Below are 71,085 nucleotides of genomic sequence, written 5' to 3' on the forward strand. Positions count from 1 at the left end.
TAAACTAAATGAAAAATATTTTTTACATTCATCCTGTATTTGTGTAGTATGACAGGTTTGAGCACTGTCTCCTTACACCTTACTTTATTCGCTCTGTGCTGAGTTTATTCCCAGTGTTTATAGACATGAATGATAATGAATGATATTTTTTTAATCTAAGTGTGGTTATAAATACAGTACAATATGATGCAGTCATGATTATTTTCCCACCTACTTCTGTACATCTGCACCATTTTAAAGGTCTGTCTTGTACAGTTACAGTAAAGCAAAACCAGCGTACAAAATTGTCACCAAAGGTTTCGGACTGGTCTCCATAAGTCCACCTGAGGAGCCCTGATTCATCAGGTCTTCGTGAGCAGCTACATTAAAAACACGGAGTAAGCGAGAGATGATAGCCTGCACTAGAGTTCAGTAAGAAGCTCAGAGCTCAGTGAACAAGGAAAACGCTTTTTGCTGACACCCCTACAGTGAAGCTTGCTGTGGAGATGACTTTCAGAACAGAGAGAAGGATGAATGCAGCCAAACATCCAGAGGTTCCTCACAAAATCTGCTCCAGACTTCAGAGACGGGAAATTTAGAAGATGCACAGAATCAGAATACTTTATTAATCCTGAAGGAAATTATGTGAGTTACAGTTGCTCCAATACAGTAACAGACTAAACTAATTAAATACTACAATATGTTATGAGCCAAAGCAAACATTCAAGTAAATACTGGAGTGGTTTTTATGAGACTGATGATCTAACTCTACTCTGGGCAGAGCGTTTGCTAGACTGGAAGGAAAAATGGCAGTTTTATAATTTAAAGTCAAACTTCTATAACGTAAACACAGTTTTGTCATGGTCTGGTTGGGCACCTGCAGGTCTCAGACAGCGGCTCCTCCTCCTTTAGGCGGAGTCCGGTTGCCCCTCCCTGGCTGACCACCTGTGAGCAATCGTGCCAGCGGTATATCAGACCTGCGCTCTCAACCACTCATCGCCTGAGTATCTGCTATCCCCATGTTAGTTCAGTGGAGCATCCTAAACCTTGTCTTAACGCCGTGTGATGACTGACCTGTCTTTTCTTGTCCTCAGCGATAGCACCCGGAGTGGAGATCTTGTTCCCCTCGCTCCCGTCCTCCTGGACCTGGGCCGCCAGCTGCTTACACAACGTGGCCTGCCGGCCCACCGCTCACCTGCCTGCCTCCCCACGCCTCGACCGCTTCCGGGTTTTCCGCTCCACCTGTCCCCTCCATCTGAAACCAAGTAAGGCAATTCAATTCAACTGCGGAGGATTATTGGTTGTCTGCTGGATCCCTCTGATCGTGATCTCCTCTTGTTCCAGTGCCCCCGGGCCCTACCTAGTCCTGTTTCTACCTCCCCGCTGTCCCCGCTGTTCAGCCGTCTCCTAGAGGTGTCTAGGTCGCCCTCATTATCACCGACGAATCCTACGCGCCACTAGTGTGGTGGCGTCGCTTTGTGTTTCACCTTTGTTTACCTGTGGGCGGAAATAAATCATTTGTTTTCTGTCACCTCGCTTCCGGGTTGGTTTCTGCGCCTGTGTCCATCCCTGTTCCCTCGTGCCGTTGAGCCGTGACAAGTTTTCCCTAAGACCCAACCTCTTGGTTTAAAAATGAAGCCAACATGCAAATGTCATGCAACATGCTCTAATGCCCACTTCAGCCTGGCTCTGGCACCAAGTCAGTCCCCATAGACTGTTTGGTAAACTGTGTAACAACACAGAAAATTATGTTCATGGTAATATTTGTGAACGCAAATAATTTGGTTCTCTGTGATGAAGTTTTGGTGCATGAAAAGCTAAAGTGTAGTGTACTGTTTATTTATTCTAGCTATCTTAAGACTCAACCCTCTTATTGAAATACAAACACTTCCAGCTCAAATGTTACATTTTGAAAGTGAGGCATTAAAATGAAACTTTAAAAACAAAGAGGTGACACCGTGATGGCAGCATCAGTCTTTTATGTAGAGCCAAAGCTTCTCTGCAGTTTTCTGCACTTGCCTCCTTGTGCCTGTGCCATCCGGGAATCCTTTTGGTTCTTGCTTGTAGAGACGGAGCAGCTCAGACGCACCAGCAGTGCCTGTAGTTTGGATAGTTCTGGTTTACAAGGTAAATGTTTTAAATACTTTTCTTGGGGCTGAAAGCAGAGAGGGTGGTAAGCTACACCTACCAAATCCAGGCAATTCTGCACAAAAATAATATAAATGTGCAAAGAAGGAGAGTTAAATGAAATCTGATCGCTCCTTTTACTTCACTCTCATATTTAGAGTTCACATTCAAACACCTTAACTTAAAACATGAAATTTCACTTCATGCTATGGATAAAAACCTGTTTCAGTTTGAAATTGTTGCTTCAACTCAAAATAATACTGCAAGATGAGCGAGTCCTAACAGCCTAAAACTGAACAAGCTCAAGAAAAATACAGCAGTGAGTGAAGACAGCTAGGGATAAGTGGGAAGATGAGTAGATCTTCTTCATCAACTAACTAATCCTGAAGTAATCTCCAGCGTCACTAGCAGTATCTCATTTGATATGTTGGAGCGCCCCCAAATGGAGACTCATTGTAATGACATTTAGCAGTGCTCTCAGCTTTCTAAAACATGAGACAGGACTTGTGCCTGTTTATGTTGGAAAGAAAAGGCCACCAAATAATTTAAACTTTCACAATCTAATGAGCTTTGCTTCAGATTGGACCAAAACTTTTCTAATTGATCGTGCATAGTCTAAAGAAGATTTACCCCAGTGGTCAACATCTGTCAGCGTTTCTTAATGTCAACAAATGCAACTGTCCATAAAAATTATGAACAGAATCGGTGACAAAGGGCATGAGTATGACTTGTTGTTGGCAATGCAAAGCAGGCTCTTGCAACCGTTGAAAGGGATGTTGCTAGCAAGGGTTGCCAACATCTACCCTTCTTGAAAAACTGAACCAGGAACATAGAAATGGAAAGGACACAGCACTGATCAGGCCAGAAAAGGTTAAGGCGTCAGCTGTACCAGAAATAGAAGAAGAGTCAGACTCAACAAACTGGTTGGAAGCCTGATTGTTGGATTCCCTTTGGAGGCTCACAGACTAGAGACTGTCCAGCTCGTCATTTTCAGGCTGAACTGGAGACTGAGAGCTGTACGGCTAAAGTCGGCAGGAGCGAACAAGGCCGCTGGACTCAGTGAAGCTGGCTGGTGATCCCATCGTTGTCTGGGACCTCATGTTCTGGTAAACTACTGTTGTCACCTTGGAAGGAAAGAAGGCAGAGTTGGGGAAGACAGACGCTGAAATTCAGCAGACAAATGTTTTGTAAATAATTAAAGATTTAAACATAAGTTTTCAGAATTTATCATCAAAATGTTTAGTTTTACATGACGCCCTGGACCTCCTCGCTCTGGCTCAGAGACAAAATGCTGCCCAGGCGGTAAAAACTTTTTTATGTGTGAAAAACAAGACACCACGGTGATTGGTCTAAACATTTTAGGGTGGCCTCAGGTCTGATGTTGGCTCAGGTTTTTTCTTCTGCAGCTTTCTGGGCATCTCCTTATTTGGAGCCGCCTCACCCATCACCATGGCAACCACCTCTTACCCTCAGGCAGACCTACATAAAGAGATAGACAGCTTCTCCAAGCCCAGAAATTTATGACCATGTTTAAGGTAAACATGGTCTGGTTAGGCAGAGAGGGGGGGGGGGCTCCTCTCTGTTTAGTCAAACAATATCAGAGTAATATTAGCCTTACAGATAAACATAAATCCCAACACCACATTCACTCGTCTCTCGTTATAAAAGGAAATGTGTGTGCGAGCATACTTCCTCTCTCTTTAAACAGCCGTCAGTCAGTAAACACTGAGGAGATTCGACTGAGACTTCAGCTCCTGTTTCGATGTAAGTCTCAAAAACATTCTTCTACTTCCTGATCACAAAGCTAAAGATTGTTGATTATTAAACCGCCCTGTGTGGCAGGTCATCTGGACAGTTTATTAGGCTCGTAGCTTCAAAATAATCAGCATCATTTAATAAAAGCAAAAGGTTGTTTATTGATTCAGTCTCTCTTTATTATAGCCACGCATTCAATTTTACGTTTTTAATGTTTTTACATTTATTTTTTACATATTTATTTTTACATAAATATGGTTCTTGAAGTATAAATCAGGCTTTGAGGCAACATGCAGCTAATCGGGAAAATCTGAAGTTTTGACAGAACTATTGCACAATACTGAATTGTTGCATAGTGAGAACAAGAAGAGGGAAGTTCTTTGTTCTGCTTTAGTCATACTTATAAGCTGCAGGATGAACAGCAGATCAACAGACTATAGTTTTACAAACTATTATACAGAGACTTTACTCCAAAAAAGGCGGCAGGATGTTTTGGGGAAAAAATGGACAAATCTTTACGAGTGATTCAGAACGCAGCTGGATTCAGTCAAACGAACATACATAACAGTATTTTATGGGTCAAGCATCATTTCCTGCAATGTTACCGAGTCCCACTTACAATCTTTGAAAGGATTTAAACAGCAGCAGCCAGAAAGACAAGAGCTGAAGCTTCTCCACAACAGAAACAACCTCAATGTAACTTTTTTTTCACAAAGATATGTTTGGTATAGAATATATATGTAAACAGTGTAAAGATGGGCAAGAGAACAAACCAGCTGTTCTCCACAGAAACAGCCAAGGTGTACTCTCAGTTGCAGGGGAACAATATGAGAACAGCACCTCCGAGGCTGGAGATGCAACACTAGAAGAGGACTTGGGGCTTAGCACCCAATCTCGGGCGGGGTGATGATATCTCCCCCCGACCTGTCGTCATGGCTCCCCCTTGGTGTAGCATGTGTGTTGTGCCTCGTCAATCAGAGGTGTGGACTCGAGTCACATGACTTGGACTCGAGTCAGACTCGAGTCATTAATTTTATGACTTTAGACTTGACTTGAAAAAATGTTCTAAGACTTGTGACTTGACTTGGACTTTTACACCAGTGACTTGGGACTTGAATTGGACTTGAACCGGTTTACTTGAAAAGACTTGATATTTCACCCCAAATATAAAACTTAACATGCATATTATATAGAGATTGAAAATGTGATGTCATTCACGGGTAGAACCGCAAAGGATTCTGGGAACTCGTGGCAAGAGGTACTAGCGCACGCAGGCTTTCAATTAAAATCAGTTATACAGCGATAAAAAGAAACACAAAAATGTCAAGAAGCTGTTGTATTATTAACTGCAATAGCCGGTCGCATGACAGCCACGGGAAGCCGACGGGTAAAGAGATCGGTTGTTATCGGATTACGTCGTTGAAGAGAAATTGTTCGAGCCATGTTTCCGAAGTAACAAAGAGGCGACGGATGGCCTGGATTTCAGCCATTCAAAGATCAAATATAACGTCCCAGAACCCTCCAGCTCACAGGTTAGTCTGCTCCAAGCATTTACACGAAGGTCAGTGTTTTTTAGTAGTTAATACGTCATTTTCATAACATAATTGGTGATATAGGTTACAAGCAAGTCTGGCGCTGAACAGAAATTGTCGTGCTATGCTCCTTTATTTATTGTGCATAAATAGTGAATTGTCCTGACACAATATTGCGTTTCGCTTCTGTTATTATGGTACATTGACAAAAACATATACTTTTATTCACAGGATAAAACAGGTTTTTTGTATCACTAATTGTCCAGTACGATTACAGCATACAGTATTATTGTCACTGCTACATTTCTGTGATGCTACCAGAAATTATTTCCACTACTGATTAATTACCGTTGAGCTCAAAGGTCCTATTAATAAACGGTTAACGAATGTGTATTTATGACGACGATTTGTGAGACTGGTAAACTTATGATACGTACGATGGTCTTTCGTTCTACACGGTGCATTTCAAGGTCCTGCACCCATCCGGCGGTAAACTGTACCTGGGCTTGTTGCAGTGACCTGAAGTTACTAAACTTCATGAGTGTATGCACTCACTCCAAGAACCGTATGATTATAAATATGCATATAAATATGCTAAGATGAGATAGCTGACTTCATCTAACTAGCAAATGTTGTCCAGGCTACGTTGGTGATACAGTTTTTTTTTAATGTGTATGATATTTTTGTCATGCGATTTTAAAGCTGGTCCTACAACCGCATCCAAGAATAACATGCAGCTTATCTCAGAACTGTCGGTGAAAATTATTCTTGGAGCTAGGTTTAATTGAGCTGCATTTTAAAGAGGTGCAATTTCACAATTTGTGTATATTTTCTAAGTTCACTATTTTGTCATGTGTTGAGAAAAACACAGATTTAAAAATTACATGGTCTAATATTTACATTTAGCATATAACTGCAACATGCTTTTTTTCGGGGTTTTTTAAAGACTCGAAAGGACTTGAAATTCAAAGTTTAAGACTTGTGACTTGACTCGGACTTGCCTGACATTACTTGAGACTTGACTTGAGACTTGAGGATAAAGACTTGAGACTTACTTGAGACTTGCAAAACAATGACTTGGTCCCACCTCTGTCGTCAATCTCTACCCATGAGAGCAGTCCCATCTTCCAAATGTTGGAACACTGAGCTACTAGTTGTTTTACCATCACTGTGGATGTTGGTTATGGAAGAGTCCATAGTCTCTCATTCTATTCATGTAACCCCTTCCACTGGGGTTGAAGCATTCCAACAGCGCTCTACGTTAATCTCTTGCCCACCGATGCCTTCTTCCAGGGGCCCACTTCTCATCAGGGCGTCCTGGTTCCTCAACACCTGACGTGGACCTTGTTGATCCGGGTGACGTCCGAGCCAGTATGGGTTCATATTTATCTCTCTCACTCATGTCTGCGGTAGGCTTGGTTAGCATAAGGGGGTCTAGCCTAGGACCCTTAACATGTTAATATTTTATAATGTTTATAAGCTGGACAGAAAAGCTGAAACTTAAAATACATCTGGTAAATAAGTGGCAATATTCTCTGTCATCAGGGAGCAGTGATGACGTCAGAGGACCTCTTAAACACTCTGGAAGATTTGGGAGATGAAGAGTTTAATAAATTCAAGTGGTTCCTGCAGCAGGAAGAGATCCTTGAAGACTTCCCGACCATCAAAAAGAGCCGACTTCAGGCAACAAGCACGTGGGACACCGTAGACCTGATGGTGCAGACATACAGACTTCCTGGAGCTGTTGAAGTGACCAGGAAGGTTTTAGAGAGGATCCACAGGAATGATCTGCTGGAGAGTTTCTCTGCCATCTCTGGAGCAGAAGGTCAGTCACAGGACGAGACAAACATGTTGTTTCTGCAGTCTGACCTAGTTTCACGTTCATTATCTCTGTCTGTCAGTGGATGTCAGCGATGGTGGGGAGACATCAGAGAAAAGAGGATCTTCCTCCTCTCAGACTCGGGATTCTTTTTCTCAGACCAATGAGAATAATGGTAATAATTTACTTTCCAGACATACAGTAATATGTTTGAAATAATATTAATTATTATTTTCATTGTGATGTCTCTAACTGAGCACACGACGTGCAGTGTTGGGAAGGTTACTTTTAAAATGTATTCCACTACAGATTACAGATTACATGCCCCAAAATGTATTTTGTAACGTATTTCGTTACGTTACTCAATGACAGTAACGTATTCTGAATACTTTGGATTACTTAATATATTATCATGCTTTTTACAACTACATGAATGTCCTATTGCTGTGTGATTTATTACTATTACTGAAGGTTACTCTCCACACCAACACCAACTAGATGTTTAAATCTTAATATAAATGAGTAACAGCAGGTGGACATTAGGTAAGGCTGCACTTTTTGCTGTGATCTCGTGTAGAAAACTATTCCTCGCGTATATAAAACAGGTCCGCGGCTCCGAACTGTAGTAAAGGGACCTCTGGCTGATACGTCGGGTTCGTGTCGGCTCGTAGCTGAAAACTAGCTTTACTTTGTTGTCTGGGTCAAGTTTGCTAGCAGAGACAGAGAGAGGCGTTGAAAGGCTGCTGCAACGGGACTTATTGTTTCAGAGGAAAACATGAACACAGTGTACAGTCGAGTCTTAATAGCTTACTCACAGCTGGGCTCGTCAGGCTCTCTGTTTGGCTGCAGTGGTTATTATTATATTTACATGCTTCCAGCTCCCATTTCTGCTCCGTGACAGCTCGTACTTTTCCTTTTTCTCCCTCCCTCGCTCACAGACACATCACGGGTCCATCCTCCCTGCAGCACGGACTACACTGCCCATCAGGCTCCATGCTTTAGGGCGATGCCTTCATATTAAATCATTTTTGTATAATAATTTTTTAGAATATATTTTCACATCATTATGCTGGAGGTGAGATTGAGACACAGGCATTAGAGCCTCCTGTGTTTTGTTTGGGTTTCCTCCGGCGTGGAATTACCAAAAATAGAGAGAGCACAGCCTAACATATGAAACAGGAAAAGACCGTGTAATCCATTTATTTCAACAAAGTAACTGTATTCTGAATACCACCTTTTACGGTAACTGTAACAGAATACAGTTACTCATATTTTGTCATTTTAAATACGTAATGCCGGTACATGTATTACGTTACTCTCCAACACTGATGAGGTGGTCTTTATTACAACCACATTCACCCATTTAAAGGACAAATTTCACAAATTAAAAAAAACACACACTGATATTCTGTGCATTTTAAGAACTTTCTAACTATGATGCACACACTCACTGTCCAGTGGAATCACAGAGAACAATTTGGGTTCACTGTCTTACACAAGTTTTATTGACATGCAAACTGCAGGACTGAACCCACTGACATTTCATTTAGTAGATGACCTGGTCTATGGCCTAAGCCACAGCCACCCTGCTTCTAAACAATTTATATTGATCAAAGCCAGGAGTCCAGACATTTTTATTCGTCAAAGCAAGTTTTAGTTATTTCATTTACTATTTATTCCCAAAGTTCGGCATAGATGTGGATCGATCTCATGCACGGACAGGCACTGAGTTTGGGTTAAATGTGAGCTGGGAAGGAGCTCGATCTCTTGAACCCATTGCAGATTGTTTTGAAGGCCACAGAATATCGCAGATCTGGTGTGGAAGGAATTGGACCTGCTGTGAGAATTAGAATAGTGCCAGACCAAAATACCTCCAGAGATGGGTAAGGCTCAGGACCCAAACTCTTCCAGCTCTGCTGTGCTGGAGTTTCCAACAAAGAGCAAAAGGGTCATTTCTGTAAAACTTTGATTCAGTGCAAGTACATCTCCCATTGTTTTGTGTCCTTTCAGTTGGTGATGATTAAATGCAAGGCCTGCCAGATGGTCATCGAGATAGGCATCTCCGCACAAAAGCCTCACACTTTCTTTCTTTTCATTCATATTTGACACAGATGTGATGGTTCCAGTACCAGAGCCTCACCCCATCGCATCTTACCAACAGATGCTTCAATCAAACTTCCAGGACAAGTTTATGTGCGCACAAGAAGGTTGGGCAGAAGATAAACAGCGTCTGGTTGATATCTACACAGAGCTGTACATCACAGCTGGGTATGATGTACATATCAACACACAGCATGAGGTCCGGCAGATTGAGAAAGTATGGAAGCCAGCAGAGCCAGAGAAACCTATTAGACCCACAGACATGTTCAAACATCCTTCAGGAGACTACAGACCCATCAAAACAGTGATGACCAATGGAATCGCAGGAATTGGAAAAACTTTCCTTGTCCAGAAGTTTGTTTTGGACTGGGCTGAACAAAGATCCAATCAAGATGTGCATCTGATTTTCCCCTTCACCTTCCGTCAGCTGAATCCTCTGAAGGGAGAAAAGTTCAGTTTGGCAGAGCTCATTCATGAATGCATCCCAGAAACTGTAGGCATCCCACAGGAGGCTCTTAATTACATCTTTACAGATGTTCAGTCATCAGGAATCACCAACTATGACAAGAGTAAATTCAAACTTCTGTTTGTGTTTGATGGGCTGGATGAGAGCCGCCTTCATCTCGACCTTCATTCTGAAGACATTCGCTCTGTCGATGTAACAAAGGCAGCTAAAACAGATGTCCTGCTGAGGAAACTCATCAATGGGAAACTGCTACGCTCTGCTCGCATCTGGGTAACCACACGGCCTGCAGCGGCCAATCAGATCCCTCGAGAGTTTATCAGCAGTACAACAGAGGTCAGGGGGTTCACAGACCCACAGAAAGAGGAGTACTTCAGGAAGAGATTCAAAGGTAAGGAGGAGGCTGACAAACTCATCTCCCATATCGAGACATCACGAAGCCTCCACATCATGTGCCACATCCCAGTCTTCTGCTGGATCACTGCAACAGTTCTGGAGGATGTGTTGAAAACCAGAGAGGGAGGAGAGCTGCCCAAGACTCTGACTGAGATGTACGCAGAGTTCCTGGTGTTTCAGATTGATCGGACAAAAGAAAAGTATGGCCCAGAGAAGAGCATTCAATACATTAAGTCATTAGCAAAACTGGCCTTTGAGCAGCTGGAAAAGGGCAACCTGATCTTCTATGAGAAGGATCTGAGAGAGAGCGGCATTGATTTCAGTGAAGCCTCGGTGTGCTCAGGAGTGTTCACAGAGATCTTCAAAGAAGATCGAGGAAGGAAAGGGAAAGACAAGATGTTCAGCTTCGTCCATTTGAGCGTTCAGGAGTTTCTGGCTGCTCTTTATGTGAGGATGTCGCTTAACAACAGTAACATAAATGTGATGCCATTGCCACAACCATCACTAAAAAACCTTTGGCTATTTTTCAGTAAAACTGCTTCAAAGAAAATCCACAGGAATTTCATTAACAGGGCCTTGCAGAGTCCAAATGGACACCTGGACTTGTTCCTTCGCTTCCTTCTGGGTCTTTCACTGCAGACCAATCAGGACAAACTACAGGACGTGCTGAGAAAAACAGACTGTAGTTCAGAGACCACTCAGAACACAGTTCAATATATCAAGAAGAAAATCAGTGAGAATGTGTCTGCAGAGAGAAACATCAATTTGTTTCACTGTCTGAATGAACTAAATGATTGTTCGTTAGTGGAGGAAATCCAACAGTATCTGAGTTCAGGATGCCTCTGCACCCATGAACTGACTCCAGCTCAGTGGTCAGCTCTGGTCTTCATCTTAGTGTCATCAGAAGAACATCTTAATGTTTTTGACCTGAAGAAATACTCTGCTTCCGAGGAAGCTCTTCTAAGACTATTGCCTGCGGTCAAAGCTTCCAACACAATAATGTAAGTGCACAAAACTACCACCCATCTAATAATGTAACTGTAATAATGTGTTTCTCGACCATTCAGCATAATCTCTGATTCTTAGCATTTACCCAAATGTATTTGTGGGAGTAAGAGTGATCAATGCAATACTGTTTAGTGTAATAAAGTTATTTGATTTCATTTGCCTAAAAGTTATAGTGACATCAGTAGTCAGCTCAGTCTTTGATTCTAATAGTAAAGAATACTTCACATATTTGAAGTTCAATTCAATTTCATATAGCACCTAATTGCAACTGCAGTTGCCTCAAGTAACTTTATATTGAAAGATAAAGACCCTACAATAATTAAGAGAAAACAGAAGACCCCCAAAATATAAAATATAACTAATGAGAGGTGTATAAACACCATGAAGAAGTTCATGAAGTCATTACTAGTTAATGTTAAAGGGATGGTTGGAGCTACAGTATGTCATTGATTGAAGCACAATCTGAAAGTTTTACATTGTACACCAGTGTTAGTGTTTGTCTGTGTGTTTTTTTTCTTTAAAATTGCATCCAGACTGAGTGGCTGCAACCTGACAGAGGAAAGCTGTAAAGTACTATCATCAGTTCTCAGCTCCAAGCCCTCCACTTTGATAGAGCTCGACATGAGTAACAATGACCTGCAGGATTCCGGGGTGACCTTGCTGGCGGCAGGACTGGAGAATCAACACTGCAAACTGGAGATTCTCAGGTCAGAGTTCAGAACAATGACAACAAACAGGACAAGGTGAAAACACAAAGTTAACAATCTGATGTAGTTACATACACACACCCACAACCACCTACACACACACAATGGACAAAAACAAATAACTGGCCAACTGTACCCTCATACACACAATAATAACATGGACTGAACCACCACTCACTACCATTATCACTTTATACAGCCTCTATAGAAATCATCCACATATCTCACTGATCTTAACTGCACTACTGTAAATGCTGTATAGACAATGATTCTGTACAATATGGTAATTACCCATAATAGACCCATATTTTGTACCCTCATACCTATAATAGACCCATTCCTGTAATATACTTACATATCTATATTATTGCTAATATATATATCGTAATATATCTATAATATGGCAAAAGCACTTCTGAATAAACGCAAACTGCATTTCGTTGCCTTGTACTTGTGACATGTGCAATGACATAAAGTTGAATTCTATTCTATTCTATTCTATTCTATTCTAGTAAGATATACTTATATCTGTTCAGTCTCATCACTTAATTTAGTCATCAAAGCATGTGTGTGCTGGTCAGCAGCTCATGAGAGACTGAAAATACAGCAGTAGGCCTAAATAACTTCAGACTGGCTGACTGATGTAAGAGGATTACTTGTTTCCATGTGTACTTCATAGGATAAGATCTGCATATTATTATTTATTGACTAACTATTTTCTACAAACTCATCACTGCTGTTGGGGGAAATCTGAACACAATAAAATAAAATTTGAAAGCTTTGACTGATACAGATTAGTCCTTAAAGATAGCGAAAACGAAGGTGATGGTTATGACCTATAAAGTGTTTTTTTGCTTCCAGACTGAGTGGCTGTAATCTGACAGAGGGAAGCTGTAAAACACTGTCATCAGTTCTCAGCTCCAAGCCCTCCACTTTGAGAGTGATCGACATGAGTAACAATGACCTGCAGGATTCAGGCCTGACTTTGCTGGCCACAGGACTGGAGAATCCACACTGCAAACTGGAGATTCTCAGGTCAGAGTTCAGCTTTGGTTCAACAGATAACCATATAAATGTTAATTAGCTTGATTCAAAGCTTGTAGTAACAGTGATCAATTCTTGCAGAGACCATAAACAGCGGACAATTCAACAGGGATAAACTGCTGTTCTGAACCTGGCCTTTGATACGGTTAATCACTCAGTGGTTAAGTTATCTGAATTCTAATCTGCAATGTACAAAACTTGATTCAGTGTTTTTCTCTGAGAACTGTTAGTGTGCCACGATAAAGTTAGAAATACCACCACTAAGGGGTCTTGGCATTACAGTAGTGCCACAGGGTTCGATCTTTGAGCCATTGCTGTTTACTGTATACAGTGGGGGAAATAATTATTTGATCCCCTGATGAAATTCCAGGAAGAGAAAGAATATTTACCAAAAATCCAGAGAAACAACATACATAAAAGTTAGACGCTGATATGCATGTCATTGGGTGAAAAAAAAAGTACACACACACATATACACACACACACACACACACATATATATATATAAATATATATATATATATATATATATATATATATATATATATATATATATATGCATATACATACATATATATATATACATACATATATATATACATACATATATATATATACATACATGTATACATAAATATATATATACATATATACATACATATATACATACATATATATATATATACACATACATATATACATACATATATATATACATACATATATATATATACATACATATATACATACATATATACATACATATATATATACACATACATATATACATATATATACATACATATATACATACATATACATATACATATATATATATACATATACATATATATATATATATATATATGTGTAGCTGGATAGCGTAGTGGTTAGACTACACGCCTTTGGAACAGAGGATCGCAAGTTCGATTCCTGCCTGGGGCGTCTGTATCCAGTAAGGGTCCTAAGGCTAGACCCCCTATGCTAAGCAAGCCTACCGCAGACATGAGCGAGACAGATAAATATGAAGGCATGCCGGCTCGGACGTCGCCCGGATCAACAAGGTCCGCGTCAGGTGTTGAGGAACCAGGGCACCCTGACGAAAAGTGGGCTACTGGAACAAGAAGGCATCAGTGGGCAAGGGACGAAAACAGGGCGTTGTTGGAATGCTACTACGCAAGTAACCCCAGCGGAAGGGGCTACATGAATAGGATGAGGGACCTATGGATTCTTCGATACCCAACATCCACAATGACGGCGAAACAACTAGTAGCTCAGTGTTCCAACATTCGAAAGAAGGGACTGCTCTCACAGCTAGAGATTGACGAGGTACAACACAAATGCTACGGCAAGGAGGAGTCAGGACGCCAGGTCAGGGGGGAGATATCATCACCCCCACCCGAGATTGGGTACATAGCCCCAAGTGCGATAGGAGAAGGATCGTTGAGTGCCAGAGGAACTGACCTGAAAAATAGGATCATGGCCAAGCTTGAAACCTGGATCCCCCGTAGCCGGTTACCAAGATTACGTGAAGTACCCTCAGAAGGTCTGCTAGATGATGTTAATGCAGCACTACGGGCAATACCTACAACCACGATTACCGACACTAACAAGCTGATCTACAATACGGCAGCAGTGATCAGTGAGATGCTTGGCTACAAGTTGAACAGCCACAAGGGGCAGTACCCTCCATGGAGAAGGAGGCTAGAGGGCAAGATCAAAGTAGCACGGAGGGAAGTTAGCCAACTAACGGAGTTGCAGAAAGGTGCGACAAATAAGGTGCCTAAGAAATACAGCAAGCTGTCCATACCTGAGGCCTTGGAAACTGCCAAGCAAAGACTCACAGCCTTGGCCAGCCGCTTGAGGAGGTACACCAGAGAGATAGAAGGCAGGAGAATAAACCAGCTGTTCTCCACAGAACCAGCAAAGGTGTACTCTCAGTGGCAAGGGAACAATAAGAGAATAGCACCACCAAGGCTGGAGACGGAGCAATACTGGAAGAGCATATGGGAGAAGGATGCAACCCATAACGGCAATGCTCAGTGGCTAGAGGATCTGAGGGCAGACCACAGCGACCTCCCTGAACAGGGTCCAGTAACCATCACAGTGGCAGATATCCAAGAAAGGGTCTCCAGTATGAAGAGTTGGACAGCACCAGGGCCCGACATGGTTCACGCCTACTGGCTGAAGAAGCTGACTGCACTCCACGAGCGTCTGGCAGCACAAATGAACCAGCTACTAGTTAACGAAAGACACCCGGAATGGCTAACTGAAGGCCGGACGGTCCTGATCCCCAAGGACCCCAAGAAGGGACCGGTCCCCTCCAACTACCGACCAATAACCTGCCTCAGTACTACATGGAAGCTCCTGTCAGGCATCATATCGGCTAAGATGAACAGGCACATGGGTCAATACATGAGCGGGACACAGAAAGGAATTGGCAAGAATACCAGAGGTGCAAAACACCAGCTACTGGTAGACAGAACAATCAGCCGAGACTGCAAGACCAGACTGACCAACCTGTGCACTGCCTGGATTGATTACAAGAAGGCCTATGACTCAATGCCCCACAGCTGGATACTGGAATGCCTAGAATTGTACAAGATCAATGGGACCCTAAGAGCCTTCATCAGGAACTCAATGGGGATGTGGCGTACAACACTAGAGGCCAACTCCAAGCCCATAGCACAAGTTACCATCAAGTGCGGGATCTACCAAGGAGATGCTCTGTCCCCACTGCTGTTCTGCATAGGCCTGAACCCCCTCAGTGAGATCATTAACAAGACTGGCTACGGATACCGACTACGGAACGGAGCAGTTGTCAGCCACCTCCTGTACATGGATGACATCAAGCTGTATGCCAAGAGTGAACGAGACATCGATTCACTGATCCACACTACCAGGCTATACAGCAATGACATTGGAATGTCGTTCGGACTGGAGAAGTGTAGTCGGATGGTAACAAAGAGAGGGAAGGTAGTCAGAACTGAGGGGATTGAACTACCAGAAGGCAACATTGCAGACATAGAGGACAGTTACAAGTACCTGGGGATCCCGCAGGCAAATGGGAACCATGAAGAGGCCGCTAGAAAGGCTGCAACCACCAAGTACCTGCAGAGGGTCAGGCAAGTCCTGAGGAGTCAGCTGAATGGTAAGAACAAGATTCGGGCCATCAACACATACGCCCTGCCCGTGATCAGGTACCCTGCTGGGGTAATAAGCTGGCCAAAGGAGGAGATAGAAGCCACTGACATAAAGACAAGAAAGCTCCTTACCATGCATGGAGGGTTTCACCCCAAGTCCAGCACCCTGAGGCTGTACGCTAAGCGGAAGGAAGGGGGCCGGGGACTGGTGAGTGTCAGCACCACAGTCCAGGATGAGACAACGAACATCCAAGAATACATTGGGAAGATGGCCCCAACTGACCGAGTGCTCAGTGAATACCTCAGGCAGCAGAAACCCAAGAAACAGGAGGGAGACGAGGAACCATCATGGAAGGACAGGCCCCTGCACGGTATGTACCACCGGCAGATAGAGGAGGTGGCTGATATCCAGAAATCCTACCAGTGGCTGGACAAAGCTGGACTGAAAGACAGCACAGAGGCACTAATCATGGCAGCACAAGAACAAGCTCTGAGTACAAGATCCATAGAGGCTGGGGTCTATCACACCAGGCAAGACCCCAGGTGCAGGCTGTGTAAAGATGCCCCAGAGACAATCCAGCACATAACAGCAGGGTGCAAGATGCTAGCAGGCAAGGCATACATGGAACGCCATAACCAAGTGGCCGGCATAGTGTACAGGAACATCTGTGCCGAGTATAACCTAGAAGTCCCGAGGTCAAAATGGGAGATGCCCCCAAGGGTGGTGGAGAATGACCGAGCTAAGATCCTGTGGGACTTCCAGATACAGACGGACAAAATGGTGGTGGCTAACCAACCGGACATAGTGGTGGTAGACAAACAGAAGAAGACGGCCGTAGTGATCGATGTAGCGGTTCCGAATGACAGCAATATCAGGAAGAAGGAACACGAGAAGCTGGAGAAATACCAAGGGCTCAGAGAAGAGCTCGAGAGGATGTGGAGGGTGAAGGTAACGGTGGTCCCCGTGGTAATCGGAGCACTAGGTGCGGTGACTCCCAAGCTAGGCGAGTGGCTCCAGCAGATCCCGGGAAAAACATCGGAGATCTCTGTCCAGAAGAGCGCAGTCCTGGGAACAGCTAAGATACTGCGCAGGACCCTCAAGCTCCCAGGCCTCTGGTAGAGGACCCGAGCTTGAAGGATAAACCGCCCGCAGGGGCGTGCTGGGTGTTTTTATATATACACATACTTGAAATGTGCAATTCACTTGTATTTTTATTTTTTATTCCTATTTATTCTATTTATCCCATTTGTATATTTTATTTATATTTGTCTCTGTATTTATATATATGTGTGTGTGTGTGTGTGTGTGTATATATATATAACAGTTCTGTAACTGTAACTTTGGTCGTTGCTGTGCTTTTTTTGGAAGTCGAATTTCCCAGAGGAACCCACCCGAGGGATTAATAAAGTTCTATCTTATCTTATCTTATCTTATCTCTTATCTTATATATATATATATATATATATATATATATATATATATATATATATATATATATGTATATAAAACACCCAGCACGCCCCTGCGGGCGGTTTATCCTTCAAGCTCGGGTCCTCTACCAGAGGCCTGGGAGCTTGAGGGTCCTGCGCAGTATCTTAGCTGTTCCCAGGACTGCGCGCTTATGGACAGAGATCTCCGATGTTGTTCCCGGGATCTGCTGGAGCCACTCGCCTAGCTTGGGAGTCACCGCACCTAGTGCTCCGATTACCACGGGGACCACCGTTACCTTCACCCTCCACATCCTCTCGAGCTTTTCTCTGAGCCTTTGGTATTTCTCCAGCTTCTCGTGTTCCTTCTTCCTGATATTGCTGTCATTCGGAACCGCTACATCGATCACTACGGCCGTCTTCTTCTGTTTGTCTACCACCACTACGTCCGGTTGGTTAGCCACCACCATTTTGTCTGCAATGTTGCCTTCTGGTAGTTCAATCCCCTCAGTTCTGACTTTGACTACACTTCTCCAGTCCGAACGACATTCCAATGTCATTGCTGTATAGCCTGGTAGTGTGGATCAGTGAATCGATGTCTCGTTCACTCTTGGCATACAGCTTGATGTCATCCATGTACAGGAGGTGGCTGACAACTGCTCCGTTCCGTAGTCGGTATCCGTAGCCAGTCTTGTTAATGATCTCACTGAGGGGGTTCAGGCCTATGCAGAACAGCAGTGGGGACAGAGCATCTCCTTGGTAGATCCCGCACTTGATGGTGACTTGTGCTATGGGCTTGGAGTTGGCCTCTAGTGTTGTACGCCACATCCCCATTGAGTTTCTGATGAAGGCTCTTAGGGTCCTGTTGATCTTGTACAATTCTAAGTATTCCAGTATCCAGCTGTGGGGCATTGAGTCATAGGCCTTCTTATAATCAATCCAGGCAGTGCACAGGTTGGTCAGTCTGGTCTTGCAGTCTTGGCTGACTGTTCTGTCTACCAGTAGCTGGTGTTTTGCGCCTCTGGTATTCTTGCCAATCCCTTTCTGTGCCCCACTCATGTATTGACCCATGTGCCTGTTCATCTTAGCCGATATGATGCCTGACAGGAGCTTCCATGTAGTACTGTAGTTATTGGTCGGTAGTTGGATGGGACCGGTCCCTTCTAGGGGTCCTTGGGGATCAGGACCGTTCGACCTTCGGTTAGCCATTCCTGTCATGATCCTGGGTCCTTTCGACCCAGCATTTTGTGTTTTCTCTTCGTGAGTTTGGTTCTGTTCTTCCTCTGGTTAGTGTTTACTCTGTTCTGCCCGTGTGTTCCTGTATCTAGTCCGCGTTTCTTAGTTTGTGTCCTTTCATGTGCAAGTTCCTGTTTTATTGTGTAGGTCTGCGTCTTATGTGAGTATTTTCAGTTTGCCTCCCTAGTCTCGTCATGTTAATCACTCCCGGCTGTGTTTCCCACCTGTGTGTAATCTCCCTGTGTTTTCTGAGTGTATTTAAGTTGTGTTTTCTGTCTTAGTAGTGGCTGGTTTGTCTGTGTTGTTTCCCCTCGGTCTCCCTGCATCTCTCCGTATGTATTTCTCCGGACCTCCCTGCATCTTCGTTTCTGGTTTGTCTTATTAGTTTACCCAGTTTAGGTTTCTAGTTTCATGTTTTGCCACCCTTGCTGTTTGTATTGACCCACTATTATAAATAAAACACTCACCTGCACCAGAACTGCCGCCCTTTTGGTCCTTACTACAAATCCACACGGCTTGCCCCGCAAACCGTGACAATTCCGGGTGTCTCTAGTTAACTAGCAGCTGGTTCATTTGTGCTGCCAGACGCTCGTGGAGTGCAGTCAGCTTCTTCAGCCAGTAGGCGTGAACCATGTCTGGCCCTGGTGCTGTCCAACTCTTCATACTGGAGACCCTTTCTTGGATATCTGCCACTGTGATGGTTACTGGACCCTGTTCAGGGAGGTCGTTATGGTCTGCCCTCAGATCCACTAGCCACTGAGCATTGCCGTTATGGGTTGCGTCCTTCTCCCATATGCTCTTCCAGTATTGCTCCGTCTCCAGCCTTGGTGGTGCTGTTCTCTTATTATTGTTCCCTTGCCACTGAGAGTACACCTTTGCTGGTTCTGTGGAGAACAGCTGGTTTATTCTCCTGCCTTCTATCTCTCTGGTGTACCTCCTCAAGCGGCTGGCCAAGGCTGTGAGTCTTTGCTTGGCAGTTTCCAAGGCCTCAGGTATGGACAGCTTGCTGTATTTCTTAGGCACCTTATTTGTCGCACCTTTCTGCAACTCTGTTAGTTGGCTAACCTCCCTCCGTGCTACTTTGATCTTGCCCTCTAGCCTCCTTCTCCATGGAGGGTACTGCCCCTTGTGGCTGTTCAACTTGTAGCCAAGCATCTCACTGATCACTGCTGCCGTATTGTAGATCAGCTTGTTAGTGTCGGTAATCGTGGTTGTAGGTATTGCCCGTAGTGCTGCATTAACATCATCTAGCAGACCTTCTGAGGGTACTTCACGTAGTCTTGGTAACCGGCTACGGGGTATCCAGGTTTCAAGCTTGGCCATTATCCTATTTTTCAGGTCAGTTCCTCTCGCACTCAACGATCCTTCTCCTATCGCACTTGGGGCTATGTACCCAATCTCGGGTGGGGGTGATGATATCTCCCCCCTGACCTGGCGTCCTGACTCCTCCTTGCCGTAGCATTTGTGTTGTACCTCGTCAATCTCTAGCTGTGATAGCAGTCCCTTCTTTCGAATGTTGGAACACTGAGCTACTAGTTGTTTCGCCGTCATTGTGGATGTTGGGTATTGAAGAATCCATAGGTCCCTCATCCTATACATGTAGCCCCTTCCGCCAGGGTTACTTGCGTAGTAGCATTCCAACAACGCCCTGTTTTCGTCTCTTGCCCACCGATGCATTATCTTTAGAGAAAATCACTCAACCTTTTAGGTTTCTCTGTAACTCTGTAACTGAGAGGTGGGGCCTCAGACCCGTATACATTTGCATTCATTATAGTGCTGACCAGTGACTGTAGGAACACAGTCATTGCTTTGGAGAGTAGAAAAGCGATTTCCCGACCGGTAAATTGAGAGCTTCGCTTTTACACTCAGCTCCCTCTTCACCACGACGGACCGGTGCAGCGTCCGCATCACTGCAGCTGCAGCCCCAATCCGTCTGTCGATCTCCGGCTCCCTTCTCCCATCACTCGCGAACAAGACCCCGAGATACTTGAACTCCTCCACTTGGGGCAGGAACTTGTTATGCTGCAATAGACGTAGGCTGCCAGGTGATTCCCATGATGCACTGGGTGTTTCTTCTTCACTCATTATGTGTTAATAGACCTGTCTGCACTGAATCATACCTGTTATTAATCTCTGTCTTCCTTCTCTCACCCTAACCAATCACAGCAGATGGCCCCGCCCCTCCCTGAGCCTGGTTCTGTCGGAGGTTTCTTCCTGTTAAAAGGGAGTTTTTCCTTCCCACTGTTGCCAAAGTGCTTGCTCATAGGGGGTCATATGATTGTTGGGTTTTTCTCTGTATCTGTTATTGTAGGGTCTACCTTACAGCATAAAGCGCCTTGAGGCGACTGTTGTTGTGATTTGGTGCTTTATAAATAAAATTGAATTGAATTGTATATTTGTGTTGTTTTCCAGTTGTTATGTGCCAGTGTGTAAGTGAATTACACATAATTCCTTGTGTTTGTCTCTAGGTTGTCAGGCTGTCTAATCACAGAGGAAGGCTGCACTTCCTTGTCCTCTACTCTGAGGTCCCACCCCTCACACTTGAGAGAGCTAGACCTGAGCTACAATCATCCAGGAGATTCAGGAATTAAGCTTTTGTCTGCTGTACTGGAGGAGCCAAGCTGCCGACTGGACACTCTCAGGTGTGACCCACAGATGACATTCGTTCGTGCTAGACAGATAACCAGCTATAATATAGATGAAAATGAGCGTTGAACCCCCAGTTTGCTTCATCTATAAATAGATTGGTCAACACAAAGGAGTATTTTACACAAAGATTTGCCAAAATCAGATGCGCTACATTACCCAGAGTATTCACTCGTCTACCTTCACACACACACATAACAGCTTCAATTCTGTTGGAAAGGCTTCCCACAAGTGTGTTTGTGGGGATTTTTGACCATTTCTCTAGAAGTGCATTTGTTAAGTCAGACACTAGTGTTGGCTCATAGTCTCTGCTCTAATTACTCCCAAAGATGTTCTTTCAGGTTGAGGTCAAGACTCTGTGCAGGCCACGTCTTTGTGGACCTTGGTTTGTGCTCTGGTATTCAGTCATGTAGGAACTGAAAGGAGCCATGCCCAAACTACCTCTGTGATCAGCCTTAGCCTAAAAAATTTAGTGAGGTTTAATCACCAGAGAATGTGGCATAAAAAGAGGTGGAGCCAAAACTGTGCGCTATACAGGGAGTGCAGAATTATTAGGCAAGTTGTATTTTTGAGGAATAATTTTATTATTGAACAACAACCATGTTCTCAATGAACCCAAAAAACTCATTAATATCAAAGCTGAATGTTTGTGGAAGTAGTTTTTAGTTTGTTTTTAGTTTTAGCTATTTTAGGGGGATATCTGTGTGTGCAGGTGACTATTACTGTGCATAATTATTAGGCAACTTAACAAAAAACAAATATATACCCATTTCAATTATTTATTTTTACCAGTGAAACCAATATAACATCTCCACATTCACAAATATACATTTCTGACATTCAAAAACAAAACAAAAACAAATCAGCGACCAATATAGCCACCTTTCTTTGCAAGGACACTCAAAAGCCTGCCATCCATGGATCCTGTCAGTGTTTTGATCTGTTCACCATCAACATTGCGTGCAGCAGCAACCACAGCCTCCCAGACACTGTTCAGAGAGGTGTACTGTTTTCCCTCCTTGTAAATCTCACATTTGATGATGGACCACAGGTTCTCAATGGGGTTCAGATCAGGTGAACAAGGAGGCCATGTCATTAGTTTTTCTTCTTTTATACCCTTTCTTGCCAGCCACGCTGTGGAGTACTTGGACGCGTGTGATGGAGCATTGTCCTGCATGAAAATCATGTTTTTCTTGAAGGATGCAGACTTCTTCCTGTACCACTGCTTGAAGAAGGTGTCTTCCAGAAACTGGCAGTAGGACTGGGAGTTGAGCTTGACTCCATCCTCAACCCGAAAAGGCCCCACAAGCTCATCTTTGATGATACCAGCCCAAACCAGTACTCCACCTCCACCTTGCTGGCGTCTGAGTGGGACTGGAGCTCTCTGCCCTTTACCAATCCAGCCACGGGCCCATCCATCTGGCCCATCAAGACTCACTCTCATTTCATCAGTCCATAAAACCTTAGAAAAACCAGTCCTGAGATATTTCTTGGCCCAGTCTTGACGTTTCAGCTTGTGTGTCTTGTTCAGTGGTGGTCGTCTTTCAGCCTTTCTTACCTTGGCCATGTCTCTGAGTATTGCACACCTTGTGCTTTTGGGCACTCCAGTGATGTTGCAGCTCTGAAATATGGCCAAACTGGTGGCAAGTGGCATCTTGGCAGCTGCACGCTTGACTTTTCTCAGTTCATGGGCAGTTATTTTGCGCCTTGGTTTTTCCACACGCTTCTTGCGACCCTGTTGACTATTTTGAATGAAACGCTTGATTGTTCGATGATCACGCTTCAGAAGCTTTGCAATTTTGAGACTGCTGCATCCCTCTGCAAGATATCTCACTATTTTTGACTTTTCTGAGCCTGTCAAGTCCTTCTTTTGACCCATTTTGCCAAAGGAAAGGATGTTGCCTAATAATTCTGCACTCCCTGTAGTCAGTGGTAAAAGTGTTTTCTACTAAATTAGTTAGTAACTGCTTTTTCATACTTCATCACCAGTATTGAGACTAATGCATTATTAAGTAACGCGTTACAGTAACTACGTTATTATTGTGGTAACGAGCACTAAAAAATCAGAAACGCGTTAATCGTTACTGGGATTTAGATAGGCTCGTTAGTCGTTACTTCGTGCGGTGGCAATCGCGGAGCTTCCACAGATTCAGTAACATTAGCAAGTGGTGGAGGCCAGCAGGTGGATGAGGTAAAGGGGAGGCAGGAGGAGGAGGAGTGATGGCAAAGCAGCTGGTTAAACGTATTGCACTCAGACATTCTCATAGAGGCTAATCTGTAAGTGCTTCTCAGCCTGCACCTGCTCAACATTTGCATTCCCCACTCCATCATTTCCAGAAAAGGGAAGAGTGCTCGACAGCCTCTCCTGAGTGCTGACGTGCTAAAGCTGTTATTTGACATTAAGAAAAAGACTGCATGTCCCCAAGTGTTGCCTGTGGGAGTGGAAACAGTAGCAATATATTTTTTTTAGCTTCATGATGAGTTTTCTGAGTGTTTTTAATGATTTTGTTTCTTCATCCAGGCTGGAACATTGTGGAAAGCAGAGACTGAAACCCAGACTGAAGAAGTGTGAGTGTTTGTTCACTTTGATCATACTGGAAAAAAAAACTGTCAGTTCCTCCATCCATCTTCTTCTTCTTCTTCTGCGGTGTGATTGCAGCGGTCAGCAGCCTAAGCAGAGGAGTCCAGACACCACTTTCTACCTCCTAATCAGGCCCCATCTTATCTTAATGACCTTGTAGTACCATATCACCCTATTAGAGCACTTCGCTCTCGCTCTGCAGGCCTACTTGTTGTTCCTAGAGTATTTAAAAGTAGAATGGGAGGCAGAGCCTTCAGTTTTCAGGCCCCTCTTCTGTGGAACCAGCTTCCAGTTTGGATTCAGGAGACAGACACTATCTCTACTTTCAAGATTAGGCTTCAAACTTTCCTTTTTGGTAAAGCATATAGTTAGGGCTGGACCAGGTGACCCTGAATCCTCCCTTAGTTATGCTGCAATAGATGTAGGCTGCCGGGGATTCCCATGATGCACTGGGTGTTTCTTCTTCACTCACTATGTGTTAACAGACCTCTCTGCATTGAATCATATCTGTTATTAATCTCTGTCTCTCTTCCACAGCATGTCTTTATCCTGTCTTCCTTCTCTCACCCCAACCAATCACAGCAGATGGCCCCGCCCCTCCCCGAGCCTGGTTCTGTCGGAGGTTTCTTCCTGTTAAAAGGGAGTTTTTCCTCCCCACTGTCATCAAAGTGCTTGCTCATAGGGGGTCATATGACTGTTGGGTTTTACTCTGTATCTATTATCGTAGGCTCTACTGTACAATATAAAGCGCCTTGAGGCGACTGCTGTTGTGATTTGGTGCTGTATAAAAAATTGAATTGAATCCAGTAGTAACACTTTGGATTTAGGAGGAACGATTTTAATCCTTTTTGTAGAACGCTGGACCAAATCTCTGTCCTCTGTGTTTAGGAGCCATTCAGTCCCTGTGCTACACACCCGAGCTTGGTGTGCATCACTGGAAATGAGTCGGACTCATTTTCACTGGGATTCTGTCCATTGACACCGATGCTGTTCATAATTTTCTGTTAACTGCACGGTCAGGTGGTGGCCCCCAGCTCAAACTGGAGTGGTTCACAGCTGAGTGTGAAGTGGCAAACATACAGATGAGCTGCTGCTCCAGGTTTCACTTGAAGTCTGCTCTACAACCAAATTAATCCAAGTCTGTAGGTGTCCAACAAAACAAAACCACAAATTCAATTTCAATAAAACTTGAAGTTTACCTTAAATTAAATTAAACATTCATTGTCAGGTGAATGGTGGCACAGGAGGCTGTACCTGCGTGAGCTCTGCTTCACCTTCATAACTCCAGCGGCTGAGCTGGAACCTTTTGTTTGTTGTTTTTTGACAAACTCCTAAAATAAACGGAGCTTTCATTGATCATTTATTTCAAGCACATGCGTACATATATACAAGATAGAGCATATATAAAGGAAGGAAAATATTGTCTTCTAGTACATCAGGTGCTCGAAAAGGAGTGGGAAAAGTAATACTCTACACATATTCATAGCTCAGTCATGTAGTTGTGCAGCTTCTTCCTGAGTGTATGTAATGTTTTATACCAGTGATAACTGTTCAAATCATATTAGACGTACACAGAAAACACCTCTTGTAGCTTAATGCTGTTCTCATCCCTGTACAGACTGAAAACCATATCTTTATACATTGATTTAATGTATTATAGTGTAATGTATTGTACTGATTTTATTGCATCTTTTCCATTAGTACCTACGACTCAGTACTTTTGGTCGGCGGGGTTCCAAACGAGCCGAGCAGGTACTAAAATGTGAAATCATTAGACTCTGTGCCACTGATTGGCTGGTCAATAATGTCACTCAATGACTCATGAGAGCGTCTCGTTCACGGAAATAAAACCACAATATCTGAAACCTGACAACAAGGGAAATGGCCCCAAAAACAATGCTGTGATCAACGAGTCTGACGAAAGCCACAGCCTGAGCTTTGACGTCTACCTTTGTTGTAGCGTTCGTGTCGCAAAATAATTACGTCACGGGACGCGCAGACACATCGCTATGACAACAAGCACTTACACTGGGTTGTAATGGAAACCCATGTGTGTTTCGAAGGCAAAAAAAGAAGAACTTTATAATAAATTTGTTAGTTATCTTAGCTAAATTTTATTTCCACAAATGCAAATACAGTAACCAAAAGCCTCATTTTAAACACTACTATAATGATAATCTTACATAAAAATTGATCGGTGGATCACTTAATAAAAAGGCTATAAAAACAATTACTATTTGCACTAATTACAAATTATTTGAATGAATGTAACTTTTTATGTTGCACCCCCTGGATATGTTAATTATGTTCCATACTGTATGCACTGTCTGTATACTGATGCTCAATAAAGTTTTTGGGAAAAAAGGGGAAAACAATTCATCGACTGTGCCTTTTAAATCAAAAGCTGGTGTGTCTTCAGGTAACTGTCAGTTTGACTGAAGATCCAAACGGATTCGCCGGTCAGGTTTTACCTGGTGAACAGTCTCTGCATAAAGCAGCAGGTGAAGCTACCAAGTGACAGATAATAAACTACTGCTGTGTTTTTTCTCTATCAGATTTCTGTGAGCTCACACTGGACACAAACACGGTGAACAGGAATGTCGTGGTGTATTACAACACGGTGATGAAAGGGCTGAGGTGGAAGCAACCATACCGTGATCATCCAGAGAGGTTTGACTGCTGTCAGCTGCTGTGCACAAATGGTCTAACTGGTCGCTGTTACTGGGAGGTCGAGTGGAGAGGAGGGGGTTATGTAGCAGTGAGTTACAAAGGAATCCGAAGGAGAGGAAAGGGTGCCGAATGCTGGTTTGGATGGAATAACCAGTCGTGGAGTATCTTCTGCTCTCCTGTTGATGGTTACTCTGTCTGGCACGACAGGAGAAGAACTGTGCTCTCCTCAGTCCCCTTCTCCTTCATCTTTAACAGAGTAGCAGTATACTTGGACTGGCCTGCAGGCACTCTGTCCTTCTACAAAGTAACCTCTGACTCACTGTTCCACCTCCACACCTTCACCACCACATTCACCGAGCCGGTGTATCCTGGATTTGGGTTCTGGCTTGCCGGTTCCACAGTGTCTCTGTGTTAACTGTGGAATAAAATCTCCTCGTTTCCCCAAACCGGAGATGTTTGACCTGTGGCTGCTGTATAGGCAGATTTCCACGAGCAGTTTGCACATGTTTGTATCACATGTGTTTTACATAGAGTGATGTGAGCAGCCAAACAGGTACACGCATGCCTTTAGACCAGGGGTGGGCAATCTCAGTCCACGAGGGCCAGTGTCCCTGCAGGTTTTAGATGTGTCCTCGAACCAACACAGCTGATTTAAATGGCTAAATTAGCTCCTCAACATGTCCTGAAGTTCTCCAGAGGCCTGGTAACGAACTAATCATGTGATTCAGGTGTGTTGACCCAGGGTGAGATCTAAAACCTGCAGGGACACCGGCCCTCGTGGACTGAGATTGCCCACCCCTGCTTTAGACAGTGATTGAAACCAGAGTACAGACAGAACGCCCCCTGGTGTCAGACTACATTTTCTATTTGTATTTACTTCAGGGGTAACCCTAACACCTGGTGACCAAACCTGCTTTTTAAGAATATATATTTTAAACTTGTCAGATCCTTTTGGTGGTTAACCTTGAAGGTTTTGTATGAAAGCCAAAAGCAGCACATACGATCTGTAAAAAACAACAACAACAAAATCAATGTAAAGCTAGTTACTTTATCCTTATTAAACACATCGAGCTATGTCTACCATGATATGAATCTAAATATATTTTTCAAATAAATACAAGTTATTTTATATATAAAATTGTGTTTTTTGAGTTTTTCATTGAATAATAAAGATCTTAATGAAGTTCCTGTTGTTGAAGATAAACTGAACATTTAAATAGATTTTATTATATCTTAGAATTCAAAGAACAAAGACACATTTTGGGTGATAATCAGATTTTAGATAAAGTTCCATTAAAGACGATGTGCCAAGCTTTAGCTTGAATTTGAATATGTTCACATCCGTGTTGATTTGTCTTCATCTCTTTCTGAAAGTTTTTCCATCAGTTTGGTCCTAAGCAGTGAAACATAATCAGCTACTGAAGAGGAAACAGCTTTTTGTCCTGACACTCTTTACTGAGGAAGTGTGGCTGGTGAGCGACGATCATGCTTTTCTCCTTCAGCAGCTGCATCATCTGTTCCTGCTCGACCTGCTGATTTAGAAAGTGTCTCACCTGTTTCTTCACCAGAGCTACTTTAGTTAGTATTAAACCCGATTCTTTTATCCCCAGTACTGGACAGAGAAAACCCGACTCAGTGTGGTCAAAGCTCAAAGAATCATCTTTATTCTACATTTCCGGAAAAGGAGAGCTGCAGACACTAGCAAGCATCCACAGGTCTAAAGCATTACAAGCTGAATGGGCGTAATATAGTTCTGTTATACGTCACACATAGTCACACATAGTTTCGATCAAAACGACTCTGCCTAGTTTCACTTTTCTGTCTGCATCGCTTCCTGTTCTCTGCACAAAGCAGAGCTTCCTGTCTTAGACAGTACTCTGTGACCTTTCACACACCTTATAACTCAAAGTGGCGTTTTGTACACTGGCCTCTATAAAACAATATAAACAGAAAATAAGCACTATTTATTTCGTAACATTAGTTGACTCAATGAAACCATCCTCCTGCTCTCTGGTCGATTCTCAGAATGTTGTCATCCACCCACTTAAAGAAAACCCCAGCTTGACCTTTCTCTTCATGGGAATTACAGACCAATGTCAAAATTGTGATTTATTGCTAACATGTTAGAAAAGGTTGTAGCTATGCAGGTTACAGCTGTCCTGGATAAACACAGTGTACTTGACAAACCTCAGTCTGGTTTTCATGGAGCTCATTCTACTGAAACTGCACTTCTTGAAGCATCCAGTGACATTTAGTTGCAAAGCGTTGCAGGAGAGTGTTGGGTTCTGAGTGCAGTACAGACACAGGTCCTTGCACTCTTCTCTCAGCTATGGTGTGCCTAAAGGTCCTGTACTGGGGCCCTTATTGTTTCCATTATACCTTCTCCCACTACATTTTAATTAGCTTTAAGGGTATTTCTGTGAAGGTTTTCAGTCATCCAGGTCATCATGATCTAAGGAGCTTGGAAAGAAAAGCGTCTGGACTTCTTTAAGTTGCTTGAAGACGTTTAGCGTACACCCCCATATGGAAAAGAAATCGTAAAAACTTATATGTGATTACTCATGAAAGTGGCCACTTTCTCATTACTTTCATATATTGTTTTAGTAAGTATCCAAAACATACAAGTTTCATTATATAATTTTTCAAGGGAGCTTATATCTGTTTTCACTCTTACAGTAAATGCTTTTCATACAAGTTTCACACAAGACAGATACAAACTTTATAAGATTTATATATATCTTTTCCATATGGGCCACATTGAACAGTGCAGCGAGGAATGCCCAGACCTCTACATTGGAGAGACCAAACAGCCACTTCACAAGCGCATGGCACAACACAGAAGAGCCACCTCCACAGGACAAGACTCAGCAGTCCATCTGCATCTAAAGGTCAAAGGTCACTCTTTGAGGATGCCAATGTTCACATTTTGGACAGAGAGGACAGATGGTTTGAAAGAGGAGTGAAAGAAGCATCTATGTCCACTGTGAGCGACCATCTTTGAACAGAGGCGGGGTTTATGACACCAACTCTCTGCCATCTATAATCCAGTTTTGAGATCCTCCCCAGACGCCTTAACGCCCACTCACATCCTGGGCCATCTGACCTCAGGACATCACATGATAAGGTGGGGCCAGGTTTCACAACGAGCTCACCCGAAACTCTGGCTGATTGGGACCCACACCCAGTTTCACACCTTGGCTCAGGTGATTAGGTGGAGGATCATCAGGAGGTCTTCATAAAAAGGTGGATGGCTGAGCTGAGTGAAGCTGACCCCCCACCCATTTGAAACGTAAAGACAAATAGGCGGAGCGGTTAGTGCTACGTTTGTGCAGGTAAAATGAGCGTTTGTGCTGCTACGGTTTTTGAGATATTAAACATTATCTTATAGGTCTTTCAAAGGTCACCATCCCCCCAGAGCGCTCCAAAACGGGCCAAAATGGTCGACTTTTTCAGTGCTACGTTTGTGCAGGTTTGTGCAGGTACAATGAGCGTTTGTGCTGCTATGATATGAGATATTCTGTTATGGTGTTACTGCTGAAAAATGTCTTTTTCAAATGACCTTTTGCTTTGTGTGTTCACTTGTTCAATAAAGCTTTGTTAATAAACAACGACTCTTATTGTATTTAATCAGCTAAATTTGTAATGAGTGTAGTTTTTTTAACTTCAATTTCTTTACTTCAATCACTTTTCATTCATAAAACCATGATGCAAATGCTTGAGGGTTTTTTTTAGAGTGGATTAAAAAAACTTTATTGAAAACTACATTTGAACATTTTACACTCCCGTGAACAGTTTTTGAGCAGCTGCGCGCTCCCGCGGACGGTAATCACTTTCTGCCCGACGATCACTTTCTAGCACAAAACTGGAGCTCAGGGGGAAAAACAATCGCATGAGTGCTGCTGTTTGACTGAGGAAGAACAAAGTAGTCATGGTAAGCCAATCACATGACCACTTTAAGATGACAAAGCAACAAGGTGACATATACCAGTTTATAAATTGTGTTGATAGGCCACGTAAGACCAGCAAGCACTCTCTGCTTATGAGCAAAAAAAAAAAAGTCAAAAATAAAACAACCATTTTGTGTTGGTGGAAAAATGCACCATGTCGACCAATCAAAAAGGTTATATGGCAACATGACATTTGATTGTTTAGGAAGAGGGAGAAGTTTTAGGAGTGACGGCGAGAGAGAAAGAGAGCGAGAGCTGTCACAATGTGGCTGTGTGCAGCCAGGATGAGGCAGGAATGAAATCAAAATTCACAGCTTTATTGCTGGAGAGCAAAACCATACAAACTAAACTGGGAAACTATAAACTAGTACACAGAGAAACACACGGCCATGAATGAGCAGTGTTGGGGAGTAACGGAATACATGTACCGCCGTTACGTATTTAAAATACAAAATATGAGTAACTGTATTCCGTTACAGTTACCGTTTAAAAAGGTGGTATTCAGAATACAGTTACTTTGTTGAAATAAATGGATTACACTGCGGTACTTCCCTGTTTCATGTTGTCGCGGGTCAGGACTGTTTGGGTTTGTTTGACAGCTACGTGCTGTTGTTCCAGGCGGCAGCGTTACGGTTGCCATGGTTACAGGGCGACGCTCTCTCTCTCTCTCTGCGACTGTGTGTTTCCTGGGTGAGAGAGCGCCTTTTCGTTGTTGTTGTTGTTGTGCTAAGCTAACAGGCAGAATGCTACAAGCATAGCTCTAAAGAATGTAGCATCATGTTCAGTGTAGTCCGTGTTGCAGGGAGAATGGACTGCCATACACGTTATGTGTCTGTGAGCGCGAGGAGGGAGAAAAAGGTACGAGCTGTCGTCGAGGAAAAACGGGAGCTGGAAGCATGTAAATATAATAATAACCACTGCAGCCAAGAAGAGAGCCTGACGAGCCCAGTTGTAAGTAAGCTATTAAGACTCGACTGTACACCGTGTTCGTGTTTTCCTCCGAAAACAACAAGTTCCGTTGGAGCAGCCTTTCAACGCCTCTCTCTGTCTGTCGCAAGAAAAGTTGACCCACACAACAAAGTAGAGCTATTTTTCGGCTACGAGCCGACAGGGACCCCGCCGTATTATGCTGGGCTTACACTGTGCGATTTTTTTCAGTCGCGCGATTCAGCTCCTGCTCAAACTGTACGATTGACTCGCAGGGGTTAGAAGTTCATAGGTCACGATGCAGGTCTCACACTATACCGCCCGATGCTCTGATGCGACCTGAGTGCTCACACTGTGCGTCCATAAAAATGAAGGTTATAACAGAAATTCTGTCGCTCTCCCTCTCCGTCTTTCACTCACACAGACACACCACCACCATCAACTTTGCTAAATTGCTAATGAAAAACATTGGTCAGGCAGCTGTGATTGAGCAGCAGTGTAAATCCAACTATTTTCACGGTTGTTGTGGTCGTGATAATTTTGTGAGGCCACATCGAAAGGGCTCGGATGGTTCTACAGGTTGTGCCTCCATCGCTTGTGTCCAGATCACACGCTGCACTGCCGTGCTACGCCGTCTTTTTCACTGAAATTTGTGTTTGCGCGTGCGCAGTGTGGCAAACTGCGGTGACACCCTCACGACCAAGCGATTGATGATCGGGAGCTGGTCGTGAGGTGTCAATCGCTTCTCGTTACCCCACGTATACTACACGATGCACGACGCACGATGAAGGCCAAAATCGGGCCGATCGCCAAAACGATCGCACGACTCAAAAATCGGCTCAAAATGGGCCAAAAATCGCACAGTGTGAGCCCAGCATTAGTCAGAGGTCCCTTTACTACAGTTCGGAGTCGCGGACCTTCAGTAATAGTAATAAATCACACAGCAACAGTACATTCACGTTGTTGTAAAAAGCATGATAATATTGTAGCGGGTCAGGGCTGTTCGGGGTTCTGCTTGTACAGTTATGTTTTGTGTATGTTGCCATGGTGACGGGTGACGCCCTCTCGCTGCGACGGTGTGTCCTTCCGGGGTCAGAGGGCGCCCTATGTGTGTTGTGGTTGCCGCGCTGAGCAGTTAGCTAGCGGCAGTGTGTTCTTCTGCAAATGTAATAAACGGCTGTGCTCCCTGGCTAGCTCACGGGAAGCAAGACCAAACGATACCTCCGTCTCCTCCTTGTCTGAACTCGCCACAATATATTAAGTAATCCAAAGTATTCAGAATACGTTACTGTCATTGAGTAATGTAACGGAATAGGTTACAGAATACATTTTGGGGCATGTATTCTGTATTCTGTAATGGAATACATTTTAAAAGTAACCTTCCCAACACTGTGAATGAGGGAGATGCGGACATAAATACGCAGAAGGATAACGAGGGACGTGGGAGCACACAGGGAACACAGCTGATACAGATAATCATAACGAGACAGGGCAGGAGCAAACACGTACACTGATGGGAGACTATCAAAGTAACACAGGAAGTACACAGACCCAGGGCTGGACTGGGACAAAAAATCGGCCCGGGCATTTTGACTAGAGACCGGCCCACCAAAAATGTGACGTCATTCAGGGGTAAAACCGCAAAGGATTCTGGGAACTTGTGGCAAGAGGTACTAGCGCATGCAGGCTTTCAATTGAACTCAGTCACACAGCGATAAAAAGAAACACAAAAAATGGCAACAAGCTGTTGTATTCTTAACTGCAATAGCCGGTATTTGCCAAAAACAGATTGCTCGTATTTAAATTGCTATGAGTAACTTGTTGGGCTATAATATGTGAAACATATGTCAAATGCATCCCTGATGGATGACATAAAGTCATCTCTCCATCTCTCTCTGCTGCTCTTCTGTCTCCTCTGTCACAGACTTCTCCACTTTTGATGATAAATCAGCTGGTGCAACATGTAAGGATTGGCACAATTTGTTAAGATTTTGAGGAGTTTGAGAAACTAACCTTAAGCATAAAATAAAATTTACTATCAGTAACTTCATAGCACCCGCCCAGCAGTATTTAAACTCCGTCATGCTAGCTAGTAGCAGTACCAGTTATTCTAAGCGACTGTAAAAAGTCAGCACAACGAAAACAAACTACAACTAAACTTGGTTTATATCTGACACAGATAGACAGCAGGTCATAACTTCTTACCTGAAGTTCAGTTCCTCTGCCACTATGACCGGTGGCTGCCTCGGGTCTCTCCTCCTCTTGCCTCCCCTTTCCCTTATCCACCTGCTGGCCTCCACCACTTGCTGATGTTGCTAAATCTGTGGAAGCTATGCCATAGCTACCGCCAAACAATTCAGTTATTTTTACACATCTGGCAGCGTCTGCCTGAAGGGCTCGTTTCTTTTTGGCCCTAATTTTTTCTGCACCTCCTTTCCTTTTTTTGTTCTCCATTTTCTTTAGTTCGTCTATAAGATTGCTAAACAAGGGGGAGGGTGCATCCGACCTCCTCGGCTGTAATTGGTCCAGCCCAGAGTCGATCATGACCAATTGGCCAATCCAACACCTTTCATTATTTATACCCTTCCAAAAAAAAAAAAAATCGATCGGCCCATAAAAACAAAAAATCGCCAGCGGCCCACCGGGCAAATGCCCGGTATGCCCGATGGCCAGTCCAGCTATGCACAGACCGGAGGGGGAGAGAACAGACAGGCATGCAATAAAACACAAGGAGGGAAAACAAGGCATAAGAACTCACAGATACACTGAGTGAGACACGGGGTAAAGACACGAAGGGAAACCTAATAAACGACATCTAAACAGAATAACCTAGGGACCTTTAGAATAAACAGTGGACCTAAAACATAATACGTCAAATGACAAAAATACAGGAAAACACAAAGCACCGGGTAGAAGTCCCGGGACCATGACAAGAGCGAGTTTTGAGATGTGATATATATATATATATATATATATATATATATATATATATATATATATATATATATATGCTGTTCCTAGAGTATTTAAAAGTAGAATGGGAGGCAGAGCCTTCAGTTTTCAGGCCCCTCTTCTGTGGAACCAGCTTCCAGTTTGAATTCGGGAGACAGACATCATCTCTACTTTCAAGATTAGGCTTCAAACTGCAATAGCCCTATCATTGGTTATTGTTAATCTCTGGCTCTCTTCCACAGCATGTCTTTGTCCTGTCTTCCTTCCCTCACCGCAACTGGTCGTAGCAGGTGGTCGTCAAACCTGGTTCTGCTGGAGGATTCTCACTGTTAAGAGGAAAATTTTCTTTCCCACTGTTTCCAAAGTGCTTACTCATATGATAGTTGGGTTTTTCTCTGTATGTATTATTGAAGGGTCTACCTTACAATATAAAACACCTTGAGGCAACTCGTTTGATTTGGTGCTATATAAATAAAATTGAAATAAACTGAACAAAATGTTGTAGAGAAGAAAACATTGGAGCAATGATCATTTTATTGCTGAATCACACAGGAAATGAAATTTATTGTCAACAAATTCTGTCACTGGTTGTAAAATGAATGGAAACAGATAAATATGATACAAAGCATTTGCATTATGGTAATATAGACCTATGCAAAGGACATAAGCTAGAGAACAGATTACTTTGTAAAACTCACTTCAAGCTTCCTGCCTCCATACAACCATCTTTAGTACAACTAACATTGTAGAAATTATTCCTTTTCCATTTGTTAATAATGGTCAGTCTAAAGTGTTACTCACAGTCAATGTGTGGAATCTTCTGGTCTAAAGTAAAATTATTGGTGAGGTTTGGAAAAAGATTTTTTAAAGGATTTTTTAATGTAAAGTATTTGCCTGAATAAATCTGTGTCATTGTTTCTGCAAGTTTTCGTCCTAAAGTGAACACAGAGACACAGAGGAAGATCTAAATAGCCTAAATCCAGGATAAAGAGTCTCAGTGAATGTGGTGCTGAAGGTGTGGAGATGGATCAAGGAGTTTGAGGAGACTCTGTAGAAGGACAGAGTCCCAGCAGGACAGTCTACATACACTGCTACTCTGTTTGAGGTGGAGGAGGTGGATGAGGTGGAGGAGGCGGAAGAGGAGACGAAGGAGGAGGAAGAGGTAGAGAGGTCTGTTCTAGTGTTATTGTGCCAAGCAAAGTAACCATCTTCAGAGCATCTCAGACTCCACGACTGATTATTCCATCCAAACCAGCAGCCTTTGCTGGCTCCTGTCCTTCTGATTCCTCTGTAACTCACTGCTATGTAAACCCAACCTTCCCACTCAACCTCCCAGTAACAGCGACCAGTCAGCCCATTTCTACACAGAATCTGTTTCCAGTCATCAAACCTCTCTGGGTGATCAGGATATGGCTGCTCATCATCCACAAATGCCACTTTAGTGTTGTTGTCGAACAAGATGAGGTTTCTGTTTGCTGTGTTTGGGTCCAGTGTGAGTTCACAGGAATCTAAGAGAGAGAAGAATCCTTTATTATTTGACACGGTGCAATCAGTGCTCCATCTATAAAACCACAATTTTACCTGATATAAATTTGGCAACAATAAAGTTTGGCTATTTGCTTTTGTCCAGTACTCTGTAGAAATACTGACTTGATCACTTCTACATTCATATATTTCTTGATGCATGTTCAATCATCCAGGTACGTAAATCCCAAAAAGTTGATTCTGTTCATCTGGACGTTTTCAGTGGGAGAAACTTTCGTCATCATCCAGGTGACTTCTTCAGTGTCAGCTGGCTGCAGGTTTCCCCAATCATATAAACAGTACATTTACTGAAACTATCAACAACCACTGATCAATGTCCATGAGAGTTGGGGGATGGCTGCAATCACAGCATTGTAAGATGGTGAAAGACAAGGGAAAGACCATCTCTGAATCGAGGAGGGGGCCTAAGGATACATCTTTTACCATCATACAATGCTGTGATTGCAGTCTTTGATCAATGGTCATGACAATCATCGAGCTAGTGGGTAACAGACGTCTCCGAAAACGTCGGAGCGCTTTTGAAAATATGTGGTGTCCTGATAAACTGAGCAGATATTTGAGGTTTACACAGCTACATTCTCGCCTGAAAATATGTTAAACGTTTATTTTGTGACCCAGAAAGAATAATAAGAGTAATATTAAAACTAACTAGCTGCCGCCATTGTTGGAAACTGAGCTGGGCCGCACTATGAATTCTGGGACACAGCTTCTTCTTCTTCGGGGTTTAACGGCAGCTGGCATCCTTGTACATGCAGTGCTGCCATCTTCTGTTTCAGTCCGTTATTACACTCTTAAATCCTGCTACTTATTCCTGCGTCTTTTGTGATCTTACAAAGCTTCAAACGACGCGTCGACTATTAATGATTTTGATAGTCGACGTAATCGTGACTAGTCGACTAATCGTGGCAGCCCTACTGCACATAAGATAACAAATAATAATAGGGTAAAACAGACAATATAAAACAGGCAGAAATTCAACCAAAAACAGTTTTGAAACGGTGAGTTTTGAGTTGTTTTAAAAACAGCTACTGAGTCCACAGTTCTTGATGTATGAGGGAGAGAGTTCCACAGTCTCGGGGCCACAGTGGCAAAAGCTCTGTCACCCTAAGTTCTCATCTTAGTCTGTTTTATAGCAAGTAAGCCCTGATCAGATGACCTCCGGGACCTGCTGGGGACATCGGGCTGTAGCAGATCGGAGATGTAGGCTGGTGCCAGTCCATGCAAGGCTCTAAATGTCAAGACCAGGATCTTAAAATGTACTCTAAATTCAACAGGAAGCCAGTGTAGCTGAAATAGCAATGGTGTCACATGTGAAGCCGGACTGAAACTTATCACAAATGTTATGTTTGTCCAGAGCCGCTATAAGTTGCTTAGCCGCAACCTTTTCTAGAAGCTTAGCAATTAACGGTAATTTAGAGATAGGTCTGTAGCTGCTGGAAACAGAGGCGTCTAGCTGAGGGTTTTTTAAAGTGGGAGAATAGCAGCATTTTTAAAATAAACCGGAACTATACCAGATGCAGTAAACACACTCACACTTTCTCAGGCCAGGTTTTAGTCTCTGCTGCCCACCATGTTCCAGCCTTGGAGAGGAAGAAAAAGGAAGAAAAAAATTCTTTCCACTTACACGTCTGCCATTATTAACAGAAGGAAATGTACATCTAGATTTTTTTAGTTTGCGTTGCAACTAGAACATACTCTGAAACACTTCCCCTGTTTGTCAATACGCCACAGAAACTGTTTCTGTGCTCATGTCTTCTCTTCATACCTGAGAGTGTCTAGTCTCCAGTCTGAGTCCTCCACTCCAGCGGAGAACAGCTTTACTGATGAGTCGTCCAGAACATTGTAGCTCAGGTCCAGTTCTTGCAAATGGAAGTGGTTGGATTTTAGAGCTGAAGCTAAATAAGTACAGCCTTCCTCTGTGACGATACAGCCGGACAGCCTGGGTCAAATAGCACATAGAACGATAGACAACAAATAGCCAAAACACTTAAAAATGACTTGCTTTGGTCTGCCATTGTTTTACACTGTTTTATGCTGTATGCTGAAATTAGCTCATTGCTAACATTTTTAATATATCAAATTACCATTTATTATTGAGACTGATATTGATTTAATCGAAAACACATGTTAGGGCATGTTAGCAAACACAAGTAAATTTCTGCAATGGCTTGCCACATCAATCCCTATACAACCGTTGCAAGAGCTTGGTTCGCATTGCTGGCAATAAGTCGGACTCGTTCCCGGTGGGTGATGGGCTCCGCCAGGGCTGCCCTTTGTCTCCGGTTCTGTTCATAATTTTTATGGACAGGATTTCTAGGCGCAGCCAAGTGGCGGAGGGCTTTCGCTTTGGTGGCCTCAGAATCTCATCTCTGATTTTTGCAGATGATGTGGTTCTGTTGGCTTCATCGGGTGAGGGCCTCCAGCTCGCACTGGAACGGTTCGCAGCCGAGTGTGAAGCAGCGGGAATGAGGATCAGCACCTCCAAATCTGAGGCCATGGTTCTCAGCCGGAAAAGGGTGGAGTGCCCACTCCGGGTCAGGGATGAGTTCCTGCCCCAAGTGGAGGAGTTCAAGTATCTCGGGGTCTTGTTCGCGAGTGATGGGAGAAGGGAGCCGGAGATCGACAGACGGATTGGGGCTGCAGCTGCAGCAATGCAGACGCTGCACCGGTCCGTCGTGGTGAAGAGGGAGCTGAGTGTAAAAGCGAAGCTCTCAATTTACCGGTCGATCTACGTCCCTACCCTCACCTATGGCCACGAGCTGTGGGTAGTGACCGAAAGAACGAGATCGCGGATACAAGCGGCAGAAATGAGCTTCCTCCGAAGGGTGGCTGGCCTCTCCCTTAGAGATAGGGTGAGAAGTTCGGCCATCCGGGAGGGGCTCAGAGTAGAGCAGCTGCTGCTCCACATCGAAAGGAGCCAGCTGAGGTGGTTCGGGCATCTGACAAGGATGCCCCCTGGGCCCCTCCTGGGTGAGGTGTTCCAGGCATGTCCCACCGGGAGGAGGCCCCGGGGCAGACCCAGGACACGCTGGAGAGATTATATCTCTCAGCTGGCCTGGGAACGCCTTGGTATTCCCCCGGATAAGCTGGAGGAGGTGGCTGGGGAGAGGGAGGTCTGGGCCTCTCTGCTTAGGCTGCTGCCCCCGCGACCCGGCCTCGGATAAAGCGGATGAAGATGGATGGATGGATGGATGGCTTGCCACATCGAGCAAAACAGCAAGGAAAAGGGTGCTCAACCAAAGCCAGAGAGAAGTGTAGTATGCTAGTATTACTTTAGTATGCTTTTATGTGGACTTGTTTACTTAAAAAACAAACAACAACAAAAAAAAACAAAGAAAAAAACCAGTCTGTAATAATGAGGTGCTCAACTGAATCAAAATTCTTGTTATTTTAAGATACAGTCTTACATCATATAAGAATTATCATTAAAGAGACATTAATTGCTATTAGTGTAGGGTATTTACTAGGGCTGCACGATTAATCGTTAGAAAATCGCGATCTCGATTCATACTTATGTGCGATCTCATTTCCAAATGACAACGATTTAAAAAAAAAAAAAGACGACGACGGTTGTACCGCATTTTGATCCGGGACGTAATCTGCATGAAAACAAGCGCTCACTCTTCCTGCTCAACAAATGACAAGGGCGGAGCCTTATACCACGTGATACAGAAGCTGTGCCGTGTGATGCTAAAATTAGCAGGAAAAAACAACAGAGAGCACGTCAGGGATGACGAGAAAGTGACAGGAGAAAATCCGTCCCGGTCAACCACCCAAACATCAATAACGGGAACCTTATACAGCACCTCCCCTGTCGACCTCCCGCAGGCACAAAGAAATTACGGAGGCTATCACTTATCACCTGACCAAAGATATGGCTCCCATCAACACTGTGCAAAACGAGGGATTTAGGAAAATGATCAACACCCTAGACAAACGCTACACAGTGCCGTCCCGCAACTACTTTTCTATCGTTGCACTACCTGCTCTATACACGCAGCGTCGAGCAACGGTGGAGACGGAATTTCAAGCAGTACAACATTTTACGGCAACAACAAAACGTGAGACATTTGTTATTTTTATGTTTATTTATTGTTTTTATGTTCAGTCTCAACTGTTACGAAGTTGATGTGCAGTTAATAAGTGCAATAAATATTTATACTGGAAAAGAAAATCGTGAGGGAATCGTGATCTGAATTCTAAGCCAAAAAATCGTGATTCTCATTTTATGCAAAATCGTGCAGCCCTAGTATTTACCTTTTAGTTTAAAGAATGGTCAAGTGTTTTTATTATAGAAATAAAATTGAATTAACTGTATGTAAAGCAACATTTAATACAGACCTGAGAATTTCCAGTCTACACTGTAGACTTGCCAGTCCGGCAGAAAGGAGTTTAACTCCTGAATCTTCTAGGTCATTGTTACTCAGGTCCAACTCTCTCAGATTAGATGACGGTGAGCTGACAACTGAGGACAGAGCTTCACAGCTTCTTTTTGACAGATTACAGCCACTCAACCTGGAGGAGAGTTAGTGATAAATTGACCTGTACATCAAATACAATCAGATCCATATTGTCTGGAAAGAAGTTTTGTGGCCCAGTGATATCTGTTCCCTAATTTTTCCCAGCAGATAAAAGGTTAATTCCAAGTGTTAAACTTGTATTTGGCACCTATTCATTAGAAGTATCAATATTCAATATTTATGCTCTAAAATATAAAACTTTAGATTTAACTGTTGTACTTTATTTTTAGCATGACTGCATGCTGGTTTGTTGAACCATTTCATGATTGTTTAATTTCAATACAAAACTATAAACAAAGCCTTTGATGAATAGACTCCTAAATGAATTGCAGCCTGGCCGGGCTCAGCCCAAAGCAGGGGCATTGGCCCACCCTCTGTAGGCCCACCACCGACAGGAGGCACCAGAGGGGTTGGGTGAAATGTGTACTGGGCGGCAGCCAGGCGTAGAGATCCTGGCAGACTGATCCTCGGCTACCAAGACTAGCGTTACCCCTCTGATGGTAAAGGAGCCTATGCTAGGTTGAGAGGTACCGGCAAGATATAGTCGGGCTCACCTCAAAACACAGCTTGAGCTCCAGAACCCGTCTCCTGGAGAGGGACTGGACTCTCTCTCAGTCTGGTGTTACCCTTGGTGAGAGGCGGTAGGCTGGGGTGGGTATCTCAGTATCCCCTCGACTTGCACCTGTATGTTGGAGTTTTTCCCAGTGGACGAGAGGATTTGTTATTCGTCTGTACTTATTCACCAAAAGACAGTTTTGAGTACCCAGCCTTCTTGGAGTGGGTGGGGTGCTTGAGGGTGCTCTACCTGGGGACTCTGTCATCTCATTAGGAAATTTCCCCACTCATATGGGCAACAACAGTGAGACCGAATGGTGCTGTGTTATTGGACTGCGTAAACCACAGTTTCGCAATAACACCATGTTTAAACCTAAGGGTGTCCAGAAGTACTCGTGGCACCAGGATACCATAGGCCACAGGTCAATGATCAATTTTGTAATTGTATCATCAGGTCTATGGCCATACGTTCTGGATCCTTGGGTAAAGAGAGGTGCTGAGCTCTGCTGAAGCACCTAAACATATAGTAAGGGTGCACTGGGAATGCCTAGAAGAGGCCCCTGTCCACAAGATCTTCAATTCCCACTTCTGGCAGAGATTTGGTAGCTTTCTGAGGGAGACTGGGGACATTGAGTCTTAATGGACCATGTTCAGCACCTCCATTGCTGAATCTGCTGCACTGAGCTGCGGTTGCAAGGTGATTAGTGCCTGTCAAGGTGGTGACCCCCAAACCTGATGGTGGACAAGGGATGGTAGTGAAGGGAACCCCGGCTGAAGGAGTCCTATCGGGCTTGATTAGCCTGTGGGAATTTGGAGGCAGTCAGTAGGTACCGAGAGGATAGGTACCGAGAACATGACTCTGGCACTGGCTGAAATAAAACCTCAGAGGAGATTTTATAAGCCATCGAAAAAGCCTTTTCGATTGCCTCGAAATTCTGTCAAGCCATCGGGGGGCTCAGGAGGGGACAGCGGTGCACTACCTGATCTGTGTATAATACAAGTGGAGTGCTGCTGACTTCGTCTAAGTGGGCGACTGTGGTTCAGGGGGTTGGGAAGCTCATCTTGTAACAGGAAGGTTGCCGGTTCAATCCCCAGTGGGAGAAGGCTTCCACTTGGGCAGCCTCAGAATCTCATCTCTGATATTGTGGTTCTGTTGGCTTCATCAAGTGGTGGCTTATGGCTTGCAAGTTTGAGCCCATGGTCCTCAGCAGGAAAAGGGTAGAGAGCCCATTACAGATCAGGGAAAAGTTACTGCCCCAAGTAGAGGAATTTAAGTATCTTGAGTCTTAATAAAGAATGAGCCGCAGATTGACAGACGGATTGGTGCTGCGGCTGCAGTGATGTAGACACTGTATTGGTCTACTGTGGTGAAGAGAGAGCTAAGAGTAAAAGCGAAGCTCTTGAATTACCGGTCAGGGTTCAGGGATCTGACAAGTATGCCTCCTGGGTGAGGTGTTCTAGGCATTTCCCACCAGCATGAGACCCCAGGGCAGGCCGAGGACATGCTGAAGAGATTATATCTCTCGGCTGGCCAGAGAATGCCTTTGTGCTCCCCTTGACAAGCTGGAGGAGGTGGTTGGGGAGAGGGAGGTCTGGGCTTGTCTGCTTAGGCTGTTGCCCCCTGCATCCCGGCCCTGGATAAGTGGAAAAATATGGTATATTCAAACTGAAATCCTAAAACAGGACACCAAGTGCCTCAAAGGTAAAATTCTTGGGTTTCTGCATCTGTACATGTTAAGCATGAGGTAAGCTAAATCTAACACTACCCAAAATGGTTTGGTAGTTACACCTACTGTAGGATCATAGAGTTTGGAGTTCCAATTATTTTTCAATATAATCTTTTGTATCTGTGCACCTACAGAACTTTTTTGGAGGCTTTCACCACTGGAAGTAACCTGAGAAGAGCTTCCTCTGAAGGAGAGTATTTCTTCAGGTCAAACACATCTAGATCTTCTTCTGATGATAGTAAGATGAAGCCCAGAGCTGACCACTGAGCTGGAGTGAGTATATCTGTGGACAGACGTCCAGAACTCAGATACTGTTGGATCTCCTCCACTAGAGAACAGTCCTTCAGTTCGTTCAAACAGTGGAACAGATTAATGCTCCTCTCTGCAGACACATTCTCACTGATTTTCTTCTTGATGTATTGGACTGTTTTCTGAGTGGTCTCTGAACTACTGTCTATTTTCATTAGCAGGTCCTGTAGTTTATCCTGATTGGTCTGCAGTGAAAGACCCAAGAGGAAGCGAAGGAATAAGTCCAGATGTCCGTTTGGACTCTGTAAGGCCCTGTCAATGGAAATCCTGTGGATCTTCTTTGAAGATGTTTTACTTAAAAGCAGTTGAAGATTGCGCATTGAGGGCTGTGGTAAAGGCATCACATTTATGTTACTGTTATTAAGCGACATCCTCACATAAAGAGCAGCCAGAAACTCCTGAACGCTCAAATGGACGAAGCTGAACATCTTGTCTTTCCCTTTCCTTCCTCGATCTTCTTTGAAGATCTCTGTGAACACTCCTGAGCACACCGAGGCTTCGCTGAAATCAATGCCGCTCTGTCTCAGATCCTTCTCATAGAAGATCAGGTTGCCCTTTTCCAGCTGCTCAAAGGCCAGTTTTGCTAATGACTTAATGTATTGAATGCTCTTTTCTGGGCCATACTTTTCTTTTGTCCGATCAATCTGAAACACCAGGAACTCTGCGTACATCTCAGTCAGAGTCTTGGGCAGCTCTCCTCCCTCTCTGGTTTTCAACACATCCTCCAGAACTGTTGCAGTGATCCAGCAGAAGACTGGGATGTGGCACATGATGTGGAGGCTTCGTGATGTCTCGATATGGGAGATGAGTTTGTCAGCCTCCTCCTTACCTTTGAATCTCTTCCTGAAGTAGTCCTCTTTCTGTTGGTCGGTGAACCCCCTGACCTCTGTTGTACTGCTGATAAACTCTCGAGGGATCTGATTGGCCGCTGCAGGCCGTGTGGTTACCCAGATGCGAGCAGAGCGTAGCAGTTTCCCATTGATGAGTTTCCTCAGCAGGACATCTGTTTTAGTTGCCTTTGTTACATCGACAGAGCGAATGTCTTCAGAATGAAGGTCGAGATGAAGGCGGCTCTCATCCAGCCCATCAAACACAAACAGAAGTTTGAATTTACTCTTGTCATAGTTGGTGATTCCTGATGACTGAACATCTGTAAAGATGTAATTAAGAGCCTCCTGTGGGATGCCTACAGTTTCTGGGATGCATTCATGAATGAGCTCTGCCAAACTGAACTTTTCTCCCTTCAGAGGATTCAGCTGACGGAAGGTGAAGGGGAAAATCAGATGCACATCTTGATTGGATCTTTGTTCAGCCCAGTCCAAAACAAACTTCTGGACAAGGAAAGTTTTTCCAATTCCTGCGATTCCATTGGTCATCACTGTTTTGATGGGTCTGTATTTTCCAGAGGGATGTTTAAACATGTCTGTGGGTCTAATAGGTTTCTCTGGCTCTGCTGGCTTCCATGCCTTTTCAATCTGCCAAACCTCATGCTGTGTGTTGATATGTACATCATACCCAGCTGTGATGTACAGCTCTGTGTAGATATCTGCCAGACACTGTTTATCTTCTGCCCAACCTTCTTGTGCGCACATAAACTTGTCCTGGAAGTTTGATTGAAGCATCTGTTGGTAAGATGCGATGGGGTGAGGCTCTGGTACTGGAACCACCACATCTGTGTCAAATATGCAACATGGAAAGTGTAAGGTGTATATCCACCATTAAACAAATCTAGAAATTAAGTTATTTCAATCTTTCCTTGCACATAAAAAGTCTTCAATAATCAGGACCCATTATATCGCAAAGACCTTTCACTATTCCACTAGAGTACTTTGAGAAACAGGCTTACTTGTGGTTTCCAAAAGTACAATGGTGGCAGAGCTGCCAAGCCATTTTCCTACATAACTTGCTCCTACTTTGTGACAGCCTAATCTGAAAAGTAGAGAGGATAACACTGGAAGTAAATTCCAGATGTTCTACTTTGGTGTAGAAGGAAGAAAACTGGAATAGGTGTAATCTTGAAGGAAGAGTATGTGAATAGTTTTGTGGAGGTAAAGAGAGGATCATGAGTTTGAAGCTGGAAATGGAAGGGGCTGTGTTGATTGTCAGTTTGTATGCCTCACAGGTTGGAGTTTAGAGGAGAAAGAGGAAGTCTGGTGAAACCTGGATGAAGTGGTGGATTTCATCTAAATGTGAAAGAGATCCTGCAAGGTGGTGTTAGGGGAGGTTTGGATGGTGGATGACGGATATCAAGAAGAGAAAGTGAGTGAAGGAGAAGCAAAGATGAAATGCTGGATGTTAAATAAAAAAAGAGTTGCAGAGTTCAGGAAGGGGTTGAGACAGAGAGAGGTGGCAAAGGCTTATGGTGAGCTACATGTGAGGTTGGACACTAAAGATGGAGAAAAGGAGTTGTACCCAATGGTAAGAGACAGACCAGGCTGGGAAGCGTGTGCAGCAGGTAAAGGTGATTAACCCTTTAAAGCCGGTCGGAGCGGACACGCTCCATTTTGCGTAACTATTTTTAAATCCCGTAGCTCTGCAACCACGTAAGCTAGCGCAATAATTTTTTTTGCATATGAAACCGGAGGAGTTGTACTTACATCTGATGCCATCAGTTTGTCCTCGGTCACAGTTTCCTTCCACATATAGCTTTGCAAAATTTCATAAAAAGCACTTGCAGCAACAAAAACATAATATTCCAGAAACACGCTTTGCCGATCCGATCAGCTGTTTGTAACACTTCCTACTTTGGAATAGACGTCAGCGCGAACTATCGCATGTCCGGCATGACCTGCCCGAAACCGGAAGTGACGTCATTTTGCGGAAATGTAGTTTTTTACCATCGTGGCCTTATGAGCCTATACTGGTGTTTTTAAAAGTTATGTTTGACTTTATGACTTTCTGTGTCGTTTCTGGGATGCTGAGGACTAATATTGCACTGCTGGAAATATTTTATTTTGATGCATATGCTGTTTTTTTGCAAATTTGCATTATAATATTTATTTTCGTTTTTCCTGCAGTATATGAAAATTGGTGTATCTCAAAAATAAAATTATGAAGACAAAATAAATTTCCTTTGGTGGGAAACTAGTTTGTGCAACTTTTTTGTATTTACAGTTTTGAGGGATATGCCTCTTAAATTTCTCTAACTAGAAATATATGTTAAAAACCAAAAACGATTTTCAATTTTTTTGTAGTTTATTGCACTTTTTTGCAATTTATGTAATTACTATGCACTTAATGCAGACATATTATTACAATTTGGGCTATAATGGTTGTATTGATGTATAGCAACTTGAAATGCTCCAAAAAATGGCTCCACAGCATGTAAAAATATACTATAAGCTCTGGCGGACTTGGTTCTATGGTAGGTCTTAAAGGGTTAAGGATGGAAATGTACCTATGAGTAATACGACTGTGCAGGAAATATGGAAGGAGAACACTGGCAAATTTGTTAATAAAGAAAATGATAGACAAAGGAGGATGGATGGAGGGCAGTTAGTAAGCAGGATTAGTAAAGAAGACGAGTGGAGGTATGGAAATGTCTAGAAGAAAGGGCAGTGGACCTGTTAGCCACAGAGTTTAAAGCAGTCTTGCCTGAAGAGTGGAGAAGAAATGTGACAAAGAGCTCTACAGATGTGACGTTTGCTCTGAGAGCGTTGATGGAAAAGTTTAGACAAGCTCAGAAGGAGCTTCACTTTCTTTGTGGATCAGAGAAAGCAGGTGATTGGCTGCTGAGAAAGGAGCTGTGGTTCTGCACGAGGAAGTCAGGAGGGTCAGAGAAGTGTGTGGAGGTGGTGCAGGACATGTGAGGACCGAGGTGAGGTGTGTGGTAAGATTAACAGGTGGGTTCAAGGTGGGGGTGGGATTACATCAGGGATCAGCTCTCAGCTCCTTGTTTGCAGGTGGAGTAGAGCGTGGAGAGGTGGAGGTATGATCTGGAGAGCAGGGGGATGAAAATCAGTAGAAGTAATACAGGCATGTGTGGATGAGGGGGAGACTGGTGCAGAGGTCAACATGAAGGAGCAGAGGTAGTGAAGGTGGATGAGTTTAAGTACTTTGGGTCAACCACCCAAAGCAACAGAGTGCACAAGAGAGGTGAAGAGGACAGTCCAGGCAGGGTGGAGTGGGCGGAGACAGAAGTCAGGGGTGATTTATGACAGAAGCTAAAGAGTACACAATAAATACTAATTCTATGAGACGAAGATAAGAAAACAAGCTTCTTATGAAAAATGATTAATGTATGTTAGTCTATTTTGTTATTCGTCATAATGACAAACTCTACAAACCAGTAAAATAAAATAAAATCATGGCTACTTGCCTTCAGTCTGAGGAAATCCTCTCTTCTGTGAAGTCTCCCCACAGTTGCTGACGTCCGCTGACAGGCAGTGATTTTGAGTGTTAGACTGATTTAACCTGCACTCTGTGAAACGTTTTCAGACTGCAGTGACGTCATGTTTGGTTTTCTTGTAACTTACCTTCTCGTCCTGAGCTGCTGGCACACAGACTCTGCAGCAGGTCATTCCTGCTTATCCTCTCTAAAATCTTCTTAGCCACCTCCACAGCTCCAGGAAGCCTGTAGGTTTGCACCATCAGGTCGACAGTGTCCCACCTGTTTGTTGTCTCCAATCGACTCTTTTTGATGGTTGGGAAGCTTTGAAGGACGTCAGCTTGATGTAGGAGCCACTTGAATTTGTTAAACTCTTCATCTCCCAAATCCTCCAGAGTACTTAACAGGTCCTCTGACGTCATCCCTGATCCCTGCTAAAGGAGGAGAATATTCTCAGCAGGTATTTAACATATTTGTTGCTGGTTGAGAATAAACACGACGTCTCTGCCGTTGGTGTTCGAATAAACATTTTGAGTTTTAATTTTGGTGGTGTGGACTCATGGTTCTGTCTTTTGGATTTCACAGATGATTTTAGTTCGTGCTCATTATTACTTAGATTTCCTAGTTCTTGGTTTCTGAAGTTCACTTTTGCTTAAAATAATATGCAATAAAACAGTTTATTTTATGTGTCTATAACGTATTCATCGGGTTTGCTTATACAGCCTTGAAATCCCTTCACAACTATGCACATGCACATGGGAGCGTGGAGTATTTGCCCTGAAGCGACAGGCACTTCAATCCCTGTCCTGCCACAGTGAGAGCTTGGCTTGCTCTGCTGGCAGTGAGTCGGTTCAGTTTTACTTATAATGCACCAAATTACAACAGCCTCAGTGTTTGCAATGTGAAGTTTGTCACACATTGTGTCTTCTAGCTAAAGGTAAAGCTGTTAAGTTTAACAGGGATGAGAGCCAACTGGCAACCTGTCCAGGGTGTACCCAGCCTCTCACCCTAAGACAGCTGGGATAGGCTCCAGACCCCCACAACCCTGAAAAGGATAAGCAGATGATGGATGGATGGATGGATGGATGGATGGATGGATGGATGGATACTCAGATATTGACATACTTTCGCACGCTCTGTCAGCAAAAGCTGAAAATAAAAACTATAATGCAAAGTAGTCAATGTATAGCTTGTATTTACTGTCCCCTCTAAATAATTCAATGCACAGCCATTCATGCCTAAACTGCCATTTCCCTCCCTGGTGTCATGTGACTCGTTAGTGTTAAAAGTAGGGATGGGTACCGGTGTCCGGTGCCATGATGGCACCGGTTCTGACATAAACGGTAGTAACCAGACCGAAAAGCAGCGCACATTTCGGTGCTTTATTTCTGTGCTTTTTTTTCCTGAGCTGTGATACACTTTAGATTCTAGCCAATCATTTTACATTTCCGAGGATAGTAGGCGGGTCCAGGTACGCATGTTCCTTTAGAGCAGAGCTACAGATTAAAAATGCCCAAGGCGAAGCGGTCAAAAGTCTGACTGTACTTCACAGCAAAAGATGCAAACTCAGCAGCAACAAGTGCTTTAAGCTGATACTGTAAAGTGTGTGTGTTAGTCCCCATAGGGAAATAGTTCCTCTGCATTTAACCCATTCACCCAGTGAAGCAGTGGGCAGCCACCAGTGCAGCGCCCGGGGAGCAGTGTGTAGGGACGGTACCTTGCTCAGGGGTACCTCAGGGTAGCCGTTCAGTGGAGTCGAACCCCCGACCTTCCGATCATGGGGCCACCACTCTACCTACTGAGCTATCCCTGCCCATACTGTGATACTGTCAAAGGAGGTAACACCTCGAATCCGATGAAACACCTGGCGACGCATAGCGTTTTTTTTAAAAGCCGAGAAATGCGCCGTATTTGATAGCTTGCTGCGAGACCTCACACCGAGCACATCTACTGCGGGTGTGGTGCCTGTTATCGGACCCGGAGTTAGCAACATCCCCCAAAAACCCCGAAGAGGAGAGTCCTGGCCCCTAGCCCTGCCAGTGTAGCAGAAATGATGAGGATGATGATGCAGCAGCAGCCGTTCTTCTCTGCGTGAGTAGCTTAATGTTGTTCGTGTGTAATTTACGTTGAGTAGGCTAACCACGTTATTACATTAATGCATGTAAGGTGAACTAGCAAACATCATCATAGCTACATGCGGCTGTCTTCTTGTTTGATGGCAGATACTCCCTTCACCCTGGCCAAAAAGGCTAAAATGACCAAAGAAAAAGTGGGAAACGGCTAAACATGAGAGGTTTTTGGACAAAGTTTGTTTTTTCCATTGTTTAAGCACTGCTTCCAGCCAAGAGTGATACCATATATGCCCCATAGCTGCAGAAAAGGCTAACATTGTTATCTTTTTGCAAAAAACAGCTGAACATGAGAAGTTTTTGGACCAATTTTGTGTTCTCCATTCTTTACGTACCGGTTTGAGCACCGTTTAAGCACCTACACGTTTCAAAAGTACCGGTTTGGCACCGGTATCGGATAAAACCTAAACGATACCCATCCCTAGTTAAAAGGTCTCAGGTGCAAATGTGGAACAAGTGTGTTGAATTTGGTGTTATTGCTCTCTCATACTGGTCACTGGAAGTTTAACATGGCACATCATGGCAAAGAACACGTTGAGGATTTGAAAAAAAGAACTGATACTCTACATAAAGATGGCCGAGGCTATAAGAATGATGCCAACACGCTGAAACCAAGCTGCAGCATGATGGCCACACAGCAGTTTAACAGGACCTCGCCGTGGTCGACCAGAGAAGTTGACTGAACGTGCTCAGCATCATATCTGGAGGTTGCCTTTTTTCTTAGGTGTTCAGGTTTTTCAACCGCATTGCTTAACCCCGCTGTTTTACATGTTCACTTATTTTTTTTAAGTGCTGTCCATACAGAAAACATTGATTTGTAAACGATTAACTAACAACCTTGTAAACACAAAGTTCTTTATTTGGAGCACATTTCTACAAGAAAGATAAGTTCCTGAAAAAGTGCTTGAAGTGCTTTGGTACTCTTTGGCAATATTGTAGACAATGTTAAACTTCATCATCACATCGGCTCCTCTGATGACCTGCTTGGCAGTGGGCAGAGGGGACACTTGGGCAGTGCATTTATCGCAGCATGAAAAGATATAATATATTTACAGAAATGTGTGGGGTGTACTCACTTTTGTGAGATCCTGTATATATAATTGCACGGATCAGTGACTCCTAAACTAGGCGAGTGGCTCCAGCAGATCCCGGGAACAACATCGGAGATCTCTGTCCAGAAGAGCGCAGTCCTGGGAACAGCCAAGATACTGCAGGACCCTCAAGCTCCCAGGCCTCTGGTAGAGGACCTGAGCTTCTAGGATAGCGACCGCTCATAGGGGCGAGAGGGCAATGTTTTATACATGTTTTTATACATATACAAAGTGCAAAACTGAGTAGTGCAATATACATATGTGCATATTACCTGTCTGTAATTATTTGGACCTGAGTGGAGTTGAACAGGGTGTGAATGAAGTGCAGACTCTGTTTTAATTCAAGGGGATAAAAAAGTATTTGAACTGTTTGCTAATTACAGCTATTTTTATACACAGTATAATAATATGTAAATGTGTAGTCTGTTCTGCTCCTATGATAAGCTCATCCTGGAGCTCTTTGGTAGTAAAGACGTTTTTTCCTTCTTTGTCATCACAAATATGAGCTTATATGAATTCAGAACACAAACCATCCAAACCACAAAACCTTCCTTTTCCAGTTCTCCCAGTGACACCCATTGCTATGTATGTCCTGCTCATTGCACTGATTTTATCTCAGTGTCAGATTAGTTAGATAAAACTTTCAGTGTTGTTCTGTCAAACAAAAAGAAACGTCTTTTAGACTTACGTGGACTGAAGCTTTCGTTGATGCTCCTGCAGCTGAATATTTCCGGGTTTTATGAGTTGAGCAGCAGAAGTGCGAAACAAAGGGTGCAGAAGTGCGAATACCAAATCAGGAAATGTACACATACACATTTCCTCCTCCTGCAGCCAATAAGCATGAAATATGGTCATACCTCTGCTACATACAAAATTGCATGGCCGTTACTACTACCACTACTGCAACAAACAGAAGTCACAAACCTCAAAGAGAACCTGCGAACACAAAGACAGGAAAGGTAGAAAACTGGGTGAACTGAAATTATATACAAACACTGAGCACACAAATCTCACATGAACAAAAATGAGCTCATCAGCCTTTGTTTTCTCCTCGGTTTTGTCACATTCAGATCATCTATTTGCAACTCTTTCAACATTCATGAAATGTTGATTTGATGATTGGTTGTCCTGCTCTTCAGCTTCAACATTCAAGATTCAAGATGTTTATTTTCATATACACCGCAAAACACAAGTGGTTACGCAGAGCAATGAAACTCTCACTTTGCCGGTTCCTCTCACACGACTAAATAAAAACTAACTAAAATAAAGAATAGACTTCACTCTGAGATAGAAAATAGTAAAGTAAAACAAGTGCATATGTAGCTTATGAGTGGGTGTAGTCAGAATATAAAGTGCAAGTAGTTACAACACTGTCACAGTGGGAATATATACAGAGTATGCAATATTAAAATGTTTATATTTATAAAGTTGTGTTATGTGTTACGGCCCTAGCAGGGCCTCCTCCTGAAGGTGCCTGTGTGGGCGTGTCCCACCACCTCTTCTGCCTGAGGTGCCGCCTTTCCCTTTTGTGCAGCTGACTCTCATCAGTAATTAAGGAGCTTTAAGCCCAGGGAAAGGTGAGCTCTGGGCCAGAGTGATCAACGAGTACCGCACCGAAGCGTGCAACGAGTGCAAGACCAATCACCCCAGCCAGAGACAACACGAGTGTCTGCGAGTCTTGGACGATGACTTTTACGCTGAACATTATTACAGCATCAGGAAAAGACTCCTCACACCTCGTTTCATTCCTTCCATTCAGCGTCTCCTGATCGCCCGCAACATGGAAGCGGACGACGTCAAGGTCGGCACCGTGGCGGATGGTATGGCCTGGATAGGTCATCATTTCCCTCTGTGGCTGCCACTCCCGTTTCAATTTTTCTCCTAGTTTCGGGCAGGCTCTATGACGTTCGTCCACAGGAGGCGCTGTACAGCACCGAGCGCCTGAAACACGGACAGTTTGTTGATATTTTTTCATGTAAACCTTTTTTTCATGTAAACCTGTTCTTGACATATCTACTGAGATTCGTTTGTCTTGAAAGGCTGATTCAACCCCGTTGTTGACTTTTATTTTGCCTTCCAGATTGCCTCAGTTGTATCGTGAGTGTAATTTCAAATAAAATAAAATAAAACTCAGAAGCGTCTGTGTGTTGTATTCTTCTTCTTATTATTATTATTATCATCCATCCATCCATCCATCCATCCTCATCCGCTTTGTCCGGGGCCGGGTCGTGGGGGCAGCAGCCTAAGCAAAGAGGCCCAGACCTCCCTCTCCCCAGCCACCTCCTCCAGCTTATCCGGGGGAATACCAAGGCGTTCCCAGGCCAGCCGAGAGATATAATCTCTCCAGCGTGTCCTGGGTCTGCCCCGGGGCCTCCTCCCGGTGGGACATGCCTGGAACACCTCGCCCAGGAGGGGCCCAGGGGGCATCCTTGTCAGATGCCCGAACCACCTCAGCTGGCTCCTTTCGATGTGGAGCAGCAGCTGCTCTACTCTGAGCCCCTCCCGGATGGCCGAACTTCTCACCCTATCTCTAAGGGAGAGGCCAGCCACCCTTCGGAGGAAGCTCATTTCTGCCGCTTGTATCCGCGATCTCGTTCTTTCGGTCACTACCCACAGCTCGTGGCCATAGGTGAGGGTAGGGACGTAGACCGACCGGTAAATTGAGAGCTTCGCTTTTACACTCAGCTCCCTCTTCACCACGACGGACCGGTGCAGCGTCCGCATTACTGCAGCTGCAGCCCCAATCCGTCTGTCGATCTCCGGCTCCCTTCTCCCATCACTCGCGAACAAGACCCCGAGATACTTGAACTCCTCCACTTGGGGCAGGAACTCATCCCTGACCCGGAGTGGGCACTCCACCCTTTTCCGGCTGAGAACCATGGCCTCAGATTTGGAGGTGCTGATCCTCATTCCCGCTGCTTCACACTCGGCTGCGAACCGTTCCAGTGCGAGCTGGAGGCCTTCACCCGATGAAGCCAACAGAACCACATCATCTGCAAAAATCAGAGATGAGATTCTGAGGCCACCAAAGCGAAAGCCCTCCGCCACTTGGCTGCGCCTAGAAATCCTGTCCATAAAAATTATGAGCAGAACCGGTGACAAAGGGCAGCCCTGGCGGAGCCCATCACCCACCAGGAACGAGTCCGACTTATTGCCGGCAATGCGAACCAAGCTCTTGCAACGGTTGTATAGGGATCGAATGGCCCGTAGCAATGGGCCAGACACCCCATATTCCCGCAACACCTCCCACAGGACACCCCGAGGGACACGGTCGAATGCCTTCTCCAAGTCCACAAAACACATGTAGACTGGTTGGGCAAACTCCCATGCACCCTCAAGTATCCTGGAGAGGATAAAGAGCTGGTCCAGTGTTCCGCGACCAGGACGAAAACCGCATTGTTCCTCCTGTATCCGAGGTTCGACTAACGGACGAACTCTCCTTTCCAGCACCCTGGCATAGACTTTCCCAGGGAGGCTGGGGAGTGTGATCCCCCTGTAGTTGGAACACACCCTCCGGTCCCCTTTCTTGAAGATGGGGACCACCACCCCGGTCTGCCAGTCCACAGGTACTGCCCCTGATCTCCACGCAACATTGCAGAGGCGTGTCAACCAGGACAGCCCTACAACGTCCAGAGCCTTCAGGAACTCGGGGCGGACCTCATCAACACCAGGGGCTCTGCCACCAAGGAGTTGTTTAACTGCCTCAGTGACCTCGCCCCCGGAAATTGGCGGGTCATTCCCCTCATCCCCAGACTCTGCTTCCTCCTCGGAAGACGTGTCAGTGGGATTAAGGAGGTCCTCGAAGTATTCCTTCCACCGCCTGACAATTTTCTCAGTCGACGTCAGCAGCGCTCCGCCAGCACTATACACAGTGAAGGTAGAGCACCGCTTTCCCCTCCTGAGACGCCTGACGGTTTGCCAGAATCTCTTCGAGGCAGTCCGAAAGTCTTTTTCCATGGCCTCTCCGAACTCCTCCCACACCCGAGTTTTTGCTTCAACCACTGCTCGAGCCGCATTCCGCTTGGCCTGTCGATACCTGTCGGCTGCCTCCGGAGTCCCACAGGCTAACCAAGCCCGATAGGACTCCTTCTTCAGCCTAGTGGCTCCCTTCACCTCTGGTGTCCACCATTTGGTTCGGGGATTACCACCACGGCAGGCACCAACCACCTTGCGGCCGCAGCTCAATGCAGCAGCTTCGGCAATGGAGACGCTGAACATGGTCCATTCGGACTCAATGTCCCCAGTCTTCCTCGGAATGCTGTTGAAGCTCTGCCGGAGGTGTGCGTTGAAGATCTCGCGGACTGGGGCCTCTGCTAGACGTTCCCAGCACACCCTCACTACGCGTTTAGGTGCACCAGGTCTGTCCAGCGTCTTCCCCCGCCACCTGATCCAACTCACCACCAGGTGGTGATCAGTTGACAGCTCAGCCCCTCTCTTTACCCGAGTGTCCAGAACATATGGTCGCAGGTCTGCTGATACAATTACAAAATCGATCATCGACCTACGGCCTAGAGCGTCCTGGTGCCACGTGCACTTATGGACACTCTTATGTTCGAACAGGGTGTTCGTTATGGCCAAACTGTGATTAGCACAGAAGTCCAATAACAAAGCACCGCTCGGGTTCAGATCAGGGAGGCCGTTCCTCCCAATCACGCCCCTCCAGGTCTCGCTGTCATTACCCACGTGAGCATTGAAGTCTCCCGGCAGGACAACAGAGTCTCCAGGTGGAGCACCCTCCAGCACCCCCCCCCCCCCCCCCCCCCAGGGACTCTAAGAAGGCTGGGTACTCTGAACTGCCACTCGGCGCATAAGCGCAGATGACAGTCAGGACCCGTTCCCCGACCCTAAGGCGCAGGGAACAAACCCTCTCGTCCACCGGGAAAAACCCCAACGTACCGGCAGCAAGCCGAGGGGATATTAGGATACCCACCCCAGCCCGCCGCCTCTCACCAAGGGCAACTCCAGACTGAGACAGAGTCCAGCCCCTCTCCAGGAGACTGGTTCCAGAGCCCAAGCCATGTGTACAGGTGAGCCCGACTATATCTAGCCGGTACCTCTCAACCTCACGCACTAACTCAGGCTCCTTCCCCACCAGAGAGGTGACATTCCATGTCCCTATTGCCAGTCTTGGCAGCCGGGGGTCAGTCCGCCAGGGCCTCCGCTCCTGCCCGCCACCCGGCACACAATGCACCCGACCCCTATGGCGCCTCCTGCGGGTGGTGGGCCTGCGGGAGGATGGGCCCATGTCTCCTCTTCGGGCTGTGCCCCGCCGGGCCCCATGGACTAAGGCCCGGCCACCAGACGCTCGCCCTCAGGCACCCTCCCCGGGCCTGGCTCCAGGGCGAGGCCCCGGTAACCCTATCCCGGGCAGGGTAAACTGTTCCCTCGGTGTCCTTTTCATAAGGGTCTTATGAATCGCTCTTTGTCTGGTCCCTCACCCAGGGCCAATTTGCCATGGGAGACCCTACCAGGGGGCAATAGCCCCCAGACAACATAGCCCCTGGGATCCCTGGGACACACAAACCCCTCCACCACGATAAGGTAGCGATTCAAGGAGGAGTATTATTATCATTATTATCATTATTGTGATTATGCTTCATTTTCATGTACTGGGGTATCAATGACCCCCACGCTGCCGCAGCAGCTTTTGTGCGTGGCCCCCAAGTGCTACATTTTCTTTCCCGATCCCCTGACGAAACCCATTAGAATCGCTCTGGGGCACTCGACGACCCCAAATGATCGTTCTGGGGATTTTTTCATTTTCATTCACCCGTCTCTACTGAGGGTGGGGTACTCTGGGACCCCCTGGGTCTGGGGCTGCCCCGAAGGGGAGCACAAGGGTTAATCACAGCTGCCTGATCAATGTTTTTCATTAGCAGTTTAGCAAAGTTGATGGTGGTCTGTGTGAGTGAAAGACAGAGAGCGAGCGACAGATTTTCTGTTATAACCTTCACGTTATGGAGGCACAGTGTGAGCACTCAGGTCGCATCAGAGCATCGGGCCGTATAGTGTGAGAGTACATCGTGACCTATGAACTTCTAACCTCTGCGAGTCAATCGTGCAGTTTGAGCAGGAGCTGAATACTGAAAAAATCGCACAGTGTCTGCCCAGCTTTAGGTGTACTGTCATCCGAGACTTGCACCGCAGTGTCGGCGTTAGGGTTAGGTTGTTGTGGTCATCTGTTGTCTTCCGGTATTTTCTCCATAAGCGACCTTTCCTCGACCAATGAGATGAGCGGTAATCTGAATTGTCATACTCGAATTGTCATAAGTGTGCTGTCAGCTCATTGGTCACAAAGCAGGAGAGGGGCTGGGAATTATGTTTTCAAACAAAGCGTTAATTCCATTAAAAGTTATAGACTACTTTTGATTCTCACTGTATTACGGGACAAAGTGCGTCCCTTATTAGCTCAATACGGGACGTGTACTTTTGTTTCGAAATACGGGACGATTCAGTTTTTCAAGGGACGGTTGGCAACCCTATCCTCTACACATCTGTGATGCTGGGGGAGGTAATTAGCTGTAGCTGTTTAACTGCAGGCACATTCCATGTGAGACTCTGGTGTCCTTATCTTCTGAGGGATGTCCACCCCCGGCCATTTGTGTGAAGAAGCTTCTCGGATTCTGTGCTTGCATATGGTGAACCATTAAAGTTAAGCCATACACGCGTGTGGGGAGATGAGCTTTGGATAACCAGGAAATGTGGTTGTAAGCATATATTGTGTGGCAGGAAGTCAGACACACTTGATGACATCTCCGTTTCGGAGTTTTTACTTCCCCTCTTAATTTAACTGTGACTAGTATTTCCAATGGAAATTACACATGACATGAAGAAAATTATACATGATGTAGTAGATTTTTTTAAAGAAAAAAGATAATTTAAAAAAGTATCTCAAGCACTTTAGCAAAATTCTCATGTCATCTGTTTCATAATGTTTAATAAGCTTCATACAGTTAAGCACAATCACTACATGACTGAAACACAAGCATAATCTCTATTAATAAAAATAGTATGCATGTACTGTATGCCTGAATAAAAAAAAAAGTGAGATGTTGGAACACTTTTATTTTTATTTTAGTAGACACAAAACTTACAATAGACAGCTGCTGGGGTTTGGAATCGGAGAAATGTCTGATGGTTCTCAGTCATCCAGGTCATCGTAGTCAAAGGAGCTTGGAAAGAAAAGCGTCTGGACTTCTTTAAGTTGCTTGAAGACGTTTCACCTCTCATCCGAGAAGCTTCTTCAGTTCTAAGGTCAAATGGTGGAGAGTCCCAGATACAAACCTAGTGGGAGTTTCCCCCTACAGAGGGACAAAAGGACCCCCTGATGATAATTAGTATGAGTAACTTTAAAACTTAGTAGCGGCCGCCATTGTTGGAAACTGGAGTTTGGCTGGGCCGAGCTATGAATTCTGGGATATGGTGGGCCACGAAGGACACACCCGACCCATCCTTCTAATTCGGGGAAAAGGAGGAGTCTACGAATTTGGACAGCCTTCGTCGCGTCGCTGTGACGTAATCGGCCTTAAAATGCGGCCATAATGAGAACAAGATAAAAAGTTCAAAACACCTGGTCAACAACCAGGTAGCCCAACAGTTACTCATTTAACTCTTTTGGGGGGTTTTGATTTTTAAGAAGAGAGTGGCTCTGATATATTTATCATTACTTATTTATTAAAATGTAAAAACAAAAAACTGAAATTGTGTCACATCTGCTTAATTTTGTAAAGCTTGTAAAGCCACAGACTTTTACTTGTTTTCTCTCAGGCTCAGACCAGCACACATTACATCAAACTCTTACAAGTCAAGAAAAGGAGCTGTTGGACAGAAAGACAACTGAGTGGGAAGGATTTTGGTTTTCCAATATATTAGTAATTGTCAGTGACGTTTATATTAATCAGGCTGAACTTTAATCATACTTTAGATCAAATCATTTTGCAGATCATCAGAATGATGGTTGGCAATGCAAACATGGCCAATAATGACAGTTATTGGCCATGTTTGCATTGCCCTTTTTTAAAATGTACTTTCATGACGTTATTGTGTGTCGGGTGGTGGTCGTGGCTGTCCAGACTGACAAGTGGGACGTTGAATGTCACCTCTCTGACGGAGGAGGAACCTGAGATTGTGGATTTTTTTTTAATCATATTTGCAGACAGTGTTATATTAATATAACACTGTATACACCATGGTGAGGGTCCTGTACAGGCCAAGAGAGCGGCAGCATCTCTCTTGGGCTGTACAGCAGCATCTTCCCTTCGTGTTTGCTTCTTGGCGAAGAAGAAAAGGCCTTTCACAGATTCTGAAACACTGCATGCTGGTCGTGGTGGATGTGGTGAAAAGTGATGAAAAAATTAAAGTGTGACACCTGCTATTAAAAACGTACTCCCGTAGGACAGTTCAAATATTCGTAGAGTTGAAGTTCTGGCGTCAGATGAGTTTGAAATGCTGTTAGATGACCTGAAGAAAACTGATGTAATGTCTATAGCAGGAGATCAGACAGAACTGATAATGCACAGTTGTGCGTATACGTCCGTTTTTTGGATGGGAAATTGCTCAGCTTACTACTGTTAGAGGGACACACAGCTGGCCAAATAATGTTTGAGAAGATTTAAGCTCTTCAGGAAAATGGTCTGGATATGAAGCGTGTCTGTATCCATGGCAGGAACAGTGAGTGGTCAGCAAAATATTTTGAAAGGGAATTATCAAAATGTTTGTTATTATTTCAAATGTGCAAAAAATAGTTTAGGTATAGCTCCCTTTTTTGTTTAAATGGACCTTTTGGTGTGCATTTGTGAGGTCACCAGATTTACAGGGGAAAGGAATGAAAAAAAATTTTTTTTTTTTACTTGTTTTCCAATACAGTTGTGTGGGTTTGAAATTGATCATGATCTGCTGCTTACTGGCTTCATATACATACATCCCAGATAAATTCCTCTGTTTGAAAATCTGGCCCAACTAACTTCGTAGTTGAATAGCCATGCCTTAAACATACAGATGACTTCTGTTTGTGACCTTTCACCCTCTTATTTGAGCCAAGGTCAGCCACCAGAATCATCACATCGGTTACAGCTTCAGTTCAGTTTATATGCTGCTCTACTTCATCATTTCTCATTAACAGTCTGCACTTATGTTTCTGATCTTCTGCAGAGCTCCTGTCCGTCATGTTGCTCTCCTGGTACAGTGATGCTGCCCTCTGCTGGACACAGTGGAACCACATCAAGCTCTAAGACTGAAATTATAACCAGTTCCTGTTAACAGGAAACAAACAGTTCTTTATAAAGCTTCAAGTATCAAATATTCACAGTGAGAAGGTGAAACGATTCATGTGGTGCTGAGTCCAAGTGTCTCCATCCACAAGCAGAAATCATGAACCAGCAGCATTCCTTAACATCAAAATATTTATTGGATGAACACGATTAAAATCCATCTCGTCCAATCAGCGTGTAGAACAAAAATTACAATATATACACTCTTTTGTATTTACAGCAGCTGAGGCGAGCAGCCTGTAACGGGAATAAAACCTGAAGCAGGACGAGCTTCATCGTCCGAACATCTCCTGCGAGGCGTAGGTCATGTAGAGGAAGCCGTCCTCATCCTGGTGCTGTTTGTACACCTGAGCCATGGTGAGCGACATGCTCGCCAGCCCTCTGTTGTTGATGAGCAGGTAGAAGGCCTGGCTGGGCAGCAGCGCCATGCGGTTCCTGAGGGGAGGAGCCAGAAGGAGCCACCATTAATCAGAGTCAGCCTGCAGGCTGTTAGCTGCATCAGCACAACAGTGACGCCAGCACGCGTCAGCCACGTGCAGATTCCAGCTATGATTCGAGCATTTCAAGCATTCGTGCTCACACTGGGGGGAGGAGCACATGGAAACTGAGCGAGGGCTGAGTTTAAAGTGAAGCTTGTGCAGGTATTCATCTGTCAGAGCCAAGATTATGCAAAAGCTCCATTTGTCAGACTGAGGAGCAAGTGTATGATGAGCGACTGCAGCTGGAGCACCGGCTTCAGTAAAGATACGATCATGTACCACAAAACATGAGACGATCCAAAACATTTGCCCCTAAAGCCACAACTTTGACCCTCTGATCAGACTCTAAGTAGAGCCCAAAACTCATTCACTCACAACAAGATTTGCTTCAGCGTCTATATTCATACTCTGAGGGGGAATCATCCAACCGTTAGATGAGCCAATTGCTCTTTCCCTTGAGGTCTGATATCCAGGCCTCATTTCTGACAATCAGGACAAGTCACTAAAGCCAAATCAGCCCATCAGTGAACCTGAGCATGTGGAGCTGGTGTGCAGCTTTCTCAGGAAACTCCCACAGAACTTTATCGACACCCAGACGTTACAGTCAGTGGGTACGATTGTGGGGCAGCGAGGCTGAGACACCAGACCTTTGTGTTCTTAAAATAAAACTACAATACGTGTCTTTATGTTCACATGATTACAACTACTGAAAACTCAATGTTCCAAATGACAAACAGTTACTGGACGCAACTCAGGTTCTGTGAGTAGACAGAGCTCCTCGACTGGCTTGAGCAGCCAGCCTGTGCGCTCTCTGCTCGAGTCAGATCACTGAGTGATAAAGACTCTCGCAGACATTACAGAGGTCTAAGGTTTGACAGACATGGATTAACTGTTAAGACACATCCTGTCACTTCATGTTTACACAGCAGCTTCCTCAGGCCATCATGGCCGTCACAGATCCTGCTGTGTAAGCATAAACAACAACAAAGGGGTCAATAAAAGTGAAAGAGCAAAAGACTCCAAGTCAGGGGTGTCCAACTCCAGGCCTCGAGGGCCGGTGTCCTACAGGTTTTAGATCACCCTGGGGCTTCACACCTGAATCACATGAGTTCATTACCAGGCCTCTGGAGAACTTCAGGACATGTTGAGGAGGTCGTTTAGCCATTAAATCAGCTGTGATGGATCAAGGACATCTAAAACCTGCAGGGCACCGGCCCTCGAGGCCTGGAGTTTAACACCTGTGCTCCAAGGGGGGGGGCGTAAGACTCTGGAATAAAAGCTTCTCATTTTTAAAATAAACATTAACTGATGAATTCACCAGGAAAACATTTCTCCTCAGTGTAGAACTGAGGCGTGAGTATTGTTGAGCTCCGAGTTCGTGTTAAAGGACTCCAGCATGTGTTCAGTGAAGCTTGCAGGTACCGGTACCTGATGATGGTGAGGAACTGCGTCATGGTGAGCTCCTGCGGAACCAGGAACTTGGTTTTGTCCAGCGGAGGCAGATACTTTTCCTTGTCGTACCTCTCGATGATGACCTGCAAGGCGCAGTGAGTGGGTGAGAACATAAAACACACCTTCTCGGACTCCGCGTGAGCCCCACCGCGCGCTTACCGGGATCTTGTTGGGGAACTTGGCCCTGATGCCCGCCACTTCCCGTTTCCTCGTTGCTGTGGACAGAAGAGAGACAGTGAGTTTGCTGGACATCAGTGTTGCTGCTGCTCGCGGCGGTGCCGGTTACCTAAACTCTTCCTCAGCTTGAACGGTTTGCTGTGCGGCTGACTTTTCTCGCGCGACGCCATGGTACGTGACGTAGAGCCGGGTCCACATGCTACGGAGCGAGCGCGAGTTAAATAGAGGCTGCAGCGCATCAGCTGATTAGCACATGGCCGCATGAGCGCGATTGAATTAGGTTAGAGTGCGGAGCAGGGCCGGCCCCAGCAGCTTTTAGGCCCAAGGGCAGCAGACAGCCCCCTCCACCCCTCATCCTGGTTATTAAACAGGATTATTGATAATGTGCCTTTGAGAGAATTTAGAAAATGTTTAATGTTTTTCTTTAAGGACAGAATTTGTTCACCACAGTTACCACATGTTTTTGTCTTGTGGTAGAGTTGTTACTCTTCCACATTGAAAGGAGCTGAGGTGCCTAGGTGGTTCAGCATCTGCCTCAGATGCCTCTTGGGTTAGATCGTTAAACTGCCATCGCAGAGAGCCACAGCCAGAGAAGCAGATGGATGATGGATTAAAAACTTGAAATTTAATCACATCAGATATTTAGAAGACAGAGTTCTTAACAACTCATGACCTCTATAATGTAACCTTGATGACACAGCTTGGGGGAGGGGGGTAACCACACAGTGAACCTCCTGAGGTTGAGACTTTTCTTTGCAGGAGTCCTGGGCAGAGAATCAAGCAAGGGGAGAATGCTCCATGGAAGGGAACCAAGGCTGCCTTCAGCCACTGTGCTCTATAGGCGACTAGTCTTTAAAATTAGCTGCTGTAACAACCAGCTTTTAGAAAAATAATGTGTTTCTTTTCCTCTTCAGCATCATCCGGGTACATAAACCTGAACCAGATCAAGGTAAATCATAGCAAACTGACTACGTAACAGGCGCTCTTCTTCACTTGGACCTTCCTCTGCCAATCACCTGCCACCAGCCAACCATGCAGGAACATTCAGGGCAGGGCAGTTTGAATTTCTAGAATTGTTTCACATCGACTGTTGGAGAAAAAAATGAATTACTGACCGTAAAAGAATACTTATGATTCTAACTGATCACTGATGACCAATGTATAGTTTTTGTGCTGTTTTCCAACCTATTTTGCTGTTATTGTCTCTTTGTATTCTTCTTCTTCTTCTTCTTCTTCTTCTTCTTCTTATTATTATTATTATTATTATTATTATTATTATTATTATTATTATTATCTTTGTCGTTTGAGTCTATTTATATTGGGCCAGTCTAAAGTTAACAGCAGTTTATGAATGGGGGATGCTTACTATTTAAATTGATATTGAAATCAACAGGAAAATAATAAATACATCCAATACATTCAAACAGAATTCAGATCTGTTTATTTATTTTTTACTTAATGTTTATTTTAATAAATAAAACAACAATAATAATAAGAGCGCTTCAGCTATTATATTTTGAAAATCCGGACAGGATGTGGTTGCTGCGTTCGTTCCGGCAGCTCGACTCTCCGCCGCTTTGACAGCTGGCTCGAGCAGGAGTTGTTCGGTTGATGGACCGCATTTTCCTGCGGAGGATATTTCACTGAAGCGGGAGTCAGCACCGGACTGAAGCCGCCCCGCATCGCTCACGGTCCAGCCATGGATGAGCAGGCGGGCCCCGGTGTCTTCTTTAACACCAGCGGCAGCTCGGGCTTACCCGGCGCGGGGAACGTTAAAGCTCCGCAGCCCGGGGACGGCGGCGGAGAGGCGGCCCGGGCTCAGTACAGCATCCCGGGGATTTTACACTTTCTCCAGCATGAGTGGGCCCGCTTCGAGGTGGAGAGGGCCCAGTGGGAGGTGGAGCGGGCCGAGCTGCAGGTAAGCAGCCTCTCGGTCGCAAGGGGTTTCATTGTTGAGGTTGCTAGCAGAACGGAGAGGCGCTGTACCGAAGTCCATTGGAGAATGTGGAAATTGTTCTTAAAATCGATTATCGGTGAATACATCGTCAGAGTAAAGTAAAAGTTGTAGTTTACTTTGATAGAAAGTGTTTTTCGTTTAATTCGGCATAGGTTTAAGCCAATAAAACGTATGTTTTTGTGTAATGTTTTTAACTTTTTGGAGGCTAGGTGCAGTTTGCATGTGCCTTGTCGCGCACGGGGCTCAATACGCAGAATGACGCACATTCATTAAGTAACATAATGTTATGTGTTTGTAAGCGCTTCTTCTCTAATCGTGTTATCGCCGAATTCACGCTCTGATTCCACTGTTTCTAGATGCGGTGCTCGGTACTGGTTTTACTGTTCGTTTCCCAATGTCAAGCGGGATGTGCGAGAATTGCGTAATATTTAAATGGCAGTTTCGCCTTATGCTGTATTCGCTGCGCTCTCTGCTAAGCAGGCTAGCTGCGGGTGACATTTCAGTCATTCCAGCCGGCTCTGTGTGGGTGTGAGCAGCTACCTGTCATGCAAGCTTACGTGTGTCCGCAGCCAGGTCACCTGAGACGTGCCAGGTTTACCTGAGCGGGGCAAACGTGCACGTAGAGCCGTGCTTGCTTTTGTTTGTGGGTTGTTGTTTTTTGGTTGGTTACCGGAATCGGTTAGTTTCCCAAACCGCCCCAGGAGGGCTTTGTCCCACAAAGATCAGTGTGTGTTCAGTTAAACGTGTCCGATAATGGATGCATACCGATAATGGGCGCGTGCACGCTGCGTGATCCCGTCCAGTCACGAAACGTTTGTGTGCAGATTTAAAAGCTGCAACCTTAAACCGAGACCCTGCCGGTGTTTTCCTCTCAGTGTGGAGCAGAGCCTCCGTGGGACAGCATGCAGGGCTCTTTATCCTGCTTTAAAAGAGGGAGGTCTGCATACGTACAGTCAGAGGTCATGTTCAAAAATGAATTCAACATATCTGCAGTGGCAAAGTGAGTCAAAGCATTTAAAAGGCAACAAAAACATTTTCACTTTAAAATGTTCAGTAGTGTCCGTGCTGCAGGAGTTGAAGAGCAGAGTCAGAACATCATAGCGCTGCTTTCTGATGACAGATTTAGTTTATTTTGACAATTTAAACACAAACAAAAAAACAAACATCCCTTTTAATTAAAGTTTGAGCCACTTAGCGACAGGCGGCAGATTATTGGTGTCCACTGCCTCTTCAGTTTATTATCCTGTGGAAAATAAAATGGCTCATATACCTCCCATTATTCCGGATCACTGACACTAAACATGTTTTTAATAACAGACAAACGTAGCCTGTGACGCTCAGCTCTTTGCTTGTTTCTGAGAGTCATCCTACAAAACCAGTTGGGTTAGCGTCATTAGCACAGTCCTTCTTTTCACTCAGTCAGGGGTGAAGTTTTGAATCCAGACTCAGAGATGTCCTCCACTCCCTGTAGGACCAGCGAGGTCAGAGCTGTGTCTGCAGACGTGGAGGTGAAAAGAAGCCTCCTGTAAGGCTTCCTGCTTTCACTGCTCACAGATCAGATCCAACAATCGTAACGGCGCAAAGGTCGGCTGCCTCCCAGCGAGTGCCTCGTGTGTCTGGGGTCAGTCCCACCTGTCCTCGCTGAGCACCGTCATGGTCACAGTGCTGAATGATATCAGGGCCCGCCTTCATGCAAAGTATAAATTTGAAAGAAATGAATGGTTGATGCAACGACCCAGCGTGTAGCCCCTTCTGTAGGAGGGATAACCTGCAGTGATGTTTCCTGCGTGACCTCATCAATCAGTCTCATCCCTGTGGAGGATGGACAGACGCTGACTCTACGTTACGTCGTAGAGGAGCTCGTGGTCCTTTGACTGTAAGCGCCGATCTGCTACTTGTTTACATGACCTGTTTACATGACTGTGCGCTCACCTTGGTATTTTTGGTTGTAATTTATGTTTACTGTAATGGACGCACAAGTAGTAGAAGAAGAACGCATCTCTAACTTTTGTTCTGTTGGAGTAAAGTTTTCATTTCCTCTTTCTGGGGTGAATTCCTCGGTGCAGGGGTGACTCTGATGCTTCTGATGAAATAACAAACGCCAAAACGATCGATGCCATCATATTTAATGGCTGAAATCTCTTCGTTTGCACTTCCAGCAGATGTTTTGTTGCAGCGTTATAAAATCAGAGTGTATCGATCCCTGCTGTGCATGTGTGGTGCAGGTGAGCGTTTCCTCCTGTGAAGGATGCCGGGCAGTGAGTCAGACGATCTCACGGCGCGTGGGACGCTTCACGCTCATGTCTTACATAAGCTCGAGTCATCGTCGGCCGAGCTTCACTGACAGCCAGCCCGTAAAGGAATCACTTCCTGTGTGGCGGCTCAGCTGGTGCACCATTTAAACCCCCCCCCCCCCCCCCCCCTCCCCGGCACAATCAGATAGCAGGCGTCTCTTTGTGTCTCTCAGCTGTCTGAGTGGCTTTGATGATAAAGACCTGGAGGGGGTTGGAGGGGGGTGACGATTGGAGCGGGACGGCGCTGGCTGGCCGACGAGGCCGGAGACCAATTTGAGCCGTAAATCCATCTGTTCTGGTGCAGACGGGCTGCATGTCATCACGGGCTGAGACGGAGCGTGAGTGTCACTTCCTCTGAGGTAATCCTCCGCAGGGGAGAGGAAGAGGAGGAAGAGGAAGCTGGCACACAAGAACAGGAGAGATTACTCACAGTCTATTGTCCACAAACAAAGAGACAGGGCTGGAAGCTCTGAGCGACCAAGTCTGATTCCCCGTTTCTCGTGTGTGAGTTCACGACACCAGTAAAGACCAGTTAGGCAGGAGCGGTCATCAAAGACGGCGTCTGCAAACACCGTCCAGAGGTCTGTTTCAGGACAGCTAGCAGCCACCTATCAGTCGGAGAGGCCACGCCCCCTCTCACAGCCACCTGTCGGTCGGAGAGGCCACGCCCCCTCTCACAGCCACCTGTCGGTCGGAGAGGCCACGCCCCCTCTCACAGCCACCACCTGTCAGTCAGAGAGGCCACGCCCCCTCTCACAGCCACCTGTCGGTCGGAGAGGCCACGCCCCCTCTCACAGCCACCTGTCGGTCGGAGAGGCCACGCCCCCTCTCACAGCCACCTGTCGGTCGGAGAGGCCACGCCCCCTCTCACAGCCACCTGTCGGTCGGAGAGGCCACGCCCCCTCTCACAGCCACCTGTCGGTCGGAGAGGCCACGCCCCCTCTCACAGCCACCTGTCGGTCGGAGAGGCCACGCCCCCTCTCACAGCCACCTGTCGGTCGGAGAGGCCACGCCCCCTCTCACAGCCACCTGTCGTCGGAGAGGCCACGCCCCCTCTCACAGCCACCTGTCGGTCGGAGAGGCCACGCCCCCTCTCACAGCCACCTGTCGGTCGGAGAGGCCACGCCCCCTCTCACAGCCACCTGTCAGTCAGAGAGGCCACATTTGATTCCTTTAGCCTGAAAACTTCGTAAAATCTTTAAAAAGTTCCGGTTTAAGCAGTTCACAGATCAACGAGCTCGTCTCAGATGTTTTCAGGTGCAGCCAAAACCTGGCGTGAACGTTTTCTTCGTTCCTCTGAATGAAGCTCAGCTTCATCCCACTGACAGGAAACAGGAAGTTGTTTTTTTCTTTGTTTTTTTAAACTCCAGGTCGTCTCTGTCAGAAATATTCGAACCAATCTTGTGATGTTACCGGCAGCCAGTTTTATTCTTCCCTCTGTGCTGTTTTATAAAAATGTCTTACCGAGACCCTAGATCAGGGGAGACCACGAGAATTCTGGGTAATTGTGCAGCTGACGGCCTGTGTGGACGTTACTGTTGCTCGATTACACCTTCAGATAAAATAAAAAGGTTTTTTTATGACACGAAGAAGAAGTCATGCGTGAGCAGGGGGAAGTTTGCCACATCGAAAAGGCTCGGATGAGCTTTCCAAAGTTCTCCAAGTTGTGCCTCCATCGCTTGTGTCCAGATCACACGCTGCGCAGCCGTGCTGCTCCGTCTTTTTCACCGACGTTTACGTGTTTGTGCGTGAGCAGTGTGAGCGGCTGTGGTGAGAACCTCACGAGCGATTGATGATCGGGAGCTGGTCGTGAGGTGTTAATCGCTTCTCGTTACCCCACGTATACTACACGATGCACGATGAAGGCCAAAATCGGTCCGATCACCAAATCGGTCGCACGACTCAAAAATCGTCTCAAAATGGGCCAAAAACCGCACAGTGTGAGCCCAGCATTAGAGCAGCAATGTTTGTTCGCTCAGAGAAAGAAAAATAGGCTGCAAAAGTACAGGGAGGAAGGGGAAAAGGAAAACACCTGGCTGGGAAAATGCACGATAACACCTATAACGCGCACTGCACTGTGTGCCGGCGCACTTTTTCCATAGGCATGCTTCTAGTGGTGGGCACATGAAGAACATGAGGGGCGTGAAAGCTCGGGGAACCCTTAACCAATTTTTTGTCCACCAGGTCACGGCAGAAGCAGATATGGTATGTAAACACTGGTTTGTTGTTTAAACCCTCTGGTTAAGGTTAATATGGGCATGTGCAGTGAATATCAGCGCTATGTGGCCAGAAGTGTGATAATTTATTTTGTGTAATAAACAACTGCAAGGATAGATGATTACAACAAATAGATGACTAATACATAAAAGTAATACATAGATGAATAATGATGAGTTAAGATGCGTAATCATGGGAACAAGCGGGTTTACAAACAGGAGCAGCTGATTAGCATCAGAAAAGCTGAAATAATATTTCAACTGAAGCCGATTGTACTAAATGCACTAAATGTGCACTGTTACAAGAATGATTTTGTTCTATTGTTTTCTATTATTTTAAGTTAAGCAGGACAGAGTTCTTTTAAAGAAAGATTTACTTATATTCTCAAAAGTTAAGCATGACAGGCTTCTGTTTAAGAAGGAGACCTGTTTTACTGTGTTAATGTTGTCATTTTGAGCTAAAAAATAAACGGCTAAATGATCATTTGTTTCACATGTGTTCATATCACAAAGAATATGCATCTGCTTAAATCAAATTCAAGTCAAATGGTTAAAAAAATAATTTCACACACAAAAAAAGAGCTAGAAAATTCACCACACTGGGAAGGGTGAAGACAACTGGGTCGCCCGGCCCTGGCCACGAGGTGTCCCTTATTTATCTTTCAGGGAGTTGGCAGCCCTAGTGTGGACGCAGTCAGCCTGCTTGATCTGCTGCTGCCTCCAACAAAACCAAGATGCGCTTCTTCAGAGAGCGTTGGTGAACCTGCAGCCTGCTGTGCAGTAACGCGCTGTAATGTAGACGTGTGAAGGTTCAAAAACACTGATTTATTCAGCCGACTGTACTCGGACTTATTAACAGGTGGTAGAGCTGTAACTCTGAGCTGACGGCAGCATTATTCTGGATGAGACAGCAGCAGGTGAAGTTTAACTCTCCACGCTGAGACTTGATTCTGCTTCAAAGTGAACAAGCGGGGCAGAAAGAGAAATCTTGTATTTGTAACAAATAATATTAAAGCTGAGGCCGAGCGATGGGCTGCACAGCTAACGAGTTCTGAAATCAACACGACTGAAAAATATTCATAATCGTTGCTGCGTGCACGAATCACAATGAACGACAGACGGACAAAACAAACAGACGTCTGGCACAGCAGGAGGGAAAGAGCGTGTCCCTCCACACGGACCATCCTCAGCAGCAACACCTGCCAACAAGCTGCAGCACGATGAACGCATGAGGGCCAAGAGCAACAGCGCAGTGCTCGGTAACTTCATCCATCCGCCGTCGGGTTATGGTGGCAGCAGGCAGGTATCCCGGTCGTGCTGTCCGGTTTTCCTGACGGATCCCGAGGCTTTCCCAATTCTGGAGTCTCTTCCTGCTCTTCCCCAAACTTGTTCTCCACCCTTTCGTTACTTGTAAATAGAGATGGCACAATACCACTTTTTTATGCCTGATACCGATAATATGGAAATCTGCAGATTCCGATATAGTTCATTTTTTTTAATCAATAACACAATTTTTAAATTTCTTGCTGCATTTTGTATGAGTTCATACTCAAGTTTAACAAACTAAACTAAACTAAAGCTACTCAGTTATACCTGTATGCAAAAAGCACACTGCACCCCAAATATTTCATAATTCAGCAAAACTGATCAATCTAAGAAACTTAAACCTGCAGCATCCTCCCTGTTCTGGTGTTTTAAAGAGTACTTAGGTTGTTTAGTATTTCCACTAACTAATAGGGTCGCCAACTCCCAGCAAAAAAAAAAAAGGGAACCACCCCCACCCTCCGCCTTGTGATGCTTAATCGACGTAATCAACTGTAATTTAATGTGTTTAAAATAAAATGCACGGAAATCAATTATTTTTCCACAATAATTAAATAGATTCAACATCTTTCTTCAACAGAACTGCAGACTGCACAGATGGTTCCCAAAGGAAAAAGTACTACAGCTTACTAGGGTATATTATACTTAATAGTTACTATATACAGTAATGGACTTCTATTCATTTTACATCAGATTAAAACTTTGGGTGTCAGATAATTATTTATTAAAAGCTCGACATTTTAAATGAGAATAAGAAAGAAAAGTATGTCTTTGTGCCCCCTTTTCCCTGTTCATGCCTTATCGGCCCCCCTGGCTAAACTTTGCTAGATCCGCCCCTGCACAGTTACAGCCGTCAGCTGCGTAGAAAAAGATCCTGGTGTAGAAAGTAATATTAAATAAATCCTAACAACAGCTGATCAAGCTTAAACGTGCTGCTGTTGTTCAGCCGCTGGTTTCCTCTTTCTGCTGCAAAGTGGGCCAAAAACAAACAAGAGAGACGATCAGCTGATCATTGATCAGTTTCATGATTGAAGTAACAACAGGAGAGAGAGAGAGGCAGTCGCTCCATATATTAGTTGTTAAACTTAACGCTGGAATGCTTTACAAACATTCAGAGATGAACTTACACACTGCTTTACTTCTCTGGGATCACTTCCTCGGAGATGAAATGCCGGTTTGGTAGCGAGGCTACAAACACACACAGCCGCTCTGTCACGTGACCACACTGCTGCGACGTGCTGAGGTTATGAGCTGA

At 44.8% G+C, this 71,085-nt stretch overlaps 4 protein-coding genes across 8 annotated transcripts in view; 2 read left to right on the top strand and 2 right to left on the bottom strand.

Moving 5' to 3' along the window:
- Positions 1-3,824: 3,824 nt before the first annotated feature.
- Positions 3,825-27,376, top strand: LOC146708598 (NLR family CARD domain-containing protein 3-like). The gene is made up of 10 exons (XM_085460544.1): positions 3,825-3,870; positions 6,687-6,764; positions 6,939-7,218; positions 7,295-7,387; positions 9,324-11,172; positions 11,713-11,886; positions 12,748-12,921; positions 21,206-21,379; positions 23,905-23,951; positions 26,520-27,376. Exons 3-10 carry the CDS (start codon positions 6,948-6,950, stop codon positions 27,047-27,049), a joined length of 3,312 nt encoding a protein of 1,103 aa, XP_085316670.1. The 5' UTR covers positions 3,825-3,870; positions 6,687-6,764; positions 6,939-6,947; the 3' UTR covers positions 27,050-27,376.
- Positions 27,377-34,976: 7,600 nt separating this feature from the next.
- Positions 34,977-51,413, bottom strand: LOC146708599 (NLR family CARD domain-containing protein 3-like). Of its 4 annotated transcripts, none has more exons than XM_085460548.1 (9): positions 51,352-51,413; positions 50,649-50,994; positions 47,592-47,874; positions 47,435-47,491; positions 42,940-44,788; positions 40,347-40,520; positions 37,771-37,944; positions 37,539-37,585; positions 34,977-35,968 (listed from the first exon to the last, which is right to left on the bottom strand). In XM_085460548.1, exons 3-9 carry the CDS (start codon positions 47,863-47,865, stop codon positions 35,394-35,396), a joined length of 3,150 nt encoding a protein of 1,049 aa, XP_085316674.1. In that variant the 5' UTR covers positions 47,866-47,874; positions 50,649-50,994; positions 51,352-51,413; the 3' UTR covers positions 34,977-35,393. The 4 variants fall into 4 exon arrangements, with proteins under 4 accessions (XP_085316674.1, XP_085316673.1, XP_085316676.1 ...); XM_085460547.1 differs by having other exon boundaries at positions 47,592-47,877; XM_085460550.1 differs by lacking the exon at positions 40,347-40,520 and having other exon boundaries at positions 47,592-47,877.
- An 8,637-nt stretch (positions 51,414-60,050) lies between these two features.
- On the bottom strand, positions 60,051-62,303 carry map1lc3c (microtubule-associated protein 1 light chain 3 gamma). The gene is made up of 4 exons (XM_085460618.1): positions 62,150-62,303; positions 62,023-62,078; positions 61,840-61,946; positions 60,051-60,367 (listed from the first exon to the last, which is right to left on the bottom strand). The coding sequence occupies exons 1-4, from the start codon at positions 62,301-62,303 to the stop codon at positions 60,205-60,207; spliced, it is 480 nt and encodes a 159-aa protein (XP_085316744.1). The 3' UTR covers positions 60,051-60,204.
- A 1,282-nt stretch (positions 62,304-63,585) lies between these two features.
- Positions 63,586-71,085, top strand: part of LOC146708601 (striatin-like) — a 35,721-nt gene continuing 28,221 nt past the window's right edge. For both annotated transcript variants that reach the window (XM_085460559.1, XM_085460560.1), the window contains exon 1: positions 63,586-63,958. In XM_085460559.1, the coding sequence (XP_085316685.1) occupies positions 63,740-63,958 (219 nt within the window). In that variant the 5' untranslated portion in view covers positions 63,586-63,739. The remainder of the gene's footprint in view (positions 63,959-71,085) is intronic.

Source organism: Copadichromis virginalis, linkage group LG6 (assembly GCF_057382275.1).
Source record: "Copadichromis virginalis isolate Kocher_CV1m ecotype Utaka linkage group LG6, C_Virginalis_male_GT1.1, whole genome shotgun sequence".
Taxonomy (NCBI): Eukaryota; Metazoa; Chordata; class Actinopteri; order Cichliformes; family Cichlidae; genus Copadichromis; species Copadichromis virginalis.

Excerpts from the sequence above, each read along its gene's own strand:
- LOC146708599 (XM_085460548.1), bottom strand. The coding sequence starts at position 47,865 with ATGACGTCAGAGGACCTGTTAAGTACTCTGGAGGATTTGGGAGATGAA. Across the intron at positions 44,789-47,434 it reads AGGATTTCCTCAGACTGAAG|ATGTGGTGGTTCCAGTACCA; the intron begins GCAAGTAGCCAT and ends TATTTGACACAG. Across the intron at positions 35,969-37,538 it reads AAAACCTGGCCTGAGAAAGT|ATTCCTGTGAACTCACACTG; the intron begins GTGAGTGTGTTT and ends TCTCTCTCTTAG.
- LOC146708598 (XM_085460544.1), top strand. The coding sequence starts at position 6,948 with ATGACGTCAGAGGACCTCTTAAACACTCTGGAAGATTTGGGAGATGAA. Across the intron at positions 7,219-7,294 it reads TGCCATCTCTGGAGCAGAAG|TGGATGTCAGCGATGGTGGG; the intron begins GTCAGTCACAGG and ends TCTGTCTGTCAG. Across the intron at positions 12,922-21,205 it reads TGCAAACTGGAGATTCTCAG|GTTGTCAGGCTGTCTAATCA; the intron begins GTCAGAGTTCAG and ends GTTTGTCTCTAG.
- map1lc3c (XM_085460618.1), bottom strand. The coding sequence starts at position 62,303 with ATGCGGCCATGTGCTAATCAGCTGATGCGCTGCAGCCTCTATTTAACT. Across the intron at positions 62,079-62,149 it reads CAAGCTGAGGAAGAGTTTAG|CAACGAGGAAACGGGAAGTG; the intron begins GTAACCGGCACC and ends TTCTGTCCACAG. Across the intron at positions 61,947-62,022 it reads AGTTCCCCAACAAGATCCCG|GTCATCATCGAGAGGTACGA; the intron begins GTAAGCGCGCGG and ends TGCGCCTTGCAG.